At 38.9% G+C, this 72089-nt stretch overlaps 4 protein-coding genes and 1 pseudogene across 4 annotated transcripts; 1 reads left to right on the top strand and 4 right to left on the bottom strand.

Annotated features, from left to right (window-relative positions):
- Positions 1-13918: 13918 nt before the first annotated feature.
- LOC139113909 (cytochrome P450 4g1-like) lies at positions 13919-65503 on the bottom strand. Its single transcript, XM_070675357.1, has 7 exons — positions 65375-65503; positions 64668-64774; positions 45934-46028; positions 45806-45874; positions 24991-25168; positions 14537-14713; positions 13919-14462 (listed from the first exon to the last, which is right to left on the bottom strand). The coding sequence occupies exons 3-7, from the start codon at positions 46003-46005 to the stop codon at positions 14293-14295; spliced, it is 666 nt and encodes a 221-aa protein (XP_070531458.1). The 5' UTR covers positions 46006-46028; positions 64668-64774; positions 65375-65503; the 3' UTR covers positions 13919-14292.
- Positions 19540-21818, top strand: LOC139113784 (trichohyalin-like; annotated as a pseudogene).
- Positions 57257-60088, bottom strand: LOC139101275 (uncharacterized). Its single transcript, XM_070654307.1, has one exon. It carries the CDS (start codon positions 60086-60088, stop codon positions 57257-57259), a length of 2832 nt encoding a protein of 943 aa, XP_070510408.1.
- LOC139101274 (uncharacterized) lies at positions 60153-61050 on the bottom strand. The gene is made up of 3 exons (XM_070654306.1): positions 61036-61050; positions 60269-60970; positions 60153-60215 (listed from the first exon to the last, which is right to left on the bottom strand). Exons 1-3 carry the CDS (start codon positions 61048-61050, stop codon positions 60153-60155), a joined length of 780 nt encoding a protein of 259 aa, XP_070510407.1.
- Positions 61241-62554, bottom strand: LOC139101273 (uncharacterized). Its single transcript, XM_070654305.1, has one exon. The coding sequence runs from the start codon at positions 62552-62554 to the stop codon at positions 61241-61243; it is 1314 nt and encodes a 437-aa protein (XP_070510406.1).
- Positions 65504-72089: the final 6586 nt, after the last annotated feature.

Below are 72089 nucleotides of genomic sequence, written 5' to 3'. Positions count from 1 at the left end.
TAGATACATATATACTTAAAGAAAAGAAATAATTATAAGAATTGATATAAACACAAATATTGTTTTAATATATTAAATAAACGAAAGTGGTTTTTTATAATTGAAAAATGTAGGGCGTAAATTCTTAATTAGTTTAATAATAAAAAACATATTTTCCAACATTTAAATCAAATATGTATACATAATAAGTATATACTCTCTTTTTTATTTTAAATTAATTAATTAGTATTATATTTATTGTTGGGACGAGGGTACAGAGCGAGTGCACACACAATATTCTCGGTGAGATACACGCTTTATTTAGATGTTACAGATGCACATGTTTAACGTGGCAAGTGTGCTCGAGGACTAAGAAAAGGTGATAGTGAGCTGTGTCGCGTCACGTGACAGAGCATGGTGGCCCAGATAACAATGCCATCTTTAAAGCGCGATTTGTAACATACATGATATTACCGACATTTATTAACTTAAAAATTTTTAATCTTAAAAAAGTAGAAGTGCAAAGAAAAAGAGGAAAGAAAAACGAAACAAAATAGAAAACGATAAATTAAACGTAAGCGATTGTAAAAGAACGGAATTATTTATTTAAAATTTTTTTTTTGTAAAGAGAAACAATTAACAGAACAAAGAAATATATAAATAAATAATAATTGGAGAATTTACAAATCAAATGTTTTTTTTTGGAGTTTTTTAAAAAAACTCCAAAAAATAATATAAAAAAAAGGGGGGGGGGGAGAAAAAGTCCATCCGGACGAGACATCATCACTTATTATGTATTGTTGCGCACGGCGGCGAAACTCAGGCGGCGGCCTCTCACTCACTCACACACGCTCCGCTGCAGCGCTCTCGCTCTCCCTCTCTTACTCCGCGTCATTCCCGCCGTAAAGAAATACTCAAGACTTAAGAAAGAAACGGATTTAATAACCTCTTAACGCAGTGCTCAGAATTAGTTGCACATTTCGGCCCGATTTTAGAGACTCCGCCTCCTTTTCCCACTACACCTGACGATCGGCCGGCCGAGTCGTCAAACCGCGCGCGCGACGCTGTTTCTCAGGAGCGTTGTTATCTAAGAAATAGACTGGGGTAAGGGATATATTTAATATGAATTATAATAGTTTTCCACATCACCTACGAGGTACTATTATTGATGCGTATTTTTTTAAGTAGTTTCCCCAGTAGGCCTGTGCACGCGCGGGAACGTGATCGCGACACGCGAAGCGCGGATGCAAGGGAAAAGGGGGTGCCGGTACGGCCAGAAGTGACCGCCGCAGGGTGATTCGTTCACGCACAAAGAAATTAAAGCAAATATAAGATATGCACGACAATTTAATTGTCCACTAAAGTACAAACGTGGAAACAGAACGCTGAATGGAAGAAAGAAAAAGAACCCACGTGACTGGCGCGTGCCCACGTCTCTGCACAAGGATGATGAAATAGAACGCACCGGAACGGACAATCTTGAAAGAACTCGTGATCTGCTGGAAATGCGCCCGACGGAAATCTTGAGGAGCGTTGAGCGTAAACGCCCCGCCGAATGCGGAAGATCTTGACCGCGAGGAACGGAGATTCGCGGGCAGCAGGAGTTCTTCGCGAACGCGCAGCACGTGTGCAGGCCGTACCGAGACGCGGCACGCGTCTTAATACGAGCAGTCACAATTAACATACACTTAATTACGATACAGAGATCGCGCACAAGTTCTGAGCCCAGTGGTCAGAGATCGGCGAACAATTACCGCACCGGCCTTTCGCGGAGCGTACTAAATGATACGGAGTAGTTGCGTTACGGAGTTGTATTTTCAACGAGGCGCGTACGGCTACTAAGCTGCGATCGGCAGGCGAGCAGGAATTTCGGCAGCTCGCGAGGCGAAATTGCCTTTTCGGAAAAGTCCGGGTGCGCCCGCATCACGCGGATGATGCATGTAAGGCGGCCCGGAGAATGCTCACCCGCCGGTCACGCTCGCTCATCATGAAAATCGCGAACAAGGCCTATTCCACTATATTAATATTAATAAAGGAAGTTCGAGAAAAATTAAAATATTTATAAAATAATTACAACTAATTAGATAATTTTGGTTGTTTGCACGAGTTTGCTGATAAACAAAAAGAAGACAAATGGTTTTGTCTGGAATATAAGTAAAAAAAAAATCTTTACAGGCTTTAATTAAAAAACTGACTATATTTTTAATAACTCATGATAAAAAATTAAACGTTTTATCTATTGTTGTCACGATCCTCAAATTGTTGCAGTTACACACACACAAACACAAACCATTAAATGTACATTTTTGCACGAGGTCTGCAGACGTACGTCGCGAAAAGGCGCGCACTAGTGTGCAATTTTTTTATTTCATTTGTTATTAACAGTCGAGTGTTAACTGTTTGAGCGCCTTTTCGCGACGTACGTCTGCAGACCTCGTGCAGAAGTGTACATTTAATAGTTAAAGATCCAAACTTATTCTTGTGTGTATTGCTGTGTGTAGTGCAATAGTTTGTGTTTGTGTGTGTACTGCAATAATTTGGAGATCGTGACAACAATAGGTAACACGTTTAATTTTTTATCATGAGTAATCAAAACTATAGTCAGTTTTTTAATAAAGAGTGGGAAGTTTTTCTTTTTGCTTATATTTCAGACAAAACCACTTGTCTTCTTTGTGGTTATCAGCTTTCAGTAGTAAAAAAATTTGTCATTCTTAGACATTATCATCAAAAGCATCTCAGCGAATATGTTAAATATCAAGGCGTAGAAAAATTTAATTTAATAGAAAGCCTTAAACTTGTTTATTAGGAAGGTTGTAGTTCGAATTCTTCTATCGATAATGCTACACCTTCAAGGAAAGCTTTAACAGCATCATATGCAATATCGCACCTTATTGCGCAAAATTTTAAGCCGTTTAGTGAAGGGACATTTATCAAGGAATGCTTTTTAGCAGCAGTTAACTCTTTTGGAAGTTCATTAACTTTTGAAGAAGCTGCTAGTATTCCTTTAAGCGACAAAACAATTAAATCTCGAATAGATAACATTTCTTTTTCGTTAGAAAATAAAGTAAAATCTTTATTAAAATCCTGTGCGTATTTTTCGCTATGTCTTAACGAGAGTACCGATAATCGGCATGTGAGCCAATTAAGCATTTTTGCTCGAATTGTGCAAAATGATTTTTCGCATGTCGAGGAGCTCTTAGATTTTGTCCCTTTACATAACACGACAACGGGTATTGATATCTTCGAAGCAGTAAATCAAACTTTAAATAAATTTGAAATTGATTTTTCAAAATGTTCAGCCGTCATAACTGATGGCGCGAAAGCAATGATAGGGTCAAAAAAAGGGTTTTCTGGTCAAATAAAGCAACGAGGTTTAAAATTTCCTGTAATTCATTGTATCATTCATCAAAAAGCATTATGTGGGAAAGCTTTTAAATTATCCACCGCAATGCAAATGGTAACTAAAATCATCAATACCATTAAAGGTGGCCAAAAGTTTCTTTTTCATCGAAAATTTCAACTCTTTCTCCAAGAGCATAATGCAGTTTATTTAGATGTACCTCTGTATTGTGAAACTCGGTGGCTCAGTGCCGGAAAATGTTTAGAAACATTCTTTGCAATAAGAAAGGAAATTTTTCTTTTCTTGCAAGAATCTCCCAAATTAGAAGTTTAAAATATTTTTTGAAGATTTAGACTCGCTTTGCGAGCTAGCTTTAATAACCGACCTAACAGGTCATTTAAATAAGTTAAACCTAAAGTTGCAAAAGACCGATCAGACCATATCACAATTAGTTAGTCATATTGATTCTTTTTGCAGAAAATTGTTATTATTTAAAGAACAATTAGAAAAGAACATATTTTACTTTTTTCCTTCTTGCCAGATTCTCTTCAAAGAACACGGCACAAAATGTGATTTCAAAAAATCAATATCTATTATTGAAAGCACAATAAATCAATTTAATACGCGTTTCAGTGATTTCGAAACGCTGAGAAATGATTTAATGCTTTTTGAGAATCCCTTCACTGCGCAAATCGAGAAACAAAGCCTAGAGCTTCAGGCAGAACTTTGCGACTTGCAATGTGATCTTACTTTGAAATCACGTGTTGGATTATAAGATATTTTCTTTATACTCATATTACGCGCGCAGGGTAGAGGGCCGTCACTCTCACGTCATTGGACCGAACACCGCCGCATGCGGTGATTGGTCGCTTGAGTTACGTGCACGTGGCCGCTCGACTGCCTGCTGTCTTTTCTTTTATTCGTTGCTAACCGCCGAGCAGTCAGCAAGAGCTAAATCTTGGGAGCGTTACGAATTAACTTTTCACGTTCTTTCAGGGTCAATAAGTGAAAATTGATCTTACTGCAGTGTGGCCCGTAAGGACAGTCTTTCTAAGCACTGCCAGGGCATATTCGCATCTGGATGATGCTTGTCTAGGCGTCGGTTCAATACCACGCAAAGGAGATTAACCCGTAAGGGCAGTGAATTCCGATCCTGCCAGGGTTTTAGCATTAAGTTGCTTGAGGATTAAAAGCATACAGAGAATACCCGCATTCAGAAATAAAAACATCTTGGAGATACACGCATACTTTCAAACTACACTCACGTTTATTATAGGAATTCCCTGGGTAATTATTTGCTACAATTAATTAACCTTTATTTTCAATTATTATTTCATTATGTTTAGTTTTGGATTCAAAAGATTAATCTAACGTCTTTTTTCTTTTTTTTGTCTTTTTCTTTTTCTTCTCCTTCAAAGTGTAGCAGCCCAGATACTTAGTTTTATAAGATAATAATATCAATTATAGTCATTGTAAAAATAAAACAATTTTGTTTTGCAATATTCAGTCTAACCCCTTGCTTGCATCCATATACTTGCTTTATCAAACATCACGGTTAGAAAGACAGGTTGATTTGTTTAAAATATTAGATTCTTCGTGTTATCCGCTTATTAGAAATTTTGGTCTTAAAATTTTCTCAATGTTTGGGTCAACATATTTGTGCGAGAGTTCTTTTTCTAGAATGAAATTAATAAAGACATATAAACGGTCTTTTGTTAGTGATGCATCATTATCTTCGTTGATGCGAGTTAGTTCCTCAAAACTTTCTGTCGACATTTCATCTTTAGCAAACTCGTGCAAACGACCAAGATTATTTTTTAGTTGTAATTATTTTATAAATATTTTTATTTTTCTCGATCTTCCTTATTAATATTAATATAGTGGAATAGGCCTGCTGGGGAAACCACTTAAAAAAAAACGCATCAATAATAGTACCTCGTAGGTGATATGGAAAACTATTATAATTCATATTAAATATATCCCTTACCCCAGTCTATTTCTTAGATAACAACGCTCCTGAGAAACAGCGTCGCGCGCGCGGTTTGACGATTCGGCCGGCCGATCGTCAGGTGTAGTGGGAAAAGAAGGCGGAGTCTCTGAAATCGAGCCGAAATGTGCAACTAATTCCGAGCACTGTCTTAACGTAATGACATCGCCCGTCAACGTCACGGATCAGACTAACAATTCTCTTTTTAAACAACAAGCTGTCCCCTAGCAACGGGTGACAGCTAACTTGAAACTCGCGGAATATCCATATCAAAACTCTTCACGCCGAACGTCGCCGAGCTCGGACTTCGCACCGCTCCAAGACAGCGGGCTTCGCACCGTTCTCCATACCGGGCGTAACAGTACTCATAAAAAGTATATACTTCCTTTTTTATTTTAAATTATGTAATTATTATTATATTTGTGGACGTTGACGGTGTCCAGCCGGCGCTACAAGTCGCGCAGAGTTAGGGTCACAATTTTATAACAGAAAGGCAAACACTTGACAGTAAAATGTAACAAATTAAATATATTTAACGAAAATATATTTGAAGTAACAAACAATAAGAAATGAAATTAAGAGCAAAATCCAAATGATAAAGAAAAGCGATCCTCTCATTTGAGGAAACAAGAGCGGGTCTTTATAGACCGCGTCGGACTTATCTGAATTCCGCAAGGGCGGAAAGATGCTAATCGGTAGCAAACGCAAAAGGGCTCGCAATTCGCAAGTGGCCTGGCCAGGCTTGGGTACGCAGTGTTAGCACGGATGCACTCGACGCACAAACTGCTACGCGATAACAAGACTGGCGAGTGTCGTGGGAGACGACAGCTCAGCGATGCGCTCGCTATGAAAATCGGAAGGACTCTGAGCGCTCGACTGATGCAACGAGCCTACAGAGCCGTTGTCTATAGAAAGTAAATTGGGAAAGTCCCGGGAGATTAGCCGTAATCAACCGGGGAAGTCTCGAGATATTTGTTGTTGTCGCGATGACCACGGAGTGACGAATGTTAGAAGAAAAGCCGCGGGATTAATATTTGTTTTCTCTTCCGGACGGCCGGCAACGTATCCGGTGGCGTCATCCAGCGTGTGACGTCGGAGGGATCTGCCACATATTTATTAATTAAAAAATTTTAAATCTTTAAAAAGAAGGAGACCAAAGGAAAAGAGGAAAGAAAAGCAAAATGAAATAGAAAGCGAGAAATTAAACGTAAGCGATTGTAAATAAACGGAATTTTTTTTTTTTATTTTTTTTTTTAAAGAAAGAAACAATTAACAGAACAAATTAATATACAGGGTGTCCCAAACATACGTAAACAAACTTTTAGGGTAGATAGAACGTCTAAAAAGAAAACGAAAAGTCCTATACCGTTTTCTGAAATTCTTACTCGTTTTCAATAAAAAAATTAATTTATATACACGCAAGAGCGACAAGAAAGCGTGGCCTGAGTGAGCGCGCGATTGACAGCGGCGAGTATATCTTAAAAGCGATGGGCGGAGTCAGCGCGCTACGAGCGAGACGAAGTGACAGCGCGCGTTGTCGCTTCATTTCGCTCGTGTGTCGTCGCATCGCCTCGCTCGCGCGTTGTCTCCTTGTCTCGCTCGCTACGCGCTAGTTTCGCCCATTCTCTTTAAGCGATACTCGCCGCTGTCTATCGCGTGCCTACTCAGTCCACGCTTCCTTGTCGCTCTCGCGCGTATATAAATTTTTTTATTGAAAACGAGTAAGAATTTTAGAAAATGGTATAGGACTTTTCGTTTTCTTTTTAAACGTTCTATCTACTCTAAAAGTTTGTTTACGTATGTTTGGGACACCCTGTATAAATTAATGATAATTGGAGAAAACCATTGGATTAGAGAAAAAGTCCATCCGGACGAGACATCATCGCTTAATTATATTCGAACTTCACCCAGTCAAATTCGTTCAATCAAATAATTATGCTCTTCGACTTGTCCGGATGAAATAACTTTATAATTATGCTATGCGCGATTTGCTAAAAAGACTGTGCAACATAAAACCAAAAATTAAAAATTGAGTGAAAAAAAAACCACGAGCTTCACGATAGAATAAACTAAAGATGAACACAGAAATAGTTAACTCTAAATTAATATATTATTCATAATATTTGATTAAATAACTAAATACATAATTTGTCTGAGAAAGGTTAAGAAATTTAATATCTGTGTAATTTACCTTAAACTAAGAATCCTTTAATTTTATTCTTTTTATTTCCTTTCTTTCTATCCTTACTTCACTATCTTTTCTTTTGTTTAGTACTCAAACGCTTTCACTATTTGAAAAGTGCGGGCAGTCTCACGATTGGTCAGACTGTCGCGCTCACTGCAGCCTCACGTTATTGGTCGCCTTTGCAAAGGGACCTATCAGGGCCTTCGCGCCATTTTCGGGCATGCGCCTTAAAATAACTCAATCGTCTCCACTCACGAAGCGAGCTCGTTTAGACCAGAACACGTCGTTTCATCAGACAGTACGCACGTCGTAAAATACATTTAAGTTTTTATCTGAAATACAAGGTGTTGATCTGCAAGATTGTTTGAGTAACAATTATTTCATCTCGCGGATCTTACAACCCCGTTCAAGGAGCAGTCAAGCCCAAGGTTTATTCACCTTTCTTTCTATCTCTTTTTTAACAATCTTTTTATTTCTTTAAAAATTCTTTAGGGTCTTTAAATTACAACAGCTGAGATTTAAATGATGATTTAAAACACAAATTATTTAAAAACTCGACGATCTAAACCATAGCAACGCCTTAAAGTGTGAAATGAGTTATACAAACAATAATCTCCAAATTCACGAAACAAGCTCTTCGACTGAGAAAATCAATAAATCTCCGATAACACGAAGCAAGCCAAACGACAAAAAAAAATACAGGCGCGCGTTCTTTTTATTAAAAATTATTAACATTAACATAATATATAATAATTATCCACATATTCGTTTAACCATATATTTTTTAGTTTTATTTATTTAATTAAAAGAAACATAAATGTTGAAATGTTGAAAGTGTTCGAACGCGACTCGTTAACACGACGAAAATCAATGCATACCCCGTCTTTTTTTTGGCCCTTTTGGTTTTCTTTTTAACAGCTCTTTTTCTTGACGCTTTTCTCTTGACATCATTTCTTTCATTGAGTGTCTTTGGTAAGATTTGGTTTTTTTTTTCTTTTTTTCCATTTTTGTCTTTTTTTTTGTCTTTTTCTTTGTTTGTACACTTGACAAATTTTTTTCTTTTTTTTTTTGAAAAGTTAGTTTTTTTTTGTTCATTAAATTTTTTTAATCTTGGTAAAATCTAACCGAATGAGGTACTTATGTAAAACATGACAGTTCAAACAGGTATAAACGTTTATCTTTCGTTCTCTATTAACTGTTTCGTAAAATCCCTAATAATTGCGTAGTTCTTTAAAAAACGTTTTTTTTAATTAATAAAAAGCTAAAATCGATCAGGCTGAAGATAAAACTTAAAGCAGGATGGTTTATATTGAAACAAACAATTTACTAACGAATAAATTAATAAGAAGCTAACAATTTAAAAGAAATATTAACGAATTAAAACCATGTACAATCGAACCACGTTATCTTTTATTAATTTTTAAAAAGACGGGTTCCAAGTTCATACAGGTTTCTTAAAAATAAGAGAATGAGCATGTGATTACATTTGTAAAAAGGAGAGAGCTTGAGAATACCATTAATTGCAAAAATTGGCAATTGAGAACGTATGATCGTTAATAATTTGTAAAAAGCAAGAAGAAACAAGAAAGTAACCGAACATTAACGTTAAAGACCGTATAAAAGAAAGAATTTGCATTTGTAAACATAAGATTTAATGCGAGTGCAAGTCTGAAAAAGAATTAGCGTAAGAGAGCATTCTTTTCGGAAAAAAAAGAACATGAATTAACTTTTTTTTGGAATAAAACCGATTTCCGAACATAAAATACAATCAGCATCGTTACCGTTTGAACAAATTTCACGCATAAACTATAATTGAAATGTGTAGTCTAAAGATTAAAGAAATATAATAATTTTCCTTTAATAAGCGTGTAAAAGCATATGATTGTAACTGTGCTTGAGAAAAAAAGAAAAATCTAAATAAAAAAATAAAAAAAAACTTGAAGAAATTGAAAAAAGTAAAAGAATGAATTTGTAAGAGTGAGGGTAAGAAGTACGAGAAAGTACAAGAAAGGAAACAAGAAAGAGATGAAGTATATATGACTAGGCATGTGAAAGCAAAAGAAAGCATAAGAATGTGTTTGACAATGCGTATGAGAACATGTGAGAGCAAGAAAGAACATGAGAGTATGTTAGACTGCGCGTGCTAGAACGTTATAGAGCAAGAGAAAACGAGAAATTGAAGGAATGAGTATGTTAGAACGAAAGAAAGAGTAGAAGAACGTATGACAACATAAAAAAACATGAGACAAATATTAAAAGCATGATTTTACGTGTGAGCATTATACAATGCGTGAAAGAACGTAAGATAGCAAATAAAAACAAGAAAGTGCAAAAAGGAGCGTGAAAAAACCTAAAAAAGCAAAGAGGAACGAAAAAGTACAAATATGAATATGTCATAGTATGAGAAAGCATAAGAAAACATGAAGATATGTAACAATGCGTAAGAAAACGTGAAATTACCAATGTTAACGATAAAATGCAGAAAAAAGCGTGATTAAAAAAAAGAAATAAAAAAAACGTATGATAGCATATGAGAACATCATATAGAAAAAAAAGCTTAATAGTGCGTGGAATAGTGAAAATGATTTGCATGTGAGAAATATAGAAAATATGATTATACGTGAAAGAATTCAACAATGTGTGATAAAAATACAAGAAGGAGCATATTAAAACAAAAAAAAAAAAACGAGGAACGAGAAAGAGCAAGAGTGAATGTCTCAAAACACAAAAAAGCTTAAGATAGCATGAGAGTATGAGACAATACGTATGTAAACGTTAAATGAGAGAATGATACAGTGCGTGAACGAATTTGAGAAAGCAAGAAAGTTTGAGAAAATGCCTGAGATAGCGTAAAAGACCGAAAGAGAACAAAATTGAACGTATGAAAGCATAAGAAAGAATGTGAGAATAAAAGTGAGCTTAATTAACCTACTTATCCAAATCTTCATCTAGTTTTTCATAAAAATTCGAAAAATTAAAAAAAAACTATTTTAATTTACACAATAATATCAAATTGAAGTATAAAATACCAATTTTAAACGTTAATTTCATTAAACGAGAAATAAACCGAAATAGAGCGATAAAGACCGTAAAAAAGTGAGAAATAAAGTATTAAAACATAAGAGTTAAAGCGTGTGCAAATCAGAGAAAGAGTTGGCGTAGAACAGCGGGTTAGAATAAATAAGTTTGAATAAGCAAAAATAAATAAAAGACAATTTTACCAAATACGTAAAAGACGTTGTATGATGGTAAATATGCGTTTTATCCGATAGAAAACATGAATAAGCTTATGAGTGTGTATTTCATGAAGAGAGAACAAAAAATAACGTTAGCGTAAAAGAGCATAATTAAGAATTCTTTGTCAAACCTTTTTTATAAACGAAAAATTTCTCTCACTCCTAACACATACTACTTGCAACTTCGTACCAATGAAAACTTCTGGCTTTTTTCAAGTGCCTGTTATTTATTCTTCTTTAACCACACTATCACAGAAATTAAATAGATTATTATATATATTGTTACGCCCGGTATACGGAGCGGCATGAAGCTGCCAGCTCGCTCCGAGGTTTTGGTTCCTCGTTGCCAGGGGAACGAAGATTATTATTTATGGTTAAAAGACAGTTCTGTCTGCGACTCTGATCGGTGTGGTCGTCTCTGTATCGCTTGCATGTTCTTTATTAAATTGTTCTCGTTTTACTTTTAAAATGTCTTCCTTTCTTTTGCGGAGTTCAGGCGCCGCGAGTATGTGAGTGAGAGTGTGAGAAACGCGAACTCGGAGACGTTCGCCGACCCGTTCCCGGCGTAACAATATATATATATACAGTGGCTCACGAAAGTCTACATACACACCATTAGAATCCATATAATTCATCATACTTAAAGTCGATGCTTCGGAGATTTGAAGCTGTTTTAAAAATCAAAGGAGGAGTTACCAAATATTAATTTATTGTTTTTAACTTAAAACAGCATTATTTATTAGTGTATGTGAACTTTTGTAAGATTTTCGATAAACGTTATTTAAGTTTTTGTTCATACATATATTTTTTTATTAAAATGTTTCATATGTTTACAGTATTAGTTTTTCATTATAAGGAATACCTTACTTTCGCTAATGTTTCCAAAAATAATTGTTTTAATGGTAAACTGCTGGTTTTTAATATGTATGTAGACTTTCGTGAGCCACTGTATATATAAACAAATCTTGCGCTCACCTTTCCGTGAAAAATAATCGTGGCATGTTGATTAAAACTGCTTGCTTACTTACAAAAACTTCTTTGTTTATTAAGTCTTGTACGTATCACTGCATGTAAATATAGAAATAAGAACGTTAGGACACTGTAAATATACGACTGAGGGTGTCAAGATAAAGTCATACGGAAAATTTCATGTAATACGCACTTATCAGCAAGATCAAAATGACGAGGTTGTTCACTGTTGTTCATTACACTGATGGTTAATGTGTGTAAAACGTGAAGTGAGCCGGCACACGGTACGCACGTGTCCATACGTGTACGCAAGGGTTTCGTGACTTGTAGCCATTAAACACTAAAAAGGACGACGCACACATATCCGCAAGGGTCATGTGGCTTGAATAGCCTATGGAAGGACTGCGCGCAACAATGGCGGGCGCGCGTAAATACGAGCGCTGCAGCAATTAGAGGACTACGGCACATTTTGGTTTTAGGCTGATTTTTGTAGCGAATTTGTAGCGAATTCTGTAGCGATTTAATAGCTACTAATATTCCTCACTATAATAGTATTCACTACCGTTCGAAAATCGATGGTCGAGTCGGCGATTTGTGCATCAGAAAAGTTCCCATTTTAGAAATATATTTATCTGCCAAACAGTTTTTATTAACAAAATATATATTATAATAATAGAAAGTTATTAATAATATAAAACTATTAGTATTTAATTTTGTATTAAAAAAAAATTATTAAAAAAAATAGATGTTTTATATAATTGTAACGATGCCCCCAAGAAAAAGCATCGTTCCCGGATAAGAACCGCCGGAGGCCGAGACGACCACCTTCTAGGCCAGGATGAGGAGCGCGGAGCACTCCCGAAGAAACCGATCATTGGCGCCACAATTCTTACATGTAACGTGTACGCGCAAAGTCCCGCGGAACGGACTTACACGAGCGGCCCCGAGCTCGGCCGAGCGAACACGCCGCGTTCGATACCGCGGAATACTCCGTCAAGCGCCACGTGCCGGGATACCCCCGGCCGTCGTCTTTTCCATATAAAAAGGTGAATTTGGTAAAACCGCGCACCGTTCTCGTTCCGTTCGCCTCACAGCGAACATCCGGACCGACCGACTCCTAGTGCAAGCAGACCAACGGGGTAGAGCGCACTCCGCCTCGGTCAGGCACTCCTGACGCTTGCTAAAATAGAAGTCTCCTAGCCGAAAGTAATATTCGATCCGTACGACCGGCTCGAGGGGTGAAGCGCACTTCGCCTCCTTCGAGTAATCTTGATCCCGTGTCTACGATCGTATTACTGAGGCGACTTTCCTTTCGCACCGTTGCACAAAACCGGGGTGGAGAGATCTCCGTCTCGGCCGAGAACTCTCGGCTACTGCAACAACGGACAGGTGCTCCATCCTCAGCTGTTCCGAAACCGCGTTCACGTCGCGATCTATGATCCATCGCGCCCACCGCGTCCCGCGCCGCGTACATCGTCAAAGCCACGCCCAGGCTCGCGACCACGAGAAATATTCGCACCGCTAACCACGCGATCCGTTAGGGCGTTATCTAGGCGGTTGCCGAAAAGATTGTAACGGTTCGCCCGCCGAAGATCCGCGTATCGATAACCGTCGTATCGATCCGGCGCAGAAACGCTACGATTACCGCAATACCGTCACATTATCAATTTATGTATTTCATTGTTCTTTCCAGCGACGTCTCAATCACGCGTTCGTCTTATTGTTATTTATTTAATTGAATAAACAACCAATTAATTGTTCACTCAAGTTTCGATGCATTTACGGACCTAATAATTCTATCGCGAATCCTGTCATCCCGGCGAGCACATTCGGACACCCCCCGCTGGCCCGATATTCGCGGCCCCAAGAATTACGGTCGTTTCATAATGACAACTAAAATTTAGCGGAAAATATGTAGGCGTACGAATGTAGGCATACATTTTTCCTTTATTATGTGTACTCTCAGCCGAGTGCAAGTTTTGTACTTTGTAAACAGATGGCATTTCAAACAATATGATATAATCTTTATTTATTATATTATTTAAATATAAACTAATTCTTTTATAAAATATTTATGATAATTAAAAATAAATATTTACAAAATAGTACTGCAAATCTTTATTTCTTATTTATCGTAAATATTGTGTAAAATATTTAATTTATATTTTAATAATATTTTAAGTAATTATTTTATTTCTTCCTTTTCTCATGTATGTGAAATATGTATAAAATATTTGTATAATAATAAAAAAAAATATTAAGAAATATTTACGAATATTTATTATAAATATTGGGTGCTGTCTGGGTGTACATCTCATATTAAGTAGGGAGTTAAAACACGTGTTCACTTGTTACTATACTTAAACAAGATATTTAATTAGGTAGTAAATACATTAAAAAATAACAAATATAAAACTTTTAAAGTTTACTAAAATAAATTTTATTGAATTATTTAACTTGTTATAAATTGATTAAAATATTATATTAAGATTATCCACCAACATAATAATATGTTTTACTTATTTATGTATAATGTGTAAAAGTATAGTCGTTTAGTTTTATATTGTTTACAGTTTAATACTCTTATATTATTTTATTAAATATATCGTTTTTCTATTATAACTTTTAAAGGCTTTTCAACAGTTAAGGTTAAATCAGATTTCAGTTTTATTTCTTTTAAGTCAATGCTTTTGTTTACTTTAAAAGCAAATGTTCGTACCATCGTGGCTAAAATAACTTTCATAGACATCATTGCATACTTTATACCTGTAATTTTGACAATTATATAGAAATTAATTTTATGCTAATTTTATGTAATATATTCAATTATTTATACCTACCTATACAGTTTCTTGGTCCATTACTAAAAGGCATACAACAATAAAATTGATTTTTTATGTTTTCTGGAAGAAATCTGTCTGGATCAAATGTTAACGGATTTGACCAATATTTTTCATTTCTATGTAAATTAATAATGTTTATGATAACATTTGTTCCTTGTGATAAAGTAACTTTTCCTAAAAAAAAAAGAATCATAAATAAATGTAAAAAATTACATAGAACAAGAAAAATTAAAAAAAGCTGAAAATAAAAATGAAAGTGATGATAGAGAAGATAGAAAGAGAGAAAAGGAGGAAAGAATAAAAGAAAAGGAAAAAAACAAAAGAAAGATGGTGAAATAGTGAGTGTAAAACAATAAAGGAGAGAGTAAAGAAGGAATTGAAGAGATAAAAAAAAGCAGAGAAGACGGCAAAGTGTACAAAAAAAGGTTGAAAAAATATAAGGAATTGTGCAAAAAAGAAAAAAATAAAGGGATATAGGTGGGAGAAAAAGATAGAAAGAGTGAGAGCGGAAGACTGAATATAGAGAATAATAAATAAGGGAAGAAAATAGTGTAAAGAATTAAATGAGAAAATTGAAATACGGAAATAGAACAGACATTTGAAAGAAACGTTGGGAGCAGTAGAGTAGAAAGTGAGTGGGAGAAGAGAGAAAAGGAATAGAAAAAGAAGAAAAAAAAGGAAATTGAAAAATAACAAATTTTTACTTGTGGAAGACAGGCTACGATTATATTATTCCTCTTCTTGAGTCTATCTGTACTTAATAAATAGTGGAAGAGGAAAAAAATACGAGACATACGTCCTATAATTCGCTGGCACTAAATATATTTTATAATCGCCAAGAAAATGTAAAATAAACGTGTGGCTTGTAATAACGATTGAGCGAGACTTTAAAAACTATAGAAAGATAGTAGCGCAAGAAATAAAGAAAACAATTTGCGTGCGCTTGCGTCTATAGCGCCTATCTTAAATTTGATTTTTGCTATATTAACAAAAAAAATAAGAAATAGAAGAGGTAATTAGAAAATTGAAAGAAGGTAAAGTGCCGGGAAGTGACGGAATTGAGAATAAATTGTGAAAATGGGGGGAGAAAAGTAAAGAAGTGGTTATTAGAGATTTGTAATAAGGTGTGAAGGGAGAAAGTAATAGTGCCGATAGTAAAGAAGAATAAGGCAGAAAAGGCAGAAGGTGGAAGGGGAGTTTCATTGGTGTTGTGTATGGAGACGAGAGAAATAAAAGTTTCTCGTATAATAATTAAAGTTGTCTTTATTTGATTCCATCCGTATTAAGTAACGGCTATGCAACGACTGTTTAACGAAAAGCGCACGGCACGGAAAGATGAACCATCGCCGATATCGGGTTCAGGGCGACGTTCCGAGAATCATGCCGTGTGCATTGTGACTAATAAAACTCGGCAATAAATTTCTATTATTCGCATAACATTTGGCATAGACGACGTATAAGATTTATGTGACAGTCCTGGTAGAAAGATTGAGAAAAAAAGTGATGGATAAGGAGATTCTGTCATGGAGTCAAACGAGATTTAGAAGGAACATGAGAAAATTCGATCAGGTGTATGTGTTGAATTATCTGAAAAATTAGAAAATGGCGTAAAAAGAGGAAAGAATAGTGGTAACATTTGTAGATATGAGAACAGCGTTTGACTTGGAGGATAGAGAAGTACTGATAAAAGTAATAAGAAAGATGGAAGTGAGAGAAAGTGATGAAATGCGAGGAGCTATTGAAAGAAACAATCAGCAAGGTAAAAGTGAGAGAAAAAAAGGAGAGAAATTTTGGACGGGAAAAAAAAGTAAGACAAGGATATTCGCTAAGTATAAATTTGTTCACCTTACTAATAGCAAGCATGACTTTCGCTTCCGAAACGCGACGTACTATTGCTATAGTTGGTTAGTGGGAAGTGTGAGTGGAGGCAGAGGAAAGTGGAGAGAGAGAGGGTAAGAAAGGGGTGGATAGGATTGTGCGGAGGGGGTTAAGTAGAAGGGTTGATTGGAGGGAAGTGCGTGGGTGAAAAGGGTGAAAAGAAAAAGGGATAGAAAGAAGAGAGCGGGATTTTGAGGTTAGGAAGTAAATAGGAAAGAAAAAGGTGTGAGTGAGAAGGTAAAAGTGGGTAAGAAGAGCAAGAGGAGGGCAGAAAAGGGAGAGGGGGGATAGAATAGAAAGAGGGTATAGGGGAGGAAGGAAGAAGGGGAGGCAGAAGTGGAGTGAAAGTAAGAAAACTGGCGGAGTAAGAAGGGAGTGACTAGGAAAGGAGAAGGAAAGAGAACAAGACAAGAGATAATAAGAAAGGAAGGATTGAAAAGAAGAAGGAAGAAAGCAACGACAGAGGAAAAGGTATAGAACGGATGAACAAAAGACAAGGTGAGAGATAAGGAAAAGGAAAACATATTGAGATAAAAAGTAAATATGGATAAGAGACAGGAAGAAATATTAAAGAGGGGTAGAGGGAGGAGTGGGAGTATGATAGGGATAGAGGAATTCATGAAAAGGAAAAGGGAGGAAAAAGAAGGAGAGGATGAAAACGAAATAGTGCAAATTAGAAGAGATAAAGAAGAGAGCCACAAAAGAGGAAGCAGAAGGCAAAGGAGAGACGGAAGGGAAAATACTAAAGATAGTGAGAGAGATGAGAGAGGAGATGAGAAGAGAGATAAAGGAGTGTAAAATTATTTTGGGCGCGTGGATAATTTTGTAATAATAACTCTTTATTTCACAAACACTGGTATATATATTTAATTTTGATTTTACACACTCTTTATAAAATAACATGAAAGAATATAGAACTGTATTTAAGGAGGTTTCAATATGTGGTACGTCCGTTCCCGACGACGACTCTTTTTCAAGTGAGGTAGTCCCGATATTAGTTTTATCTTTGGGACAGAAAGGGGCTTCCCGGACCTTTGTCTTAAGAGGTTTATTCCCTTGCTTATCTAATTGATACAAAGTCACGTAGCGTATCCGGTCTACTAAGAATTATTTATTTGTGAATTGATTTAATCTTATTTAAAGTTAAATTTATAATTATTGTTTAAAGCGCATATATTTTAACAAGGAGTTAAAGGAAGATAATAGAGGAATAAAAAAAGATTTGGAGATAATGAGGAGGAAGGAAGAGGAATGGAGGGTAGAGAGAGAAGCATTGATAGGGAAAGTGAAGGAATTGGAGAGGAAGATAGAGAAGGGAAAGAGAGAATATGAGGAAGTGAGATATAAGATAGAAAGATTGGAGAGAAAAAATGAAGAGATGGAAAGGGGAAAAAGGAGAAAAAATATAGTAGTAAAAGGAGTGAAAAGCACAGAAGAAAGAAGAAAATGGAGGGAGAGATAAAGGAGATAATAAGAAAGTTAGGAGTAGAGATAAAGGTGGAAGAGATAAGGAAGTTAAGAGAAGGAAATGATGGAAAAGGAGGGATAATTTTAGTTAAAATGGAGAATGAGATGGAAAAACAGAAGATAATGAAAAATAAGGAGAAGTTAAAGGGAACAAATATATGGATTCAGGAAGACAGAACATGGGAGGAAAGAAAAATGGAAAGGGATATAAGGGAGGTAGCAAGAAAGGAGAGAGAGAAGGGAAGGAAGGTGTGGATAAGTGGAAAAAAAATTAATATAGACGGGATCTGGTGGTGGTGGAACCAACATAAGGAGGACTTGGTCAACGGAAGAGGAGACAGAAAAAAGAAGGAGGAACAGGGGGAAGGAGAGGAGGGGAGGGAGAAAAGGGTGACATAGAAAAAAAGAAGGAGAAGAGATGTGAAAGGAGGAAGAGGAGAGGAAATGAGAGAAAGAGACGAGAGGAGAAGAGGAGGGAAAGGGAGAGAGGGAGGAAGAAGGGGGGGAAGAAGGGAGGGAGGTGTATGAGAAGAGAGATAGGCAAAATAAATGGAGTATAGCATATTGGAATGTGGCGGGATTAGAGAACAAGGATAGAGATTTTTGGGAGAGGTTAAAAGAGTGGGACGCTATGTTTCTATTGGAAACGTGGATGGAGGAAAAGAAATGAAAGAGAATAGAAAGAATGTTACCGAGAGAGTACATATGAAGAAAGCAATGGGCCAGCAGAAAGAACAGAAAAGGGAGAGCGAAGGGAGGAATGATAATAGAAATAAAAAAAGAGATAGAAGTATTAAATGAAAGAAGAAGAGAAGGGGAGAGAGAGGGGATTATGGTGGAAAGGATAAAGATTTAGAATAAAATATGGAATCTAGTTGGAGTATACATGAACGAAGAGGAGGATGAAAAATGGGAATAGATAAAAAATTGGATGGAGGGAGGAGAGGAGACAGGGAAAACAATAATCGGAGGAGACTTCAATGCGAGAACGGGGAGTGAGGGAAGGAGGATACAAGAAAAGGGGGAGGAGGAGGAGGAAAAAAAAAATTGTTGGATAGGAAAATAAATAAAGAAGGAAGAAAAATGATAGAAATATTGGAAAAACGGGCTGGTTTATTATGAACGAAGGACTTGAAGAAGACGAAGAAGAAAAATAGACATACGAGGGACCAAGAGGAACATCGGTAATAGACTACGTGCTAGGAAACGAGGAAACGTGGGAGGAGATGCAAGGGATGGAAATAGCAGAGAAGATCGACTCGGATCACTTCCCAGTGGTGGTAAAAATAGAAGGAAAAAAAAGGAGGAAAAGGAAAAAGAGGAAAAAAAGGAGAGATAATGAAATGGAGAGGGAGCGAGGAAGGGAAGGAAGAATTTAAGGAAAAAGCAAAAAGAATATGTAGTGAGGAAGGAGAGATGGTGGAGTGGAAGAGTATGAAGAAAAAAATTAACAAAATACTAGAAAAGGGACAAAACGGAAGAGAGAACAAGCAAAGGAGAGGATGGTGGGACGAGGAATGTAGAGAGGAAAAAAGAAAGGTAAGAAAGGCATTAAGAGAGTGGAGAAGGGGAAGAAGAGAAAGGGAGGAATACAGAGGAGAGAAGAAGAAATATAAGGAATTATGTAAAGAGAAGAAAAGAAAAGAAGTAGAGAGATGGATAGAGGAAGTGAAAGGAATAAAGACGGAGAAGCAAATATGGGATCTATTAGGAAGAAAGAGAAGAAAGGGAGGCTTAGGAGGAGAGAATGTGGTAATGAAAGATTGGGAAGAATACTTCAGAAACATAATGGGGAGCGTAGAATACAGAGTGGTAAAGGGAAAAAGGGGGAGAGAGAGGAAATGGACGAGAATGAACTAAGTAAAGAAGAAGTGATGAACGCAGTAAGGAAGGTAAAGGAAGGAAAAGCGGTAGGAGGAGATGGAATTCCAGGAGAGGTGTGGAAATATGGGGGGGGAAAAATGATAGAATAGATCTGGAAAATGAGTATGAAAATATGAAAAGGAAAAGAATGGATAAAGGAGTGGGAAGAGTGAATAGAGGTTCCAGTGAAGAAGAAAAGAAAGGGAGACAGAGTGGAAGATTACAGAGGAGTGACGATCATGCCAACACTTTATAAAATATACGCAACGATATTGGGAAAAAGAATAAAAAGGGAGGTAGAAGAGAAAGAAAATTTGGCAGAAGGACAGACGGGTTTTAGGGAAGGAATGGGAACATTGGATAATGTATATATCATGAACTATTTGATAAATAGACAAGTGAATAAGAAAGGAGGCAAATTAACGTTATTTTTCGTGGACTTAAAGGCAACGTTTGATGGGGTAAATAGGGAGGTGTTATGGGAGTGTATGAAAAGGGAAGGAATAAGCGAGGGTATGATAAGAAGATGCAAAGAGTTGTATAAGGAAACGAGATGCAGAGTGAGGGTGAGGGGGGAAAAGGGGGAGGAGTTTTGGACGGGCAGAGGGATGAGGCAGGGATGTCCTTTGAGTCCACTATTAATCAATATACTGATAGCAGATTTGGAAAGGGAATTAAAAAAAGGAGGATGGGGGAGTGAAGATAAAGGGGGAAAAAATATATACAATGAGTTACGCGGATGATGTGGTACTAATGGCAGAAGAAGAGGACGACATGAGAAGCATGATGAGGAGATTGGAAGAATATCTGAGGAGGAAAGGATTAGAATTAAACGTGGAAAAATCAAAAATAATGAGATGCAGAAAGGGGGGAGGAAGAGAGAGAAAAGTACATTGGAGATGGGGAGGGAAACCGGTAGAGGAAGTGAGTGAGTATAATTATTTGGGATATATACTAATGAGGAATGGAAGACAGGAAAAACAAGTGAGAGAAAGAACGAGGAAAGCAGCGGCGGTGATGGGAGGAGTATGGAGTATGGGAAAAAGAAAATTTGGAGGAGAATGGGGAAAAAGAATGTGGTTATTCGACAGGTTGATTTGGACGGTAATGGCATACGGGGTGGAAATATTCGGATGAAAGGAAAGAGAGAAAATGGAGAGAATACAGGAGAGATATGTAAAGTGGATATTAGGGGTGAGAAGAGTAACACCAGGATATACGGTGATGCAGGAGATGCAGAGGGACAAATTAAGAACAAGAATGAGAAGAAGGGCATGGGGATTTAAAAAAAGATTAGAAGAAGGAAGAAGAAACGTTTTGGCGAGAAAATGCTGGGAAGAAATTAAGGAAAGGGAGGAGAGAGGGAAAGCAGAGGCCGGATGGGAAAGAGAAAGAAAAGATTTTTATGAAGAGAGGAAAGAAGTTATGATGAGAATGGGAAGGGGAGGAGAAACGAAGAATGGAACGGAATGGTTGAAGGAAATGGAAAAGAAGGATAAGGAGATACAGAGGAGAGGGATGGGAGAAAAAGAAAATTCAAAGTATAACAAGTGGTATGCAAAAATAAAGGAACAAGGAATGCCAAAATACTTGAAGATGGATTGGAAGGAGAGGAGATGAAGAAGAATGGCTAGATTTAGGTTGAGAGAAGAAATGAGGGGGAACAATTATTGGAAGAAAGAGGAGAGAAGATTATGCAGGGTATGTGGAAGAGAAATAGAGACGTGGGAGCATGTGTGGGAGGATTGTGGAAGATGGGGAGCTTAGGGAAATTGGGGGGATTGGGTGGAAAAAGTGTTAAGCGAAGATGGAGAAGGGGAGAGATGGCTAAGAGGTATACAGAGTTTCAGAGGAGAATTAGAGGGTGAGAGGGAGAGAGGTGCGGATCGGAGACGGAGAGAGAAGGGGGAGAATGAGAGAGGGCAGGGGGAGGGAGATGGGAGAGGGAGAGGAGGAGGGAGAAGGAAAGCGGGAGGGATATATTCAGTTTTTGTAATAACATTTGTAACAATTCATATATGTACCTAATACCACGAGAAATATATGTACAATACGTTTGCAAAAATGTATATATTATACATATTTTACTTTTGGTATCAGCTACATACATAAATGAATAAGTTATGACTTTTATAAGTAGAAAGTACTATAGTTGATACTTGACACAGTAGCATTTTAACATTTAGAATAAATATGTGAATTTAACAGCAAGAATACTCAATCTTTTAGTAATTTAGCTGATTATTACATACATTTCTTGTAAATGTTCAAATGATACTATTATTATACAAGTACCAGTAACTTAGTCTAAACTAATAAAGTATCTCTGTAGCGCAACGGCTAACAGCGGGCCTGCTAATTTGACGACCGTGCGAGCGCCGGTTCGAGTCCCGTTATGTACTCATAATTTTTTTAATTTTTTTATAATACTATGTGCAGAGAAATATATTTTTATAAATAAATTGTTATTACGCTGTAACAATTTATTTATAAGAAATATGATTTCTCTTTGCACATGGTCATCAAGATGGACAGGACAGGATAGGCAAAGCAGGCAAACTGGCAAAGGTCTGTTATTTCTATATGAACGCATGTATGTACAACACTGCCATCTATTCTGTGACGCCGGAAGTAATCTTGCTCGTTTTTCGTGACATTTTTACCAAAATAGCATCTGCTGACCCGTACATATTGTGCTAAATCGTATTTCTCACTATTTTTTTTTGCGAGGCTATCAATTATAATTTCAATTACGCGATTCTATTCCTTGATGTTCCGAGAAGCGTGGTCTGGTCTGTGTTCATGCGTCTAAACGATGTAACGTATATAATAAGTGAATGTTTCGCACGTGAAAACATAAAAAAATATTTTTTTCTATTTCTTATATCAAACTGACCACACCACGATTCACCAGAGTACGTACTATAATCCTGAAGAAGAATTTTTTATTCCGTTCAGCCGTTTAGAAAAATAGTGAGAAATACGAATGGGTGGTAAAACAGGAAGGTTTAGCTTCCCCTTAACCGAGCTAATCTGAATGCCGCCGAAAGCGCCGACGGCACCGACCGAGACTCGTTGTTCCCAACCGCGCCGTAAGCGAAGCCTCAGCGCCGCGATCAAGTGCGGCTCCGACCTCGCTGAGCCCCGGAACTCCGACATCATTCCTTTTTAGGTATAAAAAGGCGATGCCGGAGCTCAGCGGGACCGTTTTCGATCCGCTTGTTTCAAGTAAGCATCTCATCCAGATTGTTCTTCAACAAGCGGACACCGGGGTAGAGTGATCTCTGTCTCGACCAGGAGATCCAGGAGCTGAATCTTTCCGCACGGTACTCAGGGTGGAACCACTGGCAACGACCAGCTCGAGGGGTGGGGTGCACTTTGCCTCCTCTGAGAAATTCTCGGTTCTCGGTCACCGGTGTCCAACCTACCACCGATTTCCCTTCGCACCGTCACCAATACCGAGGTGAAGTGCACTCCGCCTCGGCAGGGGAATCTCGGCTACGCGACGCCTTGCCAGGTGCATCCACTCCTGACCCTGTTGCACAACACGCGAAATTTATCCACAGATTGTCCCGCGTATACCCGCGTGTATATAAGTGTTCTCGCGCCGCCGGTTTTTAAATTGTAACCCGCTGTCATATTCCGAATTGTAAACAATTGCCGTACAGCTATAGATAATCCGCGTATTTTTTCTGTATATTAAACGTTCGTTCCGCATCGACGAGATTCGGTGTATCTTTGTAAAATATTGGTTAACGCGTCCGCCGTCGCTTAATCACGTGTACGTACCTTTCGTATCGTCTCCGCGACCGTTTCGTCAATCTTTATATCTTCACTTTATGTACGCATCACTAGCTATCGTGCGGCACAGTTTATGCGCCGACGCGACGAGGTCGTGCGTCTCTGTATTCTTTCCTTAAGTTAAGTAAAATAAGTCTTTAATTTGTTAAGTTTAAATCTGTCTCAATGCATCTACGAACCTAAACACCGATCGAATCCTGACATCTCGACGAGCGTCCCGGGCCGAGCTCGCTAGGCCACTATTCGGTAGCGCGTAAAATTTAGGTCGTTACAGTATGAATAAAAAGGAAAAAGAAATAATGGAAAATGCGCCGGAAGAGAAAATTTCTAGGTGTGAGTGAGAAGAGAATCGTGAATGAGTGTGGTATTTCTCTCTTTTTATAAATAGCAAACTTGTAGTTGTAATAAATAATAGTTACGCAGTAGCAAGCTTTGTAGCAGTAGTAATTTTTATTTATGTAGAAAAAGTAGTTATAGAATTATCTAATACAAAAGAAAATAAGAAGGATAACAAAGATTGTAAATTGAGCGGAGGTTTGCAAAATGTACCCGTATCGAGAACAAAGCATTTACATACATAGTAAAAAATTACATAATCAATAAAAAATAAGGTAATTTCTTATTTTTGTGGATGTTTTTATTTGCCTACATTCTACACTGCAAGTAATGTTTTGGAAATGTTAAAACATTATTTTATTTAAAATATTAAATTTTTCAATGATATCACACAAATATTTCACAACTATTTAGGCCATGTTTCTGCAGTGTTTAAATGTTCGTAATTATTTCAAATTTAACTTTGCTTTAAATTTTAGTGATATTTCTGAAGTACTTTTAAATTTTTACAAATGTTAGCACCGGCCGAGTCGGCAATTGCGAACACTCTCAGACGGAATGTATCAACTATTAAAGGTCGGTTCGAAGTAGAGAAAGAGTATCAAAAAATCAGGAACGAGTTAAGGTAGGGACAAAAAAAAAGGAGAGTGGGCATTAAAAGTGAGAATATAGAAGGTCGGATAAATAAAGCGAAAAACAGAGTAAGTCAATTTTTGGTAAAGCCTACGTTAGAGAAGGTCTACGGACGCAAGTTACATCAAAGCGTGGACAAAAGACTTTTAGTGGCATTGTAAATTGTCAGAACAAAAATAAACCTTAAATAAAAAAGAGTCTAATTTAATTTGTATTCCCAAAACAAAAGAGTACATAAACTAATTTACAATAAAATAAAATTTACTTTAATTAAAGTATGAAAAAATTCATTTAACGTCAACTATGTTTGTCAATAATGTTTTTTAACCAATGTACATGTAACATTTTATAAATAAAAAATCGATGTTTTATTATTTATATCTTTAAATCTAAATTATTATTTTAAGATAAATAAGTCTTATAAAAAAATATGTATTTGCTTGTTTATATAAAATTATATAAAATGTACAAACCTAGTTTTATATTGTTTATTACTTTTCGTCCAATTAAAGGTACAGGTGGAAAAATTCTCATTGTTTCCTTAATAACTTGATCCAAATATTGCATATATTGTACATCGTTGTATTTAATTGGTGCAAATTGTACAGTTTTTGTGCCATAAATTTCTAATAATTCTTCATATACTTTTTCCTTTTATGACATTAAATAAAATACTCATTTAAGTAAATATACAGGGTGTCTCAGCCCATGTGTAAAATCCTATACAGATAGGTAGGTCTTAGACAGATAAATAAGAAAGTTCTGTAACATTTTGAAAAATTCTCAACCGTTATTGAGAAAAAAATTAATTTATCTAGTGCAAGAGCGACAAGAAAGCTGCGGGCTAGTGATCGCGACAGGCAAATGGCTAGGAATGGCGCTGTCGCCTATCGCGCTTACTCACGTGTAGCTTCCTTATCGCTCTTGCGCTAGACAAATTAATTTTTTTCATAATAACTATTGAGAATTTTTCAAAACGTTAAAGAAAAAATATTTTTACTTATCTTCTCAAGACCTACCTATCTGTATAGGATTTTACACATGGGCTGAGACACCCTGTATATACAGGGTGTCCCGCACCATGTGTCAATGCTTCTAGGGATAAATAGATATCGGGAATACAAATTAAAAATTTCAGTGCCATTTTGCAAAATTCTCAATAGTTATTGAGAAAAAAATTAATTTGTCTAGCGCAAGAGCGACAAGGAAGCTGCGGGCAAGTGAGCGCGACAGGCGAATGGCTAGGAATGGCGCCGTCGCCTGTCGCGCTCACTCACGCGTGCTTCTTAGCCGCTCTTGCGCTAGACAAATTAATTTTTTTTTCAATAACTATTGAGAATTTTGCAAAATGGCACTGGAATTTTTAATTTGTATTCCCGATATCTACTTATCCCTAGAAGCATTGACACATGGTGCGGGACACCCTGTATACAAAACAATAATTAATTTTTTTTATAGTTTTAATAAAAAATCAATTTTATTTTATTCGTAATCGAAGCATAGATAATAAGATATGTCAGTATAGATATTTGTACAATTGTATTAAAAATTAAATTTAAATAAGTGTTACGTCTCTGACTCCACAGTTCCTTTTTTCGTCGCGTAACAACGTAGTAAACGTTAGAATAAAAAGAGTATTATACCCATCGAACGCTGATAGAAGGAAACCAAAAAAGAAATCTAAAATTACAAACACTCTAGGTTTTCAGAATTCTTATAAAAAAAATTAAGATGTTGAATTTGAAACATATCTAGCCATGTGGCAACTCGAATATAGTAAGCGAATTTTAAAGAATTGATTCTATACAGGGTGTTTCAAACCATCAAATAATTTTTTGGTGATAGATAAAACTTATTAAAAGAAATAAAAAGTTCTATATTATTTTGTAAAATTTTTAATTGTTATTGAGAAAAAAATTTTAATTTGTAAACATAAGAGAGACAAGTAGCGCGGGTTAAGTAAACACACGACAGACGGCAGTGAGTACTATAAAAAAAAGTAGTTGTAACACCCCTCTGCTCTCTACCATGTGGCCGGACACGGTCAAGCGACCCGCCGTGGCGATCGGCGAATCGTCGCGTATACGAGGCCCGACCAGGGCGTCTGCGGGAAAGAGTGAAATTCAATGCGATCTATTATTTGGTTATTTACATTTATTCTGAATATAGTTCTATATACACGGTCTTGTTACGTCCTCGGACTCCACATCTCCTTCTTTCAACACGCGATCGATAAATTAGATAAAAAGGAGTAAACCGTAAATATTTGGTGACGAGAGAAAACTTCCAAGCTTCTAGAAGAAATAATTTTATACTTAGAAATTTTTACCGCCGAATGCTTAAATTAAACTTAGAACAATCATGCTACAGATGCCGACGGAAAACTAAACAGAAAACTTTTCAAGGGACATTAAACTAAGAGGGTCCCAAAACGATTCAGAATCAATATCGAATATCTGGCGATAAGTGAAACACTTGAGATCGCAGTTATACCGTGGATCCGAGATACAAGCAAAACAAAGGCGCGAAAGTCCTGCGATTGTAAGAATATGATACGCGGTCGGGTCCTACAAACAAACACGACCCGGCGATAACGAAAAGGGTCCCTTAACAATTTTTCTCTAATTGTTAATAATATTCTGGAAGGTTGGAAGGGGGCAGCCATGAGGGCGGAGCTTGTATAAACAAATTTTTCTCTCAAGCCAATAAATATCGGGAACTCCTCATCATGGATTAGAAACCTAAGGACGAAAACTTAGAGCCTAAGAAAATCAGAGAAGGGATGAGATGTGAGTGACCAATAATTATGAAAAAGGAAAGTAGAGGGACACGGCTGGCAAATAAGAACATTGACTTTTAAAAAATGAAAATTCGGTGCTAGTCCTCCCCTTTTCCGAGGTTATAAAACCGCGTGTTTCGGCGGGACTCGCTCTCATTGCTCTCTGAGTTTTGATAAAACAAGTGACTCTGTAAAATAATTGTGAATCTCAAGGAATAAAAGGGGAACCAGGGACTCGTCCGAGGAAATTAGAAAACAACAAGTAGTAAGTCTCATTATTTATTTATTCCATATTTCCCCTCCCCTTCGAAACGGTTCCACTAAATTAAAAATTCTAAATATCTTCAAAGTGAATAACGAGGGAACTGTCAGGGTGCCGTTCGCATCTCGCAAATTCAGTATCTCTCTAGAGTCCTCCGAGTTCTCCGGTAACTCGACTCGGCTAAAGGGTTTCCTTTTGTCAGAGGTTGCGATATGCCGCCAATAAATGGTGACAATCAAAACCTTAACTTGAGTGAGGCTCCATCCGGTCAGAGAAACTGCGAGAATCTTTAAAGTGACGTATGGAGAGATCCGGAAGAAAGAATGAGACGTGATGCCTTATCATTTTCTCTCAATAATTCTTTCATTAATTAAACCTTAAATTGATACCTTTTAGTGAAATCAGCTAATTTAAGATCCATAAAGAAAAGAAAAATTTGTTTTTATATTTTAAATGTATTTAACTAATATTATGTTCGGGAAAAGGAAAATACCTTCGCTGTCACAGCGTAGCGAGCCGGTGCCGTGTTGATCACGCGGCGCTCGCGTGCCGAACAGCTGGCTTCGTCGCTAGCCGCGGCATCAATATTTTCGGCGCGACTTGGTGTATATCGAGTCACCTCGAATTAATTTCTATTTTTCATCGTTATGCCGGTAAAGATTCGTCTGGAACAATCGAGATCGTTCCACAGTGACGTATTTCCGGCGCCGGCACTTTCCAGAAAATGCGAGAACGTTTCGCGGTATAAAAGGAGCGGCATTTTTCCGTGCCGCACAGTCAACTCTAAAGCAGCGTGCGGATTCCCCGTTATAGTTTCAGTCTGTCAATCGCTCGACGCGTCGAGTACTGTAAGACAGATGTCTTAAATAGATCGCGTGCGGCACGTTTAAGTTTTTGCGACACTGTCGCGCGTTTCAAAACATTTTTTTTGTACGAGAACTAAATATAGACTTCGCGTAATTGAAACCCGTCTTTTCATACATTTATTGGTCCTTCGAGCCGGATACGTAAGAATTACAGTGCGGTACGGTAACAAGTGCATTGAAAGCGGACGATCGCAAAGATGGAGGCGCTTATTGAGGATCAGCGTGAACTTCAGGGTCGCATGAGCTGCACAGTGGCAAATGTCAAGAAAGTCGGCACCGCCAGAAGAACTGGCCCAATGCTAGCTTCTGAAATTGTGACCTTGGATGAAAAATGGGATCGATTCGAGGAACTTCACGATCAACTTCGACGGTCACACTGGAACGAATTAAAGGTACACGATTACCATCTTACTAGCGTCATAGACGTCGCGGAAAGCGTGTACCTTGATCAACGACCAGAGCTGCTCAAGATGCAGGAAGATCTGACGGCGGATCGGGAAGTCGAGCGACCGCAGAGAACCGTGATTTCCGCACCTTCGCGAACGACTCTTCCTAAGATTGAAATACCGAAGTTCTCAGGGCGATATGAAGAGTGGCCGTCCTTTCGCGACTTATTTCAAACTCTGATCGTGGACGACATTGCTTTGGCCAACGTCACGAAATTATACTACCTCAAGGTCGGTGTAAAGGGGGAAGCCGCGTCACTGATTAGTGAATTTTCCACGACGGAGGATAATTTTGCGAGGGCGTGGGACTCGTTGTCGAGCTTTTACGACAATCAGCGCTTGCTGGTGCGATCGGCGTTTGCAGCGTACACCTCGCTGCCTAAATTAAAGACGGAGTCGGCGGAGAAGCTGAGGAAGCTTTTCCTCTCGATGACAAGCACGGTGGGATCATTGGCCAGTATCGGTCGGCCCATACACTCGAGCGAGGATCTCTTCGTCTTCATTACCGTGGAGATGCTAGATCCGATCTCCAGGCGGGAGTGGGAGGCGAGTATTGGTGACTCGTCCAACACTCCGTCGTACGCCACGCTCAAGAGGTTTCTGGAGAAGCAACTGCACATTCTGGAGGCGGTCAAAGTGGAAAGAGCGCGGCCTGATACCAAGAGCGGAAATCGCTCTTCCAAGCCTGTGCGCTCTCATCTCGCGAAGACGGCGCAGACGAAGGCCGAGCGTGACAGATGCACGCTGTGTCACAGGGACCATTTCGTCATGCTATGCGAGGCATTCAAAAAGAAGTCGCCGAAGGAGAAGAGGAGTTTCGTGGTACAGGCTGGCCTCTACTGAAACTGCTTGGGACGTCACAGGGTGGTCGATTGCCTCTCGACCCGCACGTGCACGGTGTGCAGCGACAAGCACCACACGGCTCTCCATGAGGCGACGAAGCCGGGGGCGAGCGTGAGTACTTCCGCCGCTGACAGGGCTGACGCGTCCGCCTCGTGCCACTTCGCGAAGGGGAGGAGAACCGTCCTCCTTGCTATGGCGCGGGTTACTTTGCGCGATCATTTCGGCAACGAACATCGCGTTAGAGCCCTTATCGACCAGGGCTCGGACGCGTCGATGGTCACCGAGGCGCTGATGCAACGATTGCGTTTGTCGTGCGATCGATCAAACACCGCGATCTTCGGGGTTGGCGGACGGCAGTGTGACACGGCGAGGGGCGTAGTGGCGTTGCGAATAATGCCTGTATGCGAGGGAGCGGAGATATCGTGCCGGGCGATTATCTTGCCGCGACTCACAATTTATGCTGGACTGGCCAGCTCGGTGGCGCGCGACTGGCCCCATCTTCGGGAGATACCGTTGGCGGATCCGGACTTTATGTCCGCCGATCCAACGGACATTTTGCTCGGTGCGGACGTTTATGCAATGATTTTGCGCTCGGGAGTGCGGTTTCCCCCGAGATCCCATCGCGCAAGAGACGGCTTTCGGCTGGATTGTGTCGGGTCCAGTGGGCGGTGTGGTTGCGCCCTCGTCAGCGGTGACTTTGCATTGTGCGACGGATAACTCACTCGCTGCTTTGATTCGCGGTTTCTGGGAGCAGGAAGAGGTGATGCCTGCGGCCGGGGCGGCGTCTCCGGAGGATCGTAAGTGCGAGGAGCATTACGCGCAAACACACAGACGCAAGGCGGATGGACGATATTTGGTGCGGTTGATCTGCGCGGACAAGTTGCCGAATCTGGGGCCTACCAGAGCGCTCGCTCTCCGAATGCTGCATTGCATGGAGCGTCGGTTCGATCGGGACGCGTCCTTGCGCAAAAAATACTCGGCGTTTATGCGGGAATACGAGGAGCTGGGCCACATGACCCGCGTGAGCGATGACGAGGTTCCGACTGCGGCCTGTTATTTGTCCCATCATGGGGTGTTGAAGGGGGAAGGTCCGGACTCCAAACTGAGAGTCGTTTTCAACGGCTCGGCGGCGTTGAGCGGCGGCGAATTGCTCAACAATAAACTGTTCACGGGGCCAAATTTATTTCCCGTGCTTTCGGACGTGCTCCTTCGCTGGCGTCGGTATCGCGTGGTTTTTACGGCCGACATCGAAAAGATGTATCGGCAAATTGAGGTGCATTGCGCGGATCGCGATTTGCAGCAAATATTGTGGCGTGCTGACCGAGACTCTCCGGTGGTCACTTTTCAACTCAACACGGTAACGTATGGCCTCGCCTGTGCTCCGTTTTTAGCCATTCGTACGTTGATTCAACTGGCGGAGGATGAGGGACGGCGTTATCCTTTGGGCGCAGCGGTTCTTAAGCGCGACACGTACGTCGACAATATTCTTGCCGGCGGAGATTCCGTGGAGGAGGCGGCGGCGGTCTTCAAGAACGTGCGGGCATTGTGCACGGCGGGCGGATTCCCGCTAAAAAAATGGGCAGCCAGCGACGATGACTTGTTGCGAGAAGTGCCGTCGGGCGACTTATCGCGGCCAGGCGTGCGCTCGTGGTCTCCTCAGGACTGTCATACTGCATTGGGCCTGCAGTGGCATCCCGTTCCGGACGTCTTCTCGTTTCGTGTGCGCACTCAGCCCACAGACATCGTGACGAAGCGCACCGTGGTGTCACAGTCGGCACGTTTGTTCGAACCCATGGGATGGCTGGCGCCTGCCATAATTCGCGCGAAAATATTTATTCAGGGACTCTGGTTGCTTGGCCTCGACTGGGATGCCCCGCTCGACGACAACGATCGAGATCGCTGGCGCGGCTTTGTTCGTGATCTCGCCGCGCTTGAAGAGGTGCGTGTGTCGAGGTGGATGCAGCTATCAGGCCTTCAGGAGGTCGAGATTCACGGCTTCGCCGACACTTCGGAACGGGCGTACGCTGCCGTTGTTTATTTCCGAGCGCGTCTCAGCAGTACTTCAAGTTGGACGGTGGCCTTGGTGGCCGCCAAGAGCAAGGTGTCTCCTCTCAAGCAAGTGTCCTTGCCGAGATTGGAACTCTGCGCCGCGGTGCTGCTGGTGACGTTGGTGGCGCATGTGAGAGGCCTTCTCGATCTTCAGGGCAATTCCGTCCACCTATGGTCGGACTCGACCGTGACGTTCGGGTGGATCCGACGTCACCCGTCACGGTGGACTACTTACGTGGCCAACCGTGTGTCGGAGATTCAACTCACGCTGCCGGAAGCGAGGTGGCATCATGTGGCGAGCATCGAGAATCCTGCGGACTGTACTTCCAGAGGAGTGTTTTCTTCCGAGCTGGTGGACTTGTCCTTGTGGTGGCGGAGCCCTGTGTGGCTGTCCGCTGACGCTGGCCTTGAGACGGGAGATGAGGTTGTGGCGGAGGAGGATCTTCCCGAGGCTTGGATCTCCGCGCATGTCTTGGTCGGTATTTCTGATGCGGAGGAGTCTGAATGGATTGGCCAATTTTCATCGCTTTCACGACTGACTCGTGTCGTGGCCTGGTGCCTCCGATGGCGCCGAAGAGACGATGTTCGCACAGAGTCGACGGACCTTTCGGCCGACGAGTTGCGCGAGGCGCTACTGGCCTTGGTGCGCGGGATTCAGGCCGCCTTACTCCAGAGAAAAGTGCATCTTGTGGCTTTTGGCGCTGCGCTTCCTAGGGCTCACGGATGTCACAAGCTTTCTCCTTTTCTAGATTCTCAGGGTGTTCTTCGAGTGGGCGGCTGTCTGAGGCATTCTCTCTTGTCGTACGACGAGAAGCACCCTGCCATTCTGCCACGAAGTTCGCATCTGAGTACCTTGTTGATCTCATCTTGCCATGCTCGAGCTCTTCATGGTGGAGTTCAGCAAACCCTGGGCCTCCTGCGGCAACAATTTTGGATTCCTGGTGGCCGAGCCGCAGTGAAGAGGGCAATTCATCGATGCGTGACATGTGTGCGCTGGCGGGCGGCGGCCCCGACCCCCTTCATGGCGGACCTTCCTTCGGCAAGGGTGAGGCCGTCCCGAGCATTCCAGCACATTGGCGTGTATTACGCCGGGCCATTATTGTTGCGGGCCGGCAAGGGCCGTGGACAGAAGGCCCACAAGGCCTTCATTGCCGTGTTCGTCTGTCTGTGCACCAGTGCAGTGCACCTTGAAGTGGTGTCAGACTACACGTCCGAGGCCTTTCTGGCCACGCTGCGACGCTTCGTGTCCAGGCGTGGTCTTCCGCAAGTCGTTTACAGCGACTGCGGGACAAATTTTGCAGTTGCGGAGGCAGAGCTGTGCGAGATGTTTCGAGCCAGCAGTCGTGAGGCCCAACGTATTCATCGGGTTCTGGCTGCAGAGCACATTTCCTGGCGGTTTAATCCCCCCGCCGCTCCCCACTTCGGAGGCTTTTGGGAAGCGGCAGTCAAGTCGGTGAAGCATCATCTTCGACGGGTAGTCGGGACCGCCACTCTCACCTTCGAGGAGATGACCACACTGTTGGCCGGCGTCGAGGCGTGCTTGAATTCACGACCCATCGCCCACCTGAGCGACGATCCGGACGATGTCTCGACCCTCACTCCGGGCCACTTCCTGGTGGAATCTGCTCCACTGGCTGTTCTGGAGCCCACCTTGTTGGACGTTCCTACTGGCCGTTTGTCGCGTTGGCAGCTAGTCGTGCAGATGCGCGATCAATTTTGGCGTCGATGGTTGGGCGAGTACTTGCAAGGACTCGCTTCACAACCAAAATGGGCAACTCCCGTCTCCCCGCCTCAGGTGGGGCAACTGTGCCTGGTGCGGTGCGAGAGTTTCCCCCCTGCGCGCTGGCCTCTTGCGAGAATTACGGAGGTGCATCCGGGAGACGACGGCCACATCCGCGTGGTGACTGTCCGCACTGCGGCCTCTTCCTTGGTACGGCCTGTCGTCAAGATCGTTCTGCTTTTTGTTGGCGACGAACCGTTTTCGGACCGTCCGGTTAATTAAATTCTTGCGTTTTGTAATTGAAGCATTGTACATTCAAGAATTCCGGTTTACTTGCGTTAATTGATATTAATTAATTTTTTGTTATTTGTCCGTTCCATTATTCTTCTTTGTGATCTCATTTTTCTTTTGTATTTTCATCACAGCATTGTTCCGGCTGCACTGCGATGTAGCTTTATTGTGATGTGATTCCATCTCATCTCATTTCCAGCGCTTGCATCACATCTCTGTGCGGAGAGGTGTCGTCCGAGCATATGCGCATCTCACCTGACGTTTAAATCGCGAATTAACCTTTGTTCGATCGATCCGTCAATACGACATTGTTTTAGGTAATTCGCGAGGCGGGCGGGATGTTCGGGAAAAGGAAAATATTTTCGCTGTCACAGCGTAGCGAGCCGGTGCCGTGTTGATCACGCGGCGCTCGCGTGCCGAACAGCTGGCTTCGTCGCTAGCCGCGGCATCAATATTTTCGGCGCGACTTGGTGTATATCGAGTCACCTCGAATTAATTTCTATTTTTCATCGTTATGCCGGTAAAAATTCGTCTGGAACGATCGAGATCGTTCCACCGTGACGTATTTCCGGCGCCGGCACTTTCCAGAAAATGCGAGAACGTTTCGCGGTATAAAAGGAGCGGCATTTTTCCGTGCCGCACAGTCAACTCTAAAGCAGCGTGCGGATTCCCCGTTATAGTTTCAGTCTGTCAATCGCTCGACGCGTCGAGTACTGTAAGACAGATGTCTTAAATAGATCGCGTGCGGCACGTTTAAGTTTTTGCGACACTGTCGCGCGTTTCAAAACATTTTTTTTGTACGAGAACTAAATATAGACTTCGCGTAATTGAAACCCGTCTTTTTCATACATATTAAATTTATCAATTTTTATAATTGAAAATCCAAAATCAATTATTTCAAAATAACCTAAATATCCTTTGTTTACGAAAAATTACCTCTGGTTCTATCCCTGGAAATAAGAATTAAATTTCTTTCCCTAAAAAGAACCGAAATAACGCGCTAACTTTATCTCACAATTAACTCAAACCCTTCCTAGCGCGTGTACGCGTGGCACTCCAAAGCACGTGCCACGCAAGCATCAATTGTTACGTCACTTTCCAAAATCTTTCTCTCCTCCCTACCTGCTCTCGAGCCTTTTCCTAAGCTACCGAGAAGCGATAATCAACCTTTTAAAAATACTTCCATTCCTGACGTAACAGTCTATTTACACTGGTTTAATATGACGCGGCGCTTGTCGCATGAGCGATGACGGTAGGTTTTCGCACGTTTGTCTGTACAACACGAGTCGCATGAATCTAACGCGCAATATTTAATACGGGGCCCTTAATGAGAAACGCGTCGTTCGTGAGCGGGAGCTCGGGGGCAACCGTCAAGAACGCTCGGCTGAGACGAAGCACGCTTCTTCTCTGTATTGCACCGCGCTCGTAGAAAACCGGCTAGGTGGTTGGAGATGGGGCCGGAGCGTACGACACGGGATATACCGAGAACGCTCGGTGGAGGCAAAGCACGCTTCACCCCGCTTTTATCCGTTGTGACGGTCGGTCCCGGAACTCGTGAGGAAGGAAGCGGTGTCGCGGCCAAAAATCCTTGGCAGAGACCAAGAACACTCGACCCCTATACTTTGCGACTCCTAAGGTTTGTCCAGCGCATTGCTACTGAGCGAAGACCCGGTACGGTGCTCGGTAGTTCGGTAGACTGGTCCGGATCGCTCTGAATCCGGCCTTTTTATATGATATTTCGCGTGGCCCGGGGCGTTTGGGTTCCCGGGATTTGACGTCGCAGCGCTCGTTGCGGACGCTATTTTTATTAATTTTCGCGCGGCGCGGACGGTACGCTTGTTTATAACGGCGCGAGTTTTCGCCGCGCGCTAACATTCGGAGCGTTTAAAAGGGTCGGGGCGCACCGTGCCCCTGTTCCCGCCGGACGATGTTCGGTCCGGCGGGCCGGTCGTTGTTCGCCGGAACGAGGTAGGCGATTACCTCGTTACCTAATGTTAGCGAAGGCGCGTGGTAAGCGGGAATATTTGCTACCGTTTATCGCGCTTACTCATCCTGCGTTTTGTTGTCGCTTTTACGTCTACAGATTTTATTTTTATTAAAATAACTGTTGAAAATGTTTTAAAATGTGGTAAATATTTACGATAACAACCTTACCTTAAATTTTTTTCTAAGTTGAAATATTTGTCTATTTTAATGTTTTTAATTTTTTCTGAGAAGGAAAATTGTTGCTCTATATTTCTTTTTTTTTAATATTTAAGTTTTATGATGTCAGTAAGTAGGAAAATCACATTCAAAATACCGCTGCTTTTTCGTTACACGCGCATTTTTAATGGAATGGGACACAATTTTTTTATTTAAATAGTTTGTATTAAAAAAAACAAAATTTATTTAAAATATTTTTTTGGTATTTTGCACTGTAAAAAAGTTACTGAAAAAATCGATGGATACTGTTGCACCCGGATCAAAATTTGTCGTTCCTTGGGTTGGCAAGCTGCGCGGAGCTCGACGCAAAGTATGACACGTGCGAAATTGGCAACCTGTACGTTGAAGATGTTCAAGAGTTGATTTGCTCGTTTTCAGTTGGTAGGGAATGGGCCGCTGTAATTATGGAAGTATGTAAGTTTTACCTGGGATATTGACTGGTGCGATTGTAAAGGTTATTGATGTATTAAATTCTTCGATTCCTTCTATAAATTCGAGTTTTTTTCGTTTCTACAGAGCAGGTGTGACGAGTGCGAGCAAGTGAGAGTGAGGAAATGGGACAAGCATGAATTTGAAAGCCGCAAGTGAGAAAACGGGCATGTGCACGATTCACGAGCACGAGCACAACATTTTAGAAATTTGTCTTGGATGGCCACACAAACAACAAAAAATAATCGCGCTCGTCAAAAGAACTCTGTTTCGACGGACGTGTCCGCGATGAAGACTTTGCTTCAGGAGGTGCGTCACCTGCGCTGAGAACAGGTCCAAAAAAAGAAGAGTTTGCGTACGGAAATTCACTTCCGAAATAAAGTAATTCATCGAATGCAGCAGTAGTTCTCACAGCAAATAAAGGAATTTCGCGAAGTAAAAAATTAAAAAAATCTGAAACTTTGCACACATTTAGGGATGGATATTAGATAAATTAAAAAAATAATATTAGCTGCTGATATTTGGTTTTAAAGGATGCAACCAACTCTTAAAGTTAAAATTGCTGTATATTTTTTTCGACATATTTCAAAACTATTTAAAATATTAAAAATGTTTTTACAAAAATTTTATGATAAAAATAATTCTGTTACATAATATATTTGACTCAAGTATTAAGGAAAATATAAATCTGTAACGAGGTAATCGCTTACCTCGTTTCAGCGAACAACGACCGGCCCGCCGGACCGACCATCGTCCGACGGGAACAGAGGCGTAATGCGCCCCGACCCTTTTTATACGCTCCGAACATTAGCGCACGGCGAAAACTCGCGCATTCGTAGATAAGCACACCGCCCGCGTCGCGCGCAAAATAATAACGATCGAGCCCGCGACGAGCGCTGCGACGTCAACCTTCGGGAATCCGGACGCCCCGGGCCACGCAAAATATAATATAAAAAGGCAAGATCCAGAGCGATCCGGACCAGTCTACCGAACTACCGAGCACCGTATCGGGTCTCCGCTCAGTAGCACCTTCTGGACAAACCTAGAGTCGCTATAGCACAGAGGTCGAGTGTTCTCGGCCTCTGCCAAGAATTCTTGCCCGCGACTCGACTCCTATCTCGCGGGTTCCGGGACCGACCGCCACTAAAAGGGTACAAGCGGGGTAAAACGTACTATGCCTCCACCGAGTGTTCTTGGTATATTCTGTGGCATAGGCCTCGGCCCCGTCTCCAACCGCCTAGCCGGTTTTCCTAGAGCGCGGCGCAATCTCGGAGTAAAGCGTGCTTTGCCTCCGCCGAGAGTTCTCGGCGGTTGCCCCCGCACTCCCGTCGCCGAACAACGCGTTCCGATTAGGGGCCCCACGCTAAATCCTGCGTTAAACTCACGCGACGGTTTCACCGCGCTGATAAACAGCCGAGCTGTCACCGCACGTGCGGTACGCGCGTTCCCGCACGCGCTTATGTAAATAGACGTTGTAAATAGATCACTAGAAATAAATGTACATAGCCGAGAAATACCGCATCAACATTTACTTTTTCCACTGACACCCCGGCCGGACCTCGTGCACGCGTCGACTCGCCGATCGTCGCGGCGGATCGCGTGTCTGGTCACTCGCAGGGATACGGGGTGTTACAAATCTTGTTAATTGTCACTGCAGTGTTGGTATACAAACAAAGTATAACAAACAAAACAGTAATAAACTGTCCAAGCATAGAACAATAAATATTCTGTTTGAAAGGTGCACACAAGTACATGAAGTTTCTGTTAATGATGTTCATTAATTAAAACAGAATAGTCAGTTACCTGTTCTGTTGTTGATGGGTGCAACGTTCGTTTCCGCGTAGAGAGCCATCATTTTAATAAAAATATTTGTTTTTTAAAGCTTAATTTTACGTGGTAAAACACTCTGTATAATGAACTTATTAAAGTTATATATTCAAGATTGTACGCGATCTGGCGCGATCGCGTTAGTTTAAAGATAGATTTGCTCAGCAATGAGCTCGACGCGTGATCGATTGAGCGGGGATGAGATGGAGAGCCGATCGCAGGTATTGAAAAAAGAGCCAGAAGAATTAAAACGACAGAAAAAGGAACTCACTGTATTTACAAAAAAAAACACAAAAAAAAAAAATACAATCGCGCCGCTGAAGGCAGAGAAATTAGTAACCGAGCGGAAATCTTCTTGACCCGGCTGATCCGTCGGAAATCTTGAAGGTAGATGAGTGATCTACCCGGCCGTCGGAGATCTTGCCGCGGACGACGGAGATCTTGAGAGCGCGAGCCGGGATTGCCGCGAGCGCGAATCCCTGCACTCCAGCGGTAACGATTACGTGTAGATAGATTGGCGCCGAGGTAATAAATTCACGGAAAGCGAATTTATTGAATTGCGATTAAGAGCGCGAGATAAAGAAAATTATAAGAGGCTAGACGTAAGTCGTCGCGTGAGCGCGAGCCGATACAAAGGCGAGACGCACACGTGCGGAGTTCGAGCGAAACTGCTCGTCTTTTCGCGGTACTGAGCCTAGGATAGTCGGAACCCGGCGACGAAAACAAAGAGAAGTCAGCGAAATTCGGTTTGAACTAGATTAGGCTGACTTCTGCCGAAAACAAAACGCTTGGAACCATCGGCGATCCAAGGATATCGACAAAATCAACAAATACGCGACGATTGGTCTCGAAATATCGCGACGCTGGAGCACATACTAGGCGCGAGAATTACAATATAATTTAACCGCGCTGCAATTCGTAGTCGAATGAACATACCGCCCGCGTTGAAATAATGCATTTCGAAAAATTACAACGGCGGATTACGTCTCAACAAAATTGTCGTGGTTCACCAGACCTTACAGAATTGTCGCCGGTATCAATAAGCTAAATCTATACAAGGCAAAGCATACAGCGATGATATGACATGTCATGGTGGTCGGTGGCGCAGCGCAGACAATAATGTGTGAAGTCAAAATAAAATATCTACGAAGAAAAGAGCATACAAGAAAATTAAGCAAAAGAGAAAAAAAAAAAAAAGATTGTTACGTGAAGAGACAATGACTAACAATGATAAGTGATACAATGATAAGATGTACCGAGATCGACGGATCGCATTCTACGTAGCTGTTGTCTCGACATCGATCGGCAAGACACACAATTTCGAGAGAGGCCGTTTATACTCAGAATGCGCGGTTCTGATTGACGCAACGCGAGTTAGCCCGTCAGGGCCGGGAAAGCATTCAACCACTCGTCCGAGCTCCCATTTACAAGGAGGCAGCGCGGAATTCTTTAAGATTACGAGCTGCCCAACGCGGAGAGCAGGTAGCACCCTACGCCATTTAGCGCGCTGCTGAAGCGTGTTAACATAATCATCATACCATAGAGACCACAATCGTTCAGTCATATGGTGAATCATTTGCCAACGGCTCAAACGATTTTCGGCCAAGTCTAGCGTGGATTCCTCGGGGGGAGCGGTTAATGCTGACCCGATTAAAAAATGACCCGGAGTGAGTACGTCAAACGAATCGCACGAATCGCTCAGAGGGGCGATAGGCCGTGAATTTAGGCAAGCTTCCACGCGGCAAATTAACGTAGAGAACTCTTCGAATGTGAGAGTGTGCGCACCGAGGACGCGACGCAGATGATATTTTACGCTTTTAACTCCTGCCTCCCACAAACCACCGAAATGTGGAGCGGAAGGAGGAATAAAATGCCATGAGATTTGATCACTGGCATTGCGACTTTGAAAATTCGGATCTCGGACGGAGCTTCGATAGGCGGCGGTCAGCTCACGATCAGCTCCAACGAAGGTCGTGCCGTTATCGGAGTACACGTTTTTCGGACAGCCGCGGCGGGCACAGAAGCGCGAAAATGCATTTAAGAACGCCGGCGTGGAATAATCTGATACGAGCTCCAAGTGCACGGCGCGAGTAGCCAAACACACGAACAATGAGATATAGCACTTGGTTGATTTGATACCGCGACCTCCGGAGGCGCGAACAAAAAACGGACCCGCATAATCCAGTCCGCAATGCAAAAAACATCGTGCAGGCGCGGAAACGCGATAACGCGGAAGATCGCCCATCAATTGCGAGGGGGATACGGCGCGTTCTCGCACGCAGGTTACGCATTTGTGTACCACGAAGCGAACCAAACTTCGCGCGCGAAGAATCCAGTATTCGCGTCGCAACGTACTCAGGGTAAGCTGCAGCCCGGCGTGCATCGAACGGAGATGTGCGTGCGACGCAATGAGTCTCACCAACCCGTGAGGTGCCAAGACAATCGGATGTCGAATTGAAAATGCGAGTGGCGCATGGCGAAGGCGTCCACCGACACGAATAAGTCCGTCACGGTCAAGAAAGACATTAAGCGCACTAAGCGAACTTTTAACGGACAGCGGCTTATTTTGTGACAGCGCATGCAACTCGTGTGAAAATACAGCTGTCTGAATGTATTTTAGCCAAAACAGTTTGGCAATGGCACATTCGTCCGCCGTAATAACCGACGAACATCGCTCAGCTTGTCGGAGGTTATTTTTGCGACGACACAGCGCGAAAAATCGAAACAGATACGCGGTGACGCGAATTAACTTTGGTCACGAAGAGAATCGCTCGGCCAAATCAAAATGCTCGGAAGCGACGGACGCTGTTAACGCGGTGAGCTTACGTTCCAACGGCGCGGTAGGAGGGACGGTCGCGATCGAATTTGGCCACTGTTCTGACGAGAGCTTAAGCCACGGGGGCCCGTGCCACCAAAGTGGGTGATTCAGCAGGTCGCTTCCTAGTAGTCCGCGTGACGCACAATCCGCGGGGTTATCCTTCGTGACTACATGACGCCAAGAAACATTCGCGAGACGGTTTTGAATGTCCGCGGCTCGATTTGCCACGAACATTTTCCAATGAGACGGGGGTTGCTTTAGCCACGCTAGGACGATTGACGAATCCGTCCAACAAGTGCATGAGATGGCCTTGGGGAGGATTTCGCGAACGAATTCGATTAATTTAGCCAGCAGCACGGCTGCGGAGAGCTCCAAACGCGGAATGCTTAACAGCTTAAGCGGAGCAACTTTCGACTTCCCGACTAACAATGACGTTGTGACCGTTCCGAAGGAGGATATAACTCGAGCATAGACAACGGCCGCGTACGCATCACTGGAGGCATCCGCAAATCCGTGGAGTTCGATAGAAGCTGAGTCAGATTCCACTCCGATCCACCGAGGAACATGCAATGAATTTAATTGACTGAGGCTCGAATAAATTTTTTGCCATCGCGTTAAAATTGACGGAGGAACAAGCTCATCCCATGCGGCCTTGAGTTTCCAGAGACGCTGGATCAAGATCTTTGCGCAGATGATCGTCGGAGTACCCCACCCCATTGGATCATAAAATTTGGCAATCGTCGACAAAATTTCGCGCTTCGTCGTGGGGGCGGACCCGTCAAGCGACACGCGGAACCGGAATTCATCGGAGTGAGGCAGCCAGTGAATGCCAAGAATCTTTAATTGTTCGTCTAACAACGGAATCGGATTGCATGCTAGACCATGGTCAGCGGGATTGATGTCCGCCAGCAATTTTGACGAATTACTGGCCCATTTCCGCAAGGTGAACCGACCACGATTTAGAAGTTCAATAAGTTGATCGCGTTTTTCCACGAGCAGAGCGACGCTATGAGCGCCGAAAAGGACATCGTCCACATAGATGTGATCACGCAAGATGTCCCGAGCGAGGGGAAAATTGTGGCCGTCATCCAGCGAGAGCTGCTGAAGAACGCGCAATGCGAGAAATGGGGCGCACGCCGTACCGTACGTGACGGTCAATAATTGATATTCGCGTATTGCGTCGGTTGAACCGGGCGACCACAGGATCCGCTGATAATCGATATCACTTTCGGCGACAAGGATCTGGCGGTACATTTTCGCGATGTCCGCCGTACATACATATCGAAATAGTCGCCATCTAAGTATAACAGTTGGCAGATCGCTTTGCAATTTCGGCCCGGAGTACATATGCTCGTTGAGACTCGAACCGTTCGACGTAAGACTCGACGCATTAAACACGACGCGAATTCGAGACGTAGCGCTATCGAGACGATATACAGGATGATGTGGAATGAATACTTCCTGTGAACCTGACGATGTGGCGATTCGCATGTGACCGAGAGATTCATATTCGGTCATGAACGCACGATACTCTGCAGCTTGTGCAGGATTGCTCTGAAAGCGACGCAATAACGATTTGAGGCAACTGAGCGCTTTAGTTTTAGACGAGCCGATGTCAATCGGCGGCGGCGTCTTAAACGGAATGCGTACGACGTATCGGCCGTCGGTCTGGCGAGAGTGAGTATTTACAAAATGAGCCTCGCATTCGTTGTCCTCGCGTGATGAGTCGCGATGCGCGGGGGGTTCTTCCGTTTGCCAGAACCTTTCGAGTGCGTTAGCGAGGTCGAGCGATTCGCTGTTGTGAGTGACGGTGAGATGCACTGTCACGTTCGCGAGGGGTTCTTTCTGGTCGGCAGCGTCACCGATACGCGAGTCGATTGGGCCCGACACTATCCACCCGAAAATCGTATTTTGCGCTATCGGCTGAGTTGGAGCGCCCTTCTTTAATCCGTCAAGAATAATCTCGTTATAAATGTCAGCACCGAGGATGACATCAATCGGTTTAGAACTGGCGGGATTGAGATCGGCGAGTTGAATATTTAGTAGATGCGGAAGCGAAAGAATACCGGCGTTACCGCGAGGCGCATATGAGGTGAGAGTAGGCATAATTACCGCGAGGCGGTCGATCGACGGCACTTGCCTATCAACGGGTGAAATAGAAATGTTACCGACGAAATTATATGTACCGACATTCGAACCGCCGACGGCCGCAACCGAGATCGGAAATCGGATTCGCTTTAATTTAAGCAATCTCGCCACGGACTCCGACACGAAGGTCATTTCGGAGCCTTGATCAATCAGGGCTCGCACACGCAATTGGCGGCCTGAAGAGCTGGATACCGAGATCCATGCCGTGGCGAGCAGTACAGTGGTCGGTCTCTGAGTCGAAGCGCGGGACGCAACGAGCGCGGTGATCTCGGCATTTTGAGACGGCGGTGCCGCTGCATCGCTATTCGATGGTTCTGGTGGAGAGGCGGAACTCGAGCCGGCGGAATTTTCACCGTGCAGCATGGTGTGATGTCTCTGATGACATTTCCGACACGTGAATTTGCTATTGCAATCGCGAACTCCGTGATTGCCGCTTAGACAATTAAAACAGCGTTTGTGCACTTGAGCTAGGTTACGCCGCTGGCTCGAATTTCCCTTTACAAACGAGGGGCACGAACTAAAGAAATGACGAGACTGACAAATCGGACAGATAGACACGGACCCGACATTTGACGGCGCGGAACGTCCGCGAAGCGGAGTCGCAGCAACCGCGGTATCAGGAGCAGGAGCGGACACGGAGCGCGTAGATGCCGTCGCAACATTGACCTTGTGCGGAACATTCTTTACTCCCGACGGACGCGACGAGGTAACGACGACGTCATCGAGAGCGCGCTGACGAGATTGCAAGAAATCCAGCAGCTCTGTCGTGGTCGGAAGCGTGTCGGAGTCGCTTATTCGCATGCTCCAGGCTTTTCGAGTAGAATTATCTAATCGTTGGCTGATGATGTACACAAGCATATCATGCCACAAGTCGCGCGACCGACGATTCAGATTTTTTAAGGCGGTGAGCGACGCACTCACCTTATCGATCAGGCCCTGAAGATCGCTCGCGGATTCTTTAGTGATAGACGGGAGATTCAAAAGCGTCGATAAATGACCACGAATTAAGCGCCGTTTATTTTCAAATCGCGTACTCAACGCTTTCCACGCAACATCGAAATTCTCCGCCGTAACGGGTAATTCACGCACACATTCGAGGGCACTACCGGTAAGGCAGGAGAGCAAGTAGTGCATACGCGCGAAATCCTTCAACTCTCGATTTTGAATGATTAAAGCTGTAAACCGATCCCGAAAATGTTCCCATTGCTCCAGACTCCCGTTGAACGGAGAGAGTGAGATGGGAGGCAAATGAGAAAGCGCGAGATTCGGTCGCGAAAGAAGCGAGGCATTGTCACTGCCTGAATGATTAAGACTCACGACCGGGGGTTCAAGAGACTCGAGCGACTCGTTCATGTAGTCCAATGCAGCTTGGTAGGCGTCCTCAACCTCATCGAAGACGTTGTTTTTGAAATAGGGAGTGGTAGCTTGAGTAGTCTCGTCCACTAGCCTTAACAGCTCAGAATGATCCAGGAAGAATCGCGCCCAGTTGTCTTTGATCGTCGAGATGCGAGAGCGCAATGTCGCGGGTGTGACATTAGCGCGGCCGAGTTTTTTCAAATTATCCACCGCTCGAATAATACTGCGTTGGAGTTGCCCTTGAGCGAGCAAGAGTTGCTTAGCGGCGTCGTTCATAATAGCGGAGGAGCGCACCTCTTTGAGATCCTTGCACACGCGTCGAATCCGGCTCGAAGGACCAACAATTTATGTACGCGATCTGGCGCGATCGCGTTAGTTTAAAGATAGATTTGCTCAGCAATGAGCTCGACGCGTGATCGATTGAGCGGGGATGAGATGGAGAGCCGATCGCAGGTATTGAAAAAAGAGCCAGAAGAATTAAAACGACAGAAAAAGGAACTCACTGTATTTACAAAAAAAACACAAAAAAAAATACAATCGCGCCGCTGAAGGCAGAGAAATTAGTAACCGAGCGGAAATCTTCTTGACCCGGCTGATCCGTCGGAAATCTTGAAGGTAGATGAGTGATCTACCCGGCCGTCGGAGATCTTGCCGCGGACGACGGAGATCTTGAGAGCGCGAGCCGGGATTGCCGCGAGCGCGAATCCCTGCACTCCAGCGGTAACGATTACGGGTAGATAGATTGGCGCCGAGGTAATAAATTCACGGAAAGCGAATTTATTGAATTGCGATTAAGAGCGCGAGATAAAGAAAATTATAAGAGGCTAGACGTAAGTCGTCGCGTGAGCGCGAGCCGATACAAAGGCGAGACGCACACGTGCGGAGTTCGAGCGAAACTGCTCGTCTTTTCGCGGTACTGAGCCTAGGATAGTCGGAACCCGGCGACGAAAACAAAGAGAAGTCAGCGAAATTCGGTTTGAACTAGATTAGGCTGACTTCTGCCGAAAACAAAACGCTTGGAACCATCGGCGATCCAAGGATATCGACAAAATCAACAAATACGCGACGATTGGTCTCGAAATATCGCGACGCTGGAGCACATACTAGGCGCGAGAATTACAATATAATTTAACCGCGCTGCAATTCGTAGTCGAATGAACAAAGATTATCTTTTATAATTTAAAATTATCAGTGCTTCGTTTCTTTTTGTTTAAAATTATTTTATTATGTAGAAATAAAAATATAAACTTACTTGTATTTTTGGAAAATTTGCTAACATGAAGATTACAAAATTTATTGTAATAGTAATTGTGTCAGTAGCCTACATATAAATATTAGTGTTAATATTTATTTATAAATGTTATTAAATACTGTACATACCGCAACGAGCATCGTTATTACATTGTCGTAAATCATTTGTTGTGTAAAAGGTTTTTTACAAGATTGTCTCATCAAGATGTCGAAAAATGTTTTACCTATATTAAATAACAAAAGTATATGTAAATATATACATTATGTTAAACAAAAACAAAAAAAAACAAGCAAAGTTTAAATAAAAATGTTTTATTTTAAAATATGTAAGCGCACGCGGCTCTACCAACACAAACGAAGATGTGTGAAAAGTGTTTTGCTTATTTTGCTCGCACGTTTTCGTTTGTCTCCGAATATCGTCTAATCCGTGCACCGAAGAAATCGTGCTTTGGGAAAGACATAAATTTTCTGCTTAAAATAAATGGTAAAATACTAGTTTTTCTAAAATTATTATCTCGGCTAACATAGCGAGAAATGTAAAATAGCATAAAATTTTTCTTCTTGTCTCGATAAGTTCTACCTACTTCCGAAAATATGTCTGTTTATTATCAAACACTGAAATTTTTTTTATTAATATTATTAATTAAATATTGGTTATATTGTTACATCCGAATAATCTCTCTCTTTCTTTTTTATATCTTAACTATAAATTTCATTCTACATATCTATCTATAAATGGGCTCGTTGCTAAAATATGCTAAAACAAACTCGAATTTATTCAAACACGTGACGCAGTCACTAAGATCTTTTATATTTGCTAGAATTTTGTAGAACAAATGAGGCAATTACTAAATTTGTTTTTATTTGTTAGCAATAAACAAGCCCTTTCATAAAATAATCATACAAAATAATTAAATTATTTTTAAAATAATAGAATTCTATAAATACAAGTACGGTCTTTTTTCTTATTTTAAACAAAACTTATGTTAAAATATAATTAGTTTATTAATATCATAATTAAGAAATAGAAAAGCTACAATAATGATTTAAAAATGGTAAGACCTTCTTTGAATAAAAATAGAGATAATTAGAATAAATTAGGTATATTATTATTGTAAAAAATAATTATTAAAGCTTATAGCATTTTATATTAAAATTTAGTGAGTCGAAGTAGAAACTACGCGAAACCTTTGCTACTTTTTATAAAAAAGCAAACATGATTATAAGTCATTAAAAATTTAGAAATCTACGATTAGTCTTTTGTAGCTTTTCAAAAAAATATACGGGGTGTCTTAAAAGTTTAAAAACAGTTGAATATATCGAAAACAAAGCATTTTATAGAAAAATGTTTAAGACAAAAACTGTTTGATTTCAAGGGAACCATGAGACAGTGCTATTGATTTAACCTTAAAAAGTTGCTACAAAATTACATAAAGGTTACTTCTTTTTTTTAAATAAAACATTATATATATATATTCCTGCGTATTCTTGTATGTACACTGACCGGCAATAATGGCCTGACGCTTTGCGGCGACGGCAGCTAACGTGCGTGAGCTAGCGTGGTGTGCGTCAGGCCACACCGCGGAGCGCGTACGTGAGCCGTGAAGCGCCGAGAGAAGCGAAAGGACGGGGGAAAATTTGGTGGGAGGCGTTCTCATGCTCTATTCCGCTCGCGACCCGTGCGTTTGAGAGAGAACGCATGAGTGGTCGCTAAGAAAAAGTTATAGGCGCACCTTCGTTCTCTCGCTTGCACGCGTTCGTGTTTATACAGGCGCGCAAGGATAGAAATAGATCGCAAGAGTACGCTATTAATTCTAGCATATACTTCAAAACATTTCGCGATAATGTCAACCGAAATTGAATACCCGTGTTACTAATGTTATTAAATATATAATTCTACGTTGCGTGTAATTTATTTTCGCGATAATTTTTCGACAAATATATAAATAATATCTCGAGAAAGAACGCATGGGAGGATGGTGCGAAACTGTTAGAGGTGCACCTCCGATCTCTCGCTTGCACGCGTTCGTGTTTATACGGGCGCGCAGAGATAGAGATAGATCGCAAAAGTACGAATTATAGCGTATACTTTAAGATTTTCGCGACTAATGATAACCGAAATTAAATACCCGTGCTACTGATATTATAAATATATAATTTTACGTTGCGTGTAATTAATTTTCGTAATAATTTTTTGACAAATAAATAATGTTTTGAGAAAGACAATTTAAAATTCTGTTTTCTGTCTTGAGAAAGACAATTTAAAATTCTGTTTTCTGTCTTGAGAAAGACAATTTAAAATTCTGTTTTCTGTCATGAAAAAGACAATTTAAAATTCTGTTTTCTGTCTTCAATACGTATCGAAATCTTTGCGGCAAAAATGAAACGAATGCGCTCGCGATTGTCCCCTTCTGAGTTGACTCAGATTACATCTTTATAAACACCGTCGCCGCCGCGGCCGGCCTCTAAATTGCTTAGAGTTCATTCGCCAAACCCGCTCGCCAATCATTATTTTCGATTCGGCTACTTTCTGCAGAAAACTAAACAATGCCATCGCCGCGCCCAGCCCATAGATTTCTTAGCGTTTATTCGCCGAGACATTATAATTTTTATTAAATCAACGGTGACGAATTTTGCATATTTGTGTAGGACTTTTCGTCTTGAATTATTTTTGTCTACCCCAAAATTTCGGGAGTGACAAAACGAACTGGACACCCTGTATATAAACAATCTTGAAACTAATAATCCCTTTGGATCGCACTCCAAGATTTATTTTATTTGTAATGTATATTATTTTTTTCCGTGTTTTTCGGTAAAGGAATCTAAGTTAGAAAATATATTTTTGGCTGCGGTTATAAAATCTACTAATGTAAAAATTTATAAAAATAAGAGTTTTTAATCTGTTATAAATAAATTAAAAGATTTAGAAGTAAATGGGATTAATATTACAATCGATGAAAACTCAACTGTATGAGTTTATTTTATCATGTGTTTGGTGCTAGGGGATAATTAATGATGAAATTTATTTTTAGATTTTAATAAATCGTTTTCAAGTAATTTCTTCTGTCAAATTTGCAAAGTAGAAAAAATAGATTGTCGAAAATTTATTACTGAAAATAAGAAACTAATTCAAATAATTACAAATTACAATTACGACTTAAAAATAAATAATCCAAAAATTACTGGAATTATAAATAATTTTTTATTGAATAATATCCTATCATTTCATGTGGTTAAAAACTATTATGTGGACATTATGCATGACATTTTTGAAAGAATCTGCCACTATAATTTGTGTCATACAATTAATTATTTTACAATAATAATAAAATATTTTGATCTAAAAACTTTGAATTCAAAAAATCAAAATCTTTAATATGGACTAAGCAAAATAAAAAATATTTCAAAAAAAAATAACATTATCTCATTAAAAAAAAACATGAAAAAATATCAGCTAGACAGATGATGACATTTATTATGTGTAGCGCTTGCGCCATTTTAAAAGTAATGATAGCGTTGAGTGTAGGTCTTAAACTAAGTCTTTATTTTTAAGTATATACAGTTATTATTTTTGGATTATCTCAAATCGCACGACTAGGGTGCTTTCCACAAAAACCGAAAAGTCGAGTGCCGGTACTAGACTCGACGTTCTCGGTAAAAGATATGGGGTGCCGTTATGGTTACTTTAATCGGCCCCCATTTCTCGTCCCCCGGATATGTTACGGGCTCGGAATCAGAAGCGAACGTGGTCGCCCACGGGTCGGTTTGGGTCCCGACTTCCGTGGTCACCGGCGCGTGCTGGATCGCGTGAGGTGTCCCGTTGGTCTGGGTCCCTTGCGTGATTGGCAGAGGCCTCGGCGTCGAGGGGATCCGGTACCGTGGACTCCTAAGGCGGTAGGCCCGTATGTCGCCGGGTATTAAGGCCGACAGCGGAGGACGTGTCAACTGCGGAGGTGGTAGCCGCAGAGGACACGGTGCCCAAGGCCTGAGCGCCAACGGAGGTAGCCCCTGTGGCAGCGGCGGCAGGGTCGGCTGCGGCTGTGGAGATCCAGCTGGTGCGGGCTGCTCCGGCTTCGGCTTCACGGTCACCAGCGGCCGTCCCGGCGGGAAAGTCTCCACTGCGATGATCCTCGGTGTCAGTGGCCCCGTGGTACTGTCGGGAGAGCTGGCGTCCCTTAGTAGCGGCTTCCTTCTCCCCCGTCTTACCTTCCTCCTCCTGGGCAGGCCAGGATCTACACTCCCCGTCTGTACGTTCATACAGAGTTTGATCTAGACCGAGCTCTGTGGTTACGATTCAAAAATGACTAACTTGCGATGCTTATCTAGCACTATCTCTCAAGATGTGCTCTAGACCGGCTTACTGCAGACTGAAGCAAAATCCGATCCTTATCTCGCTCTTTAAGTAGGACCTGTGGAGTAATCTTACTTCCGAGAGAACAGTGCCGCCTAGCGGCGAGCTTTGCACTTCTCAGCTTTTTTATGCCTGCCGGGTTACCGTTCGGCAGGTGCTTGTGGCGCACTTTCATGGTCGCCACATTATGTATTTTTCTCTTATGGTTGGAGACATGGTCCCAGCTGATGATGAGGTTTGGTATTTTCTAATTAATTTGATTGAAATTATTAATCTTGTACTTTGCTTTGAAATAGACAAAGCAAACATTATTTTCTAAAAAAACAAAATTAAAAAACATAATAGTGATTACATTCAACTATTTAATAACACGCTGAAGTCCAAATTTCATAATTTGACTCATTATCCAACAATTATTCGACAATCTGGGTCTTTAAGAAAATTATGGTGTTTAAAATATGAGGCAAAACATCGATAATTTAAAATTTATTCTCACTGCATAACTTCTCGAATAAACATTTGTCTTACATGATCCAAAAAATATCAATTATAATTTGCATATCAATTAATGAAATTTAAAAATCTAGCAAATAAAACTTTTTAATTCAATGATAATGACAAAATACCAAGTAATTATCGTTCTATTATTATTAAAAAATATTTTGCGTGTTAGATAGATATACGGACAAAGGTACATGCCTCCTGTTTGATCAAGTAAAAACTACCCGTGACAGCTTGCGGGCCGCCGTTAATATACTCGGCTGTTGTTAAGTTCAAAATTATAGCAATTAGCATTTCGTGGGTGGCAACTGCGACGTTCTTGAATCGTCGCTGTCAATCAGAAATTCCGGAGTGGCCTGATCGGCGAAGTTCAGCAGATTCGGCGATTTTGCTTCGCGCGTGCAAAACCTTGTCGGTTATATTTGAGCCTCTTATTGCCAAGGACTCGAGATGTAACAACAGATTCTCTTCTGATCTCCTCTTTTTCTTTATTCCTAATGTTCTCAAGCATCCGCTTGAGTTTGAAGAGCTCTTCTTGCAAATCTTAATACGTCGATTTCGGCGAAAATCGGTGGCACGAATTTTACGGAGATTTACTAGGGATGGAGTTATTAAAATAAATGTACAATTGGTAAATTTATTTTCTTGTAAAATTGATTTTTTGCCTTGGAATTACGAACAAGTTTTACGTATTAGATCTATTACATAACAAAACAAATGCAAAATTAAGGCTTAATCTTCGACGTGAATTAAACCAACGTATAACAGATTTAGCACCTTATATTCCGGAAGAATTTCAACAAAAGTGTCGAGCTTTGGTACCTAATTTAAAAGCGTCGGAACTTAGATTTTTAGTATTATATGCCGGTCCAATAGTATTTAAAAGAATTTTAAACTCTAAAAAATATTATCATTTTTTGTTGTTTCACGTTGCGTTCAGAAGTTTATCTTTGGAAGAGTTTGTTCAAAAATATAACGACAATGACCGTTCATATTTAAAAACATTTTTTATACAGCTACCAGAACTTTACGGAGAGACTTCTCAAGTTTTAAACGCCCACTATCTTTTACACATCGCTGACGACACTGAATTAAATAATTGTACCATTAATGAATTTTTGGCGTTTTCATTCGAAAGCTATTTAAGAAAAATATCAAAATTAATACGGACTAGCAACAAACCGCTAGCACAAATTGGTCGTCGATTACATGAAAAAAATTTAATTTTAAATAAACAAAGAATTTCTCCTGCAACTTATATTTTAAAAGAAAAAAATAAAAATATCCCTAAAGTTCAATGTCAAAATTTTTGTCTAGCGAATACAAAACCCAATAATTTAATTGTATTACACGCCTCTTCCTCAAGATCAGGTGTAGTACCCCCCGCAATGTACCGACAAACCACAAAATTTTAAAGTAAAAACTATTGCTAGGCAACAGCCCGTACACACGACCGTCATATTCCGGTTTCTTTATTCTTCTTCTTTGTGTCGACGTAATCGCATGTGTGAACTTATCGAAGTATTTAAAAAAGTATTATCGTGGTGTTTCTTTATTAAAAATGGGCAAGAGACATCGTGAAGATAAAGAGAACGATTTACATAAACGGATCAAAAGACTCGAACGTTTATTAGAAGAAAATCTTCGAGGTATGTTAACGTGCAAACGAAATAGGTTTGCCATTTGTCTGTTTTAGAATCATCGGCAGGAATTTTCTCTAAATTTTTTGAGGATATCTTTCCTATCTTTTCGCAACGGTCAGCCACCGTCAGCGATCGCCAGATAGAAAGATATACTTGTACGATAATTAAGTACACGAAATATCCTCCAGGACATATTTCGGCCCTTCTAATCCTTTGTCACATCGGTCTGCCACCGATGACGATGGCTAGGTGGAAGGGTCACGTTTATTAATAAATAACTCGGCATGGATCTATCAATAACCTAAAAAAAAAAAAAGACAATTAATTCTGGTTATGTTTTTTTCATAACCTAACTTATCTTTCTCTTTACGATCTAGACAAAAAGAGCCGACATGCCAGAGAGTACTCAATTGAAAGAGATAGATATCATCGTCACAGATCTTCGAATCATAATTCGAGAAACCGCAGTGCGAACGATAATTCCTCAGAGGCAAGCTTGGAATCAGTCGATCATGAGATTCTTTCTGAGATTAGCCTGCAAAAGAATGTTTCGACACAGGCAAAAAAATTAACACCTATGCAGGATCTATCAGGAGTTGCTTCAGAAGATTTACAATCGTCGCTTCTAGACGCCCCTGGATCATCTCATCAACAAGAGGATCAGGTTTTAATATCGTCTCCTGCAATTGCATTATCGAATCCTCTAGTATCAGATCTTCAAGAACAGATTACATCTCAATCGACAGAAAAGTTACCTAGCCTCGATGCCAAAGTTTTAGAAATTTTGGGTGAAAGATTAGAACCAGACAGAATTTTCTCAGCGGCAATTCACGAAGATTTAGTTGTTCGTTTTTTAGAAGTAGCTAGGAAAGGCTTGCCGACAAAGAAAACAAAATTACTTTTTAAAAAATTTCCTCTTCCTAATAATTGTATCAATTTAGATCTGCCTAAACTCAACCCGGAAATTAAAATTTGTCTCCCGGAATCTGTCGTTAAGAGAGATGTTCGCATTTCGGAAAAGCAACAAATCATAACAGCGTCTTTAGCTGCAATTATTAATTTAATGGTTAAAATTCTTCAGCTGGACTTTACTGAGAGATTTGAAGTCGCTGATTCTTTAAACGGCGCAATTCGATTGCTTACTGATTTACAATTTAATGAATCTATTACTCGAAGAAGTCTTATTTTGAAGAATTTAGACTCCTCGGTGAAAGAAATGTTATTATCAACAGTCGCGGATGAATGGCTTTTCGGCAAAGGTTTGGAGGAAAAAGTAAAAGCAGTAAAGACTCTCGAATCGTCAAACTTGGTTTTGAAATCTAAACCTCATCAACAAGCTAACACGGATTCAAAAAACACGAAACGCCCGTTCCGACATCTAGCCAAAGCGTCTCAATTCAAGACGACGCCGAACGGGCGAAAAACTTCATCGTACAGACGCAGAGCGAAGTCACCTCGCCGATCAGCGCGGGATCAATTCAATCGACGTCAATTCAAGAGAAGATCTTAGATAATGTAAGTTCGGTATGTGGCCGTTTACAATTTTTTCTGGACAAATGGTGTAAAATTTCTACAAAAAAAACGGTTTTACAATAGATATCTGGTTATAAAATACCTTTTTTAAGACCGCCTTGGCAAGAGAATCTTCCGATAGAGCCACATTGGTCTTTACAAGAATCTTTAGCTATAAAAAAACAGATAGCTAAATTAACAGAAAAAGGAGCGATCTATTGTGTCTCTAATGAAGAAAATCAATTTATTTCAAACATTTTCTTAATTAAAAAACCTGATGATTCTAACAGACTAATTTTTAATCTTAAAAAGCTTAACAAATTTGTTGCAGTTCAACATTTTAACTTAGAAAACGCAAAGGTCGCTCGACGCTTAATTTTTAAAAGCTGTTTTATGTCTACAATTGATCTAAAAGACGCATATTATTTAGTGTCAATAGATAAGGCGTATAGAAAATATCTCCGCTTTAAATTTTAGGACCAAACTTACGAATTATGTTGTTTGATCTTCGGCCTTAATTCGGCGCCTTATGTATTCACTAAATTATTAAAACCGGTTGTTTTCCGGTTACGAAAATTAGGTTATATTTTTTGTATCTATTTAGATAATATCCTGCTTATCGGAAACTCTTCTAATTCTTGTAAAGAAAATGTACGAATTACCTGTCAATTATTGGAAAATCTTGGATTTATTATCAACAAAGAAAAAAACTGTATGACTCCATCCACTAGATGCAGATTTCTTGGTTTAATCTATGACTCGTTAGAAATGCTGGTAGAATTGCCTAACGAGAAAAGATTAAAAATTAAAAAATTAATGCATAAATTTATAAAAGTTCGAAAATGTTGCATACGAAAATTTGCTAAATTTGTGAGTTCCTTAAAATCCTGCTGCCCAACTTTAAGATATTCTGCGAGACGCAGAATTGGGTCGACATACTACCAGTAGTCCTGCTAGGAATAAGAGCAACCTACAAAGAAGATATAAAGGCGACAGCAGGCGAGACGACATACGGCGAAAACTTAAAATTACCAGGACCACTGCTGGGAGACAAGACACAGCAATTAAGAACTAATGATGACTTCGTGTCATTACTAAAAGAAACAATGTCTCAGTTGACACCAACAGTTAAACGACACGGAAATAGCCAAACATTTGTAAATAGTAATTTAAGCGAAGCTAAAAAAGTATTTGTTCGCAGAGATATTCCAACCGGGGTTTTACAGACGAGTTACGAAGGCCCCTATAAGGTAATAAAGAACAACGGGAAAACATTGAAGATTTTACAACGAGGGAAACAAATAGTGGCCAGCGCAGACAGAGTCAAACCAGCTTTCACAATGGAAGATGACGAAGAAGAAAGAAGACCACAACCGAAAAGAAGAAACAGTTCCAGAGAAAGAAAACAGACAGTTCGATTCCAGGCTGCGCTTTGATACAACCAAGGGGGTCCTGTGGCGACCACACGAACTAGCCACACCGCGCGCGATCGCCACACACGCATGAATGCCAGAAAATGGCAACCCGGCAAACGGTGCCCCAGCGCTTCACGATGCCACCGCTAGGTGGCCACAAGGGCGTAGGTGTCACCTACATGCAAAAAAAGTTTGACCCCTGGATATAAGGACACAGTTCTCAGGGGGTCCTCACGATCCAGCCCGTCTAAGGTGAAACATCGAAAGATAGCTCCCAAAGGTGTTTTGAAAGTTCGCTATTATAATCCGCTGCCTTATGGAAAGCAATCCAGCTCCACTAGAGGAAAAACTCTTTCCTCGAAAGAAGACTAGATGGAGTCGAAAGCGGAAGGTGCCGATCACTCCAGCGACGATCGGGGCAGTGTTACGCCCGGGATACGGAGCGACATGAATCTGCCGGCTCGCTCCAAGGTTTCGGTTTCCCGTTGTCAGGGAAATGAAGATTGTTGATAAATGATTAAATGACAGTTCTGATCGTCGCTGGAGTGATCGGCACCTTCTGCTTTCGACTCCGTCTAGTCTTCTTTCGTGGAAAGAGTTTTTCCTCTAGTGGAGCTGGATTGCTTTCCATAAGACAGCGGATTATAATAGCGATCTTTCAAAACACTTTTGGGAGCTATCTCTCGATGATTCACCTTAGATGGGCTGGATCGTGAGGACCCCCTGTGTATGCAAATAACTGAATTTAACTGTAGAAAAACTTAAACCAGGTGGCTGAAAATTCTTATAAAAGAAAATTTAGATTAGAAAAATAGACTCAACACAGAAATAATAAACTCAAATTTGAAAGTTAGAAAAGGAGGATTTAATTGGCATAAAAAACCCTCCCACAGCATGGGAGGAGGGAAAAAGCCGTAATTGAGAATTACAATTGTTACACAGATTCTTAACAAAGCGCATGCATGCATATAACCGAAAAATACAAAGAAAGATGTTAATTAAATTACTCTCAGATCTGAAGAAAATAATTTAAGTTTGGATCTTAGAATCGACACCAGAAACCTCTTTGTTTTAATCCAAATAAATCGTAAATTTGTTCCTTTCTTATGAAATTATGAGTCGGCAGGAGCAGCCCGCTTTCTCAAATGGGAGCAGCCCAAATTCTTATCAGGAGCAGCCCGAGCAATTTTACAGGAGCAGCCTGTTTCCGCTGTTTAACAGCTGATAAATAATTTTCCAGGAGCAGCCCGTATTGTCACTTATAATTTTCCGGGAACAGCCCGTAATACACTGATAACTTTTAAAGGAACACTCTTAAAAACTATATGATTTATTTCTCTTTCATTTATATCAATTTGCTTTAATAACAAATATTCTGTTTTCACAAACATGTGTCACCGTCAACATCCGCTAACCAACTGACTAACGAAACCGAACTTGTAAATAAAATTGAGAAAATCAATAATTAATCGTTGTTAGGGAAAGAATCGAAACGAGCCTAACAAGATAAATTAAATAAATTCATAATGTGAAAAAAGGCGCGAGCATACCGTCCGCCTCGTCATAGACGAAAGTGGTGTTACACCGCGAGGGTGTCGTGGGGTTCGTTCTCCGGAGGAAATTGTAGCAGAAAATGAAATAAAGTCGTCTTCTTAGTTATATCAATTGCTTTCTTTTATTCCCTTCTTCTTTACAGATTGACACTTGCACTGATTATTCTATATTATATATTCCACGCGTGATACTTGGTAGCGACTGCCTGTCCGGGCCGCGGCTGCCCCTATATATCTCCTACTGTTGCTATGCCAAAATTCATAGCAATCAGCGGAATCGCGGGTGGCAACTGCGACTGTCTTCGGACTTCGCGTCCCGGCCGGAAATGCCGGGTTACCTTGATCGGCGGTATTCTGCCGATCAAGCTAAACGGTCGCGCACGTGCGACATTCCGGCGTTATTCCCGAGCCTCTGTTGCTAAGGGCTCGGGATATAACAGTGGCTTCCTTCTAAAAAAAAAGTCTTTTAACATTTTTCTATTTATCTTTTTTCTGTCCGTTAGAAGATCTTTCTTCCTTATCCTTTTCTTCTTCCTGAAGAATTGGTACTATTCTTGTGATTGGTCTTTTTAAAACAGTGGTTGATGTCTTTAAAGTGACCACTCTGACTAAACCATCTGCCCCAGGAAGAATCTTTAAAATTTTTCCCATTAACCACTTTGCAGGAGGTAAGCCTTCTTCTCTGAGAATTACTAATTGACCTACCTTTATGTTTTCTGATTTCCTAAACCATTTGGTTCGCTCCTGCAAATTGGTCAAGTATTCTTGTGACCAGCGCTTCCAATAATGCGACCTTATTTTTTGCAGAAGCTGATATCGATTCAATCGATTTTCTGGAATGTCAATTAACTCGGCCTCTGGAATCAAAGTGGAAACTCCCCCTGTGAGGAAATGTGCGGGAGTTAACACATCTAAATCTTCTGGATCATTTGACAAAGGACATAACGGTCTTGTGTTCATGCCAGCTTCTATTTGCACTAAAACTGTGCTTAGTTCTTCGAAAGTTAACTTATGATCCCCCATCACTTTTATTAAATGTCGTTTTATAGATTTAATTCCGGCCTCCCATATTCCGTTAAAATGTGGTGTTCTTGGAGGAATAAATTTCCATTCTGTTCCTAGAGAAGCTAATTTCTCCGCTGTTTTTCCAAAAAACTCGGAAGATTCTTCGAACATCTTTTTAAGCTCGACATCTGCTCCCTTGAAATTTGTACCGTTGTCAGAATAAAGAATACGACATATTCCTCGTCGTCCTGCAAAACGTCGATATGCTCCAAGAAAGGCTTCTGTACTTAAATCTCCCACCGCTTCTAAATGAACCGCTCTAGTTGCGAGACAAATGAATAAAGCTATGTATCCTTTATTAGCAGAATGTCCACGTCCAGGATTCCGTCGTATCTGCAAAGATCCTGCATAATCTACCCCCGAAATTGAGAAAGGACTTTCAAGATTTACTCTGTGGAAAGGTAAATCTCCCATCTGTTGCGTTAAAGATGTTGTTTGAAATCTTTTACATTTTGTGCAATTCCGCAAAATTGTCTTGACGAGACTGGAGGCTCCTAAAATCCAAACATAAGTACGAAGAGTGCTTAAAGTTAATGTAATTCCTCCATGCCAGCATTTTTGATGTGCAAAATGCACATACATCGAAGATAAATTCGAATGTTTTGGTAAAATGGATGGAAATTTTGTATTAAATTGCAAAATACTGTGACGGAGCCTGCCTTTCACTCTCAAAATCCCTTCTTTGTCTAAATAAGGATTTAATTTCTTAAGCTGTGACCTCTTTGACACATTATTTTTTACACGTAATGTCTCAAGATCCTGAAAGAAGACCGATCTCTGAGTGCATTTGATCAAAGCTTTCCGTGACCTCACCAACTCAGAGACATTGAGAAAATTCGGAAAATTCTTTCTTTTATTTCGATGACACTTATCGAAAAATCTAAAACAATAAGCAATAACGCGAGTTGCTCTAAGTAACGATGAAAATCGTGTTATAATTTCATCTTCTTCTTGCCCTTGTTCCGTGGCAATAACAAAAGAAGAAAGTATTTGAGAATCAGCATCCGTTAAAACTTGCTCTTCTTCTTGTTTTGACGAAAAATCTTGAAATTGTGATAAACAGGGAGGGCCATGCCACCATAAACTTGATTCACGTAATTCAGAAGAACTCAAACCTCTTGAAACCATATCAGCTGGGTTCTGTTTGGTAGGAATATATTTCCAAGATGCTTCCGGTAATTGAGTTTGTATAAAAGAAACTCTATTTGCTATAAATGTTTTCCATTGACTTGGATGCTTCTTTATCCAAGCTATAGTTACTTGACTGTCAGACCAGGCAATTACATCAAGATCTTTCAAAAAATTTAATTTCCTCACATGATTAAATAATCGAACTAATAAAGCTGCTCCACACAATTCTAATTTTGGAATACTCACAGTTTTTACAGGAGATACTTTTGCTTTAGAAGCGACTAAAGAAACGTTAATTTTTCCCTCTTCGGAAACTGTGCGAATATAAATTGCCGCCGCATAAGCTCGAGTTGAAGCATTACAAAACCCATGCAATTCTGCCTTTGAATTTGGAGAAGTTTCGAACCAACGGTTGATTTTTAAATTATTTAAATCCTGTAAGGAATCTTGAAATCTTTTCCAAAATTGCTGCTTATTAAAATCAAGTTTCTCGTCCCATCCCACTCTTGCAATCCAAAGATCTTGAATAAAAATCTTTCCCGCTATTATAACAGGAGAAATACATCCCAACGGATCATAAAGTTTAGAAAGACAAGAGAGAATATTTCGTTTAGTAAATATGTTGATTGAAATTTCTTGAATTTTTACCGAAAATCCAAAAGCATCTAAAAATGGATTCCATTGTATTTCCAAAGTTTTCACTGTTTCAAAAGTTTTCTTAGGAATTTCAGTATTTGAAATTTCTTGTCTCTTCAAGTTCTCCGGTAAAAGTGAATTATGATTTGCTGCCCATTTATCCAACTCTATACCGGCCGTTTTTAAAAGTGAAATTAATTCTTTCCGTTCCTTTTGTGCCTCGTAAAGACAGTCTGCTCCCCCGAAAATATCGTCGACATATGTCTGTGATCGAAGACATTGTGCCCCCTGAGGAAAACGATGTCCTTCATCAATAACTAATTGTTGAAGAGTTTTAATCGCAAGATATGGAGCACAAGCGGTTCCGTAAGTTATCGTTGTATGACGATATTCCATGGGAGCTTCACTTTCGTTTGGTGACCATAAGATACGCAAAAAATCTCTGTCATCTTGATGAATTTTAATTTGCCTAAACATTTTTATAATATCTGCGGTGAAAACAAAACGAAATCTTTGCCAATTTAACAATACAAGAGTTAAATCATTTTGTAAAGGAGGACCAATCGTTAATGCTTTGTTGAGACTCTGTTGATGTGCTGTCTGTCTTGAAGCATCAAAAACCACTCTAATTTTCCATCAAGGTACCTCCGTAATTACCGCATGGTGAGGTAAATACCATACTTTAGTACTCTTGATTTCGTCGTGAGGAACCCGCTCCATATGTTTCAATTCTTCATATTCTTTTAGAAATTCCTGGTATTTTAAATTTAATTTTGCATCCCGAGAAAGTCTCCTTCTCAAAGCTGTTAACGAATGCTGAGCAATTCGACGAATTTCTTCTACGGCATCTGGTGGATCTAATTTGAAAGGGAGTCGCACCACATATCGGCCATCCGAGTCTCGATAATGTGTTGTTTTAAAAAATTCCTCACATTTCTCTTCCTCCGGATTTAAAAAATGCGAATTTTCCTTGAACTCTTCTGATTCCCAAAGCCGTTGCAAAGAATTTCGGAGTTCTTCTTCCGCAGCGCATACCATAGAAATTGCCGAATCTTCAACCAAATTCTCCGCCCGCCGTGCAGAATTAATCGGAGGAACTCCAGAGATTATCCATCCAAAAACCGTGTCTTGGGCTATGAGATCTGTTTCCGGCCATCGATGTAAACCTTCCTTAATCAAAGCGCTGTATTCTGAAGCTTCTAAAAGAATATCCACCTTTGCCGGCTTGAAAAAATAAGGATCTGCAAGAGGCTTCTTAAAATTTTCCAAAATATCCTTTGCCTTTATTTTCTTTGACGGTAACAAACCTATTAATTTTGGCAAAATCAAAACTTCTATTTCCAGAGAAAATTCCGAATCCTGAAAAGAATGTAAAACTATCGTGGATTTTGAACGAACCGTTCCCGCTTTTAAAGCACCGATACCTGATAACGGAACATGTACACGCGAACGAGTTAAACAAAGCGTCTGTGCTAATGCTTCCGTAATAAAAGATATCTGAGAACCTTGATCTAAAAATGCTCTTGATTTGAAACTAATTTCCTTATTAGAAATTAAAATCTGTGCGGTTGGAAATAGCACTCTTCCTTTATTTGAATCGATATTTGCGGATAAAATGCTGTCATTTAGTCACAAAGAAACTTCTTCCGCAGTTTCTTTAACAATCTCTGGATGCAAAAGTGTGTGGTGTTGTTTCTTGCAAACATTGCAGCGTCGTGGCGATTTACAAAATTGCATACGATGATGTCCTAAGCAATTAAAACAAAGTCTTAAATGTCGTACATCATCGCGTCGTTCCTTCAAACTTTTCTTCCCGAAATCAGGGCATGAGCTCACAAAATGTTTCTGTGAACATAATGGACATTTCCTTTCGAAATTGTAAGGATGTGGCTTATTTTCGGTATGATATGCCTTCACAAATTTTTCCTTCTGAAACACTTTCTTCGGTTCTTTCTCAAATTTCCTTGTTGCTTTCACAGAGTTTAATCCGTCCCTCCGACAATTAAGCCAACGGACCAAATCTGCAATTTTAGGAAAGACCGTGGATTTATCTAATGAATTTCTTGAACCGAAACTGTTTTCATCGAGAGAATTATCACGGAAAGCCAAATGTTTCTCCCAAAGCCTATGAGTTTCGGAATCTAAAATTTGAAGAAGTCGATGACACATCATTGCCTCTAAAAGATCCGTATCTGATTTCGTTATCTTTTTCATTGCCAAAAACGTTAAATTCATCGCTTTGACTCGACCATTAATTTCCTCTGCCGACAATGTTTTTATTGGTTGCAAATTTGCTAACTTATCCATTAGCATGTAAAGCTGATGACGCGGTTTGTCAAAGGTATCTTTGAGTTCTTTCCAAGCTATATTATAATTATCTCTCTTAAGAGGAAGATGGGCAATCGACTTCTTAACATCATCCGTCAAACTCGCAAGTAAATACCGAAATTTTTCTAAATCCGACAAATTTTCCCTTTCATGAATCGTCAAAATAAAATATGAACTAAACGTATCCCAATCTTCCGTTTTCCCGGAAAATTTCACCACCGATAATTTTGGCAATTTGCTCGTTTCTCCCTTTCCCCCATTTGCCACATTTGTAGCAACCGATTCTACCGAAGATGTTGACGGTTGCGTGACATTTTCTATTTCGGCTAACAAACTATATAATTTATCTCTAATATTACGATAAGATATTTCTATTTCTTGAATAAAATTTTCCACGATATACGGGTCCTCTTCAGCCCGTTCACTGACGCAAATTTCAAGATCCGTATTATAAATATCCGTCCAATAACCCTTAAGATCGTCCAAAGCGTTTTTAATTTGAATTGTTGACAAAGAAGTACGCGGTGTTTGAAGTAACGAAGGGAGAATACGACGCAAAGCATCCGCTCTCCTCTTCTGCTGTCCTACTAGACGCTTGATCGAAATCGGAACCATTTCGAAGAATTTTTAAATCAACAATTTTATCTAGATAGATAGATCTGAAATGTTTTTCAAAAAAGAATCATTTGAATAATAATTTGAGCTTTAATTTATTTAATTTTAGTTTAATTTTAAAAAATGAGTAAGATTTATTTAAATTTAAATCTCAAAATCAAACTATTTATTGTATTTTATTTTTAAATTAATTTTTTAAATTATTATTTACTTTGAAATTGTATTAAAATTTAATTTTAATTATTTAATTCATTTTATACACAATTTTAAAGTTTTTTTTTTTTTTAATTTTCTTTGTTCTCAATATAAATCATTTTAAATACATATATGCAAAAAAAAATTCTAAAATGCTGGTCTCGAACTCGAGACCTCCAATGTACTGACCGCACGCCTTATGTGTACGACCACACTTGCTATTGAAAGTTAAGTCTACTGATTTGGTAGTTAACTCACAAAAAATATTTTAAGATTTTTTTCTTGTTAACTAATGCGCATTGGCACGAGTTATTATATTGGGCATATCTGAGAGTGATGCCTAATAACATATTTAATTTTCACCCAAATTCCCGGAAACGTGGCTTGATAATCCCCTTGTTAGTGGACATCCTTGTTTGACACCTTCCCCGTCCAAAACACACTTTTCAGCTCCTCTTCTCTACTTATCCTGCATTTAATTTTTCTCACTATTTTTTTACATCTATCTACTAATCCTAAATTTTATATATAAGATTCTGTTGTTAGATATGGATTGGGAGAATGATAAATCCGCCAGTTGAACGTAGAATATGTATATGTATTTAATATGCAAAAAAAAAATGTACTTTTGATAACGAGGCTTGAGACGAACTATCTTAGACAAAACAGTAGCGGTACATGCGCATTAAAAATGTACTAGTAATTCTCAGACGCATGTCCTGTCATCTTACGGATAGATATCGCGTTACTGCATGTGTAAACGGCTTGTAATATAACAACAGATTCTTAAATCTTTAAATACGCTGTAATCAATAAAATTATCCTTATCTAAGAATGAACTTAAGGTAAACTTAAAAAATATGAGATTGAATTATAAATATCGCCCAAAGAACAATTCTTAATCTTGGCGCAGTTTATTTACATCATTATATTTGTTGAGAACATTTCTTGTGTTTCTAAAAAATATTATTACTTTTATAAACAGATGATAGATTTGAATAATGTTTCAATAAAATTGTGGAAAAAATCAATACTTTTATATTTTATTATGATTTGTGCATACGTTTTGTAGTAATATAATTATTGTTCAAGAATTAGCATTCAAAATGAGCGGTCGATCATTGATGCCTGTATGACAGCATCGATCGGAGCAATCAATCAGCTTATTGATAGTTTTAACTGGCGCTGTCGTATTTCTTCCGGATCATTATCTTTTCCGGTATCACTCTTGTTCTCACAGTGATAAGTCATACACATATGGTGCAAAGAAAAACAGTGAAGTTGTATCTTGCTAGTTATGGATAAATTAAGCTTATATAAAACATTCACACTCCCAAGGAACACTTTTTGGAGATTATTTAGACTTATCAGACACGCAAATTCAATTAATTTCTAATTTATTTGTTCACTTATCCGCGTGACCGTTGTCGTATCACGTAGAATTACGGCTCACCTGTCCTTAACATCCAATCAAGCAGTTACATTAATATAATGTAACTAACTCATAAATACTTACACAAATTGAAATATTCTCATGCATTCTTCAAGTTAGTCACTTTTACATGCTTACGTGCCGTTACGCCACGCCAAATTATAATTAATTGTCAATTATTTCTGAGATTCGCAATATATTCGAGCCAGTAAGCTAGAACTATTAATGACCGATCGCTCAAAAATAAATTGTACTCAATTATCATAAAATAACATTTGCACAGAATTTGTTATTTGATATCACTACTTTTGCTGAGACAAACTTTCTTAAAAGACGATTAGAGTTTATTTATACGATGGATTTATTATTTTGATTTTTCTGTTTTTCTTGAAAACAGCTACTAAATAAATTATTAATAAATGTTTAATAATAAATAGATATTAAAATATGACACAAATGTTATAAAATAATTGTAAATAGTCTTACTTTTGCATCATTTGGCTCGGATATTACAATGAATGATTTGTTTCCTAACCGGAATTGAAAAGGTGATAAATAATTTTTTGTCAGCCTTGTCACAGTCTCTAAGAAATCTAAAAATATTATTGTATATTAAATTGGTTCATAATAATATTAATATTTTTTATTACAAATTGACTAATTTTCTATATTAAATTATTTATAAGAAGAACATGTATATTTGGTTTTCTTTACGTTTTTATAAAAAAATAACTTTTTTATTAAATTAATAATCCAAGAACGTTCTAAATTTTAGAACTTTAATAATTTTAAATCTTATTAATTTTATTTTACGAATTTAATTAAAAAAATTTTTTGTTGACCTTTATAAATTTTGCAGTTTAAAATGTTAGAATATAAGTATTAAAATTTATACTGTATAATGTAGTAATATAATAATATATGTCGTGTAAACTGAGTAGACTCACAAGGATCGTATAATCACTACGAGAAAGAATTTAAGACTATAAAATAAGGAAAAGAGAAACCTTTCTGTTTCGGATAAGGTTTTTTACTTAAAAAAATGTTATGAGTAATGTCAGATTCAATCGTTATAAACTTATTTGGTTCTTCTCCTAAATAAATTTACCAAGTTAAATTTTTTATCTTTGCTCAATTTGTTTCTGAAAATTTTACCCAACCATGTATGTTTTAAAATAAAAAATATTTCTTACCATTACTATTCCAAAACACATAATAACTACCAATAAATGGTAAATTTATTGGCCCTGGTAAATTATTTTGACTTTCGGTAAAAAACACTTTTTGACAATAATTCCAAAATAAATAAATAAAAATAAGAGTTATTTTTTTAATAACTCTTATTTTTATTTATTTATTTTGGAATTATTGTCAAAAAGTGTTTTTTACCGAAAGTCAAAATAATTTACCAGGGCCAATAAATACTGATTTTTTTAATCAGTACACCGAACATCTTAAGTAATATTCACTGTAATACTAGTGCAACTTTATAATTCAAATGTAACTATTAAAATGAGAATAATATTAACTCATGGACGACTCAATCAATCACTGTCTGACGATATGATCTTGTATCGTACTAGGAGACCGCACGAAATAAGGTCGGCATTATAATAGTTCAAGTTCACAGTGTTTAATTCATTAGAAGATACTGAATTTCGACGCAAGCGCGATTTGCAAACAATTAAAAATTAATAAAGCGAATGTTCTTGTTAATTGTTGGCTAGCATTTTTCAATCAGGCGCACTTTTAAAATAATACAAAGAAATATAGATTTATTTAAGTTTAATCGAGGGGTAAACCGCTGGCCAAAATCTGTATGCAGTCGCAATTTAAATCTTTCAAAATTTTTTAAACGTAACGTGGGAAATATCAATAATTAAATCTCGCAATTACATTAAACTTAATTTTTAAATTAAAATCGAATGTAAAATACACGTTGACAATTTAATTTTTTAAGGTCTTCTGCTAGGTCGCGTTTAATTTATAAAGCTAGCGTTGTAATAATACAATTTATAATTTATTATTTGCATATTTAAAGTTACTATAAAAATATTGTTGGTCCCTTTTTTTTTTTATTTTTTTTTATAGTTGAATTATGATTATTCCAATTATATTTTTCTCTGGGTGTATGGCCGAGAAAAGAACGGTTTCGCTCTGAATGAAAAACGAGTCTTATCTTGCAAACTCATTCCGCTTTTGTTATTAAATAATAAGTAATAGTTATCAGAATTATGCGACCGCAATCTATCCATATTCATGTTATTCAACGCCTTGTTATTTGCCTTGTCGGTTCATTTAAATACCGAGTATGTAACACAAGGTGAATCGTCATCGTTATCGATCGTTAGTTGTAATGATTTAATTAGCATGCTTTTTGTAGAAAGCCGATACTCATCCACGATCTCACCTATCGACGCAATCCGGCTTGTGTTTTTCAATCCAATTATATCGGGATTACAGCGCGATCAAAATTATCTGTTGCGAATTAATGCGCGTGTCTGGCTTTTCGGAGAAGGCGACGCAATAGGGGCGGGGTGAGTTTTAATGAGCGATTAACCCGACGTTACGCAACGAAATTAATTATCTGCCGATAAATGCCTTCCATGGAGGGTGTATTAACGATCGCGATAAACTCGCGTGGCAGAAAACACGCGACAGTGCAGATTATTAAACAAACGGGTTTGCGACAATTAGATCAATCACTTTATAAAGCCTAATTTCAAATATAGATGTAGATAACGTAGAGATATATCGTATTCTCTAAAAGAAATTAATAAGCCAATCGAATTATTTTGGATTAATTAAATTGGCTTATTGATTTCTTTTAAAGAATACGATATATAATTATTATTATTCAATTATATTATTATTACGTAGCAAGGTAAATTTAATAAATTAATAAATTATGTTAGAAAAAACGCTTTGTCCGTTTAAACGATAATAATAGCGATTAATTTATAATTTTATCTATTCCCGACGGTAGCTAAATTCCTATAGGAATTTATATAGGAAAATTTCATAATTTTTATTATAAAATTTAAGAAAATTAGTAAATGAATTAATTATGACAATTAAGACATCAGTAAATGAATATTTATATACAGTGATCATTACATTTTATTTACGGGCCTAACCACATGCTTCCTTTACATTTTAATTAAAAATCAATAAGAAATTTCTAACAGTGTATAATCGCCGGTCCGTGAACAACGACGACAATCGTAACAACGTATTTTAATGTGAAAGCTGCTATCACTAAAAATGTCATTGAACGTAGTCAAACATGCAAAATATCGCAGCCACACCATCTAGCAGTTCAAAAATAAATAGGACATTTTTCGCATCCACGACGATTACGACGTTTTTTAATTGAAATTTTCACATTTGGAACCTCACATCGTCATATCTCAGCTCTTAGGTCACGTAGAACAAAAGTAAAACACTTTTGTTATTAAAATCGACCCCAATCTTTAAAAAATCTTTGAAAAAAGTAACTGAAGTAATAAAGATTAAAGAAAGATGAACTAAAAATTAATAAAATTAAATAAAAAAAAGTTATTTAATTATGCATTGTTGTATTTTTTAAATAAAATTTTTTTAGAAGTATTACATAAATAACATTCTTAACATGTTTTGCCAAGGTGCATTAAAATAGTAACATAAAATATTTCTACATTAATGCAGGCACAGATCTGCAAGGGTCATGTTAATGGAATCTCTAAAAACTAACTTTTCAAAAAAAAAGAAAAAAAAGCGTCAAGTGTGCAAACAAAGAAAAAAAACAAAAAAAAGAAAAAAAACGAAAAAAGCCAAAAAGAAAAAAAAAACAAATCTTTCCAAAGACACTCAATGAAAGAAATGATATCAAGAAAAAAGCGTCAAGGAAAAGAGCTGTTAAAAAGAAAACCAAAAGGGCCAAAAAAAAAAAAAAAAAGAAAAAAACCTGACACTGCCCGGCGACTAACAAACACAGTTATACAATAACTTTGGTTGTCAAGTATAAAATGTGCTTTTTTTATCTGATCGTTGACTGGCATCTTCTAAACGGAATAATAATTTTGCATAAGCATAGTTAAATCAAGTGATACGAATAAACATGGCAATTATGAAACTTGATATCATTGTCTGTCTAAGAACAATTTATTATTATAATGTTACGGCATACTATACTTAAAAAATGATTCAAAGGATAAGTTGTATATGTGCAAAAAAAGTTATATAATTTGTAAAAGAAGCTGTTACATTTAGAAACGTATCTTTTTTCCAAATTGTGTATTTTATTTTTTTTTATTTTGTTAAATTTATTAAATTATTATTAATATAAAAAACAACCTAACTTGAGTGCTGTTTGTGCGTACAATTAGTTGCTATTTTTGTTAGGAAATATGGCAATTACATTTTTATATATGTTAATTTTTTTAACTGTTGCATTTTTTTACTACTTAACCATTAACAATGTTAAAAAATTATTTAATTTAGGTTTTTATTTCAGTAACGTTATACGTCTAATCAAATTAAAATAATGAATAAACAATGCGGCTGCAAAGTATCAAAAATTTTTATAAAGCACAAACGTTTGCATTTATGATGCATAATATCATTTAAATATGCACACCTATACAGCGTAAAGTTTTTTTCTTTTTCCTTTTTTAGTTCTATGTGGTACAAATGTCATAATTTTGTATAATAAGTGTAATTTTGTATAGATTTCTTAAAGTTGACGCGTTTACTTGATAACGCTATTTTTATTGTAAAAACTAATAATGGTAATTCTGTATATACATAATTTTTGTTGAGCAGTTTTGTTTATTGTTTTAATATGTATCAATTTGCTGTGCGTACGCTTGACATCTTTTCTTTTACATACTTTTCAAATAAAAGTCGATTATAAACGCGTAACATTTTATTTTATATATGTAAATCAAATCACTAAAATACTGTTGAATAAAGATTGAAAAACAATTTAAAAATAAAGAAAATTATGTTCTTGATAGATTACAAAATAGAAACTCGAATATAGTTAACTTAAAATGTACGAACAAATGTGTATAATAATAGTAAATTTACATATATTTTTTAGTCAAATAAGAATAAAATTTGATTATTTTGGGATTGAGTTTTTATCAGCAAGAGTATAAAAATAAATTACCAACATTTTAAGCTATCGAAACAAACCATGCGTACGATAGAAACGCGCTATTAAAAAAAATTTTAACTAAATTTTAAACTTTCTAATACTTCTTTACTTACATTTTGACACTTTTGTTCTTTCCTTTTACTAAAATCCTTTTTTTAAACTTTGTTCTTTCCAGTATACCATTTTTTTTAGTCCTAATTATTTTCTTTATTTTCCCTTTCGATATCTATCTTTCTAAAACATTCAGCTATTATTCTTAATTTTGATCTTCTAGCCTTTTCATACATAATTGCTCTTCTCATTGAATCTTTTCTCAATTCTTTCATTTTTCTCTTTTCTCCTCGAATACAATTCAGTATTTTTTTTTGTCCAGTCTTAGAATTTATTTGACTTATGTTTCTGTTTAATAAAAGGTCATATTTGAAAAATTAAAGATGACTTTTATGCGACCTTCAAATAACTCTTCAAGATAAAACCAATGGTAACCTCTTATGATCTTCTTAAAGTTATACAACGTTTAATTAAACAGCTTTTTTTATAAAATTGTATATATGTTTGAAATATTTGTCTGTTGAAGTTATTAAGGGTCACCCGGTATATTATTCGAATTGTATTCAGACACTTGTGCGCGTTAACTTTTTATACGTCAGTTTGGTGTTTATTAATTTAATCTTTTTAATAACTAGAACAAATCAGACGTGCGCTGCGCGCGCGCATTATTTTATTTCATTTTTTACTTCAATATTTCTATTATTAAATGAAGCTTTCGTTTAACTTGACTCATATTGGCATGAACATATTAAATACGCGTTTCGTACACTATTATGTTTTATCAAGAGGCACGGTAGTGCTTTGCACCAGGTATAGGCGCAGCGCACTACCAAGCCTCTTATTACGCGATAAGCCGTATTGAGAAAATTCGTAATATTCGGATCTTAATAACGGCTAAACCAATCGCTTTCTACATTGGTTCGTCGTGTAGATTAGGGTCGAATTATGTTATAAAACTGCTTTTATTTTTTTACTACGTTATCTACAAACAAAGATATCGCGATTTAAAATTTGCTTGCAAGAGTAAAATATAATTAAGAAACGTCATCATTGTCTCCCAAAATTTGTCCTTTTTGTTTTCGCGTCGCTAAATTGTGCAGATAGATTTATCGACTTTATTATTATCGACTTAGGTGATAGTTATAATGACATATATATTAAGCTAAAATATTATGTTATTTCAAAAAGGGAGGTATGTGGTGTGTTATTATTTTCGCACCGCTAGATGGTACTTGATTTATCGACTGTATAGATATCGTTCTTTGCCAAAAAATTTGTCTAAACAATTAAAATTACTTATTTTTGGTTAAATATTACAACTACAAAATGAATGAAATCCCCTTAAAATTAACTTTTTTTTAAAAAAAGGTATAAAAAAGCACCAAGTATAAGCGCGCAAAATAAAAATAACTACAAAATGAATAAAATCACCCTCAAAACTAGATCCCCCAAAAAGAACATAAAATGTTTACTGTAATATTGAATACTCTCTATTACAGTTATGAGATCAAATAATTGCGCCAAAAACTTAAAGAATCTAAAAAATTTTAAACAATACAAATTATGTAAAACCGTACGAAAATAGACCTAGGTTTGTCCCGATGATATAACGTGGTAATGTAAAGAAAGAAAAAACAAAAAATCTTGGCGTTGCGAAACCAAATCTTTAAAATCTCAAATTATAATTTTGTTTTTTGCGTTGTGCTACGCATTAGATTTGGTTTCGCAGCGCCAAGATTTTTTGTTTTTTCTTTCTTTACATTATCACGTTATATTATCGGGACAAACCTAGGTCTATTTTCGTACGGTTTTACATCATTTGTGTTGTTTAAAATTTTTTAGATTCTTTAAGTTTTTGGCGCAATTATTTGATCTCATAACTGTAATAGAGAGTATTCAATATTACAGTAAACATTTTATGTTCTTTTTGGGAGATCTAGTTTTGAGGGTGATTTTATTCATTTTGTAGTTATTTTTATTTCGCGCGCTACTTGGTTAATTATAACGTCGAAAATAATAGAGAAAAGAAAACTTAATACCTCTTTTAAAAAAAACAGATAATTTATGATTATGTACAATGCATATACACGTATACGGTTTTTGTTAGATTCTTTTTTGTTTATATCTATATATCCATATTTCCTTATTTCCATATATTAATTATTAAAATAATATAGTATATTATTTTATTTATTATTTTTATTATTTTTTTATATTTTTAATATTATAGTATTATTATATTATTTGTTATTTTATTTTCTTTTATTTTTTATCTTTTTATTTTTTTTTATTTTTTCTTAAGTTGTACTGTGCATCAAAGTTTTTTAACCACACCGGTTGTATTTTAAAAAAATGTTAAAAATACATCCGACAGTCCGAAGTCTGTGTAAGTGGGACGGGAAAAATTTGTTGCACTGCACGTTTATATGTTTGTTCTAATTTTTAAATTATAATATACTTTTTATATTTTACACTATATTATATTACATTATATTATATTATATTATATTATATTACATTATATTATATTATATTATATTATATTATATTATATTATATTATATTATATTATATTATATTATATTATATTATATTATATTATATTATATTATATTATATTATATTGTTACGTCCTCGGACTCCACATCTCCTTTTTTCCGACACGGATTCAATAAATTAGATAAAGGGGGTAAACCGTGACCATTTGGTGACGAGAG

The sequence above is a fragment of the Cardiocondyla obscurior genome, linkage group LG03 (genome assembly GCF_019399895.1).
Source record: "Cardiocondyla obscurior isolate alpha-2009 linkage group LG03, Cobs3.1, whole genome shotgun sequence".
Lineage (NCBI taxonomy): Eukaryota > Metazoa > Arthropoda > Insecta > Hymenoptera > Formicidae > Cardiocondyla > Cardiocondyla obscurior.
Note: the sequence above shows the minus strand (reverse complement) of the source record. Positions and strands in the feature narration are given on the sequence as shown.

Excerpts from the sequence above, each read along its gene's own strand:
- LOC139101275 (XM_070654307.1), bottom strand. The coding sequence starts at position 60,088 with ATGTTTAGGCAAATTAAAATTCATCAAGATGACAGAGATTTTTTGCGT.
- LOC139113909 (XM_070675357.1), bottom strand. The coding sequence starts at position 46,005 with ATGAGACAATCTTGTAAAAAACCTTTTACACAACAAATGATTTACGAC. Across the intron at positions 25,169-45,805 it reads CAAATTTTCCAAAAATACAA|GAAAAAGTATATGAAGAATT; the intron begins GTAAGTTTATAT and ends ATGTCATAAAAG. Across the intron at positions 14,714-24,990 it reads AATAAACAATATAAAACTAG|GAAAAGTTACTTTATCACAA; the intron begins GTTTGTACATTT and ends TTTTTTTTTTAG.
- LOC139101273 (XM_070654305.1), bottom strand. The coding sequence starts at position 62,554 with ATGGTTCCGATTTCGATCAAGCGTCTAGTAGGACAGCAGAAGAGGAGA.
- LOC139101274 (XM_070654306.1), bottom strand. Across the intron at positions 60,216-60,268 it reads GGTATTTACCTCACCATGCG|ACAGACAGCACATCAACAGA; the intron begins GTAATTACGGAG and ends TGATGCTTCAAG.